General features: G+C 34.9%; 1 protein-coding gene across 4 annotated transcripts; it reads left to right on the top strand.

The window, feature by feature from the left end:
- The first annotated feature begins 46034 nt into the window (after positions 1–46034).
- Positions 46035–59111, top strand: LOC125662345 (valine-rich protein-like). 4 transcript variants are annotated; one of them, XM_048894523.2, is made up of 24 exons: positions 46035–46171; positions 48709–48723; positions 49176–49208; positions 49341–49352; positions 49651–49701; positions 49885–49962; positions 50325–50348; positions 50475–50558; positions 50656–50685; positions 50912–50989; positions 51343–51366; positions 51572–51613; positions 51727–51744; positions 51861–51926; positions 52241–52276; positions 52915–52926; positions 53149–53178; positions 53375–53416; positions 54204–54887; positions 55698–55724; positions 56793–57068; positions 57304–57318; positions 58713–58745; positions 58968–59111. In XM_048894523.2, exons 1-23 carry the CDS (start codon positions 46138–46140, stop codon positions 58718–58720), a joined length of 1719 nt encoding a protein of 572 aa, XP_048750480.1. In that variant the 5' UTR covers positions 46035–46137; the 3' UTR covers positions 58721–58745; positions 58968–59111. The 4 variants fall into 4 exon arrangements, with proteins under 4 accessions (XP_048750480.1, XP_048750483.1, XP_048750481.1 ...); XM_048894526.2 differs by lacking the exon at positions 54204–54887; XM_048894524.2 differs by lacking the exons at positions 56793–57068; positions 57304–57318 and adding an exon at positions 57867–57898.
- The last annotated feature ends 12978 nt before the right edge of the window (positions 59112–72089 follow it).

Genomic DNA, 72089 nt, shown 5'->3' with positions numbered 1-72089 from the left:
CCTTTCTTAATAATTTGATACATGTAGATGTGTCAAATTAAACTCACGCGATATCTCGGCAACAAAGTAAAAAAAAAGACGCTGACATTTGATATGCAATATTCTAAGTTTACATGCTGAAGTTCGCAACATTAAAGAGGTAGTGGCCTTTAAAACAAACGTTAAATATTGTCTTCCTCCGGAATAATGAAAGATTAAATTGATCATTCGGTTGGAATCATAACAACAGAATTTATGGAAGAAAACGACCTTGGGAATGTATTTCAACTGAGAGGTACAAAATGCTATATTCATAATGGATATATTGTTTTGCGAGAATATTTCACTCATATGGAGACGTTACCACAGCCGGTGAAGGGCTGCAACATTTAGGCCTATGCTCGCCGCTTGCGACCTTTGTTCTGGGACAGATCTTTATCGTGCCACACATGCTGTAACACGGGACCTCGGTTTTTGCGATCTCATCCGAAGGACCGCCCCATTTACTCGCCTCTTCCGACAACCAAAGGGTAGTGAGGACCTATTCTAAGCCGAATCCCCACGCTACGAGAGAGAGAGGGAGGGGGGGGGGGGGGAGCTAATCTGAATAAAGTTATCATTAGTTTATCATACCGCATATATCTGTAAATTCGACAATAAATGATATATGATATATTAATATGTTTTTACTAACTATCTGTTGTTATTATATAGAATTCTTTTATTACGTAGGTATTTGAAATCAAAATGGATATACAAACAGAGGAAATCTAGAATCATAAAGTAAATACCCCCTCCTCCGGTGCCTGCAACTCGTCAAATATCAAAATCTGATTGATTGATTGTATCTTGTCGAGAGAATTTTTCACTCATAGGGAGACGTCACCGTTGATGGGCTTCAAATTTAGGTCTTTGCTCGGCTCTTACGGCCATTTAACAGTGAGGGTTCTTTGGCGTGCCACACCTACTGTGACACGGGACATCCGTTTTTAAGATCATCTTGGAGGACCCATGACATCCACATCTGCTCCCGAGCGTTTGGCTATGGAACTGTCACAACCTGTTTTAACGACTTAGGTCTGTCGCGACCGGGATTTGAACCCCGGCCTTCCGCATGCGGGGCGAACGCTCTAACTTCTGGACCTTTAAGGGGATTCCTGACCGACAAAAACATACATGTACATATACCAGACTACATGTACACGTCACACTACATCTACACGTTACACTACATGTACACGTCACACTAAATCTACACGTCACACTACCAATCGAAACTACTCGGCTATTTCCGTAACCGCAAATGAACCTTGTATGTAGATCGACGCCATCAGTCTGTTGCCATGTGTACACAAATGCAACTATGACGTCACAGTCGTGCGTTACAATATGAAACGCGAGCTTTCAAATGCATCTAAAATATCATACATATCTAAGGTATTCTACCACTATCATTTTCCACTTAGATGTTTTTGTATTACAGTTAATAAAACGTTAATGATACCAAAACTAATCTGTGGCGAAAATACAAATAACACATTATACAGGGATTCAGTTCTGGCCTTTTCACCTCATCCACATGCAGACGCGCTTCCTGCGAAGAAATGCATCGATTTCATGCAATTCTTGCGCCGATCCACGTCCGAGTCTTCTTACCGGTTACGAAAAAAGACAAGCGCGTGATCCGATTGGTCACACTACATGTACACGTCACACTACAGGTACACGTCACACTACATGTACACACGTCACACTACCTGTACACATGCCACACTACATATACACGTCACGCTACATGTACACATGTCACACTACATGTAAACACGTCACACTACATATACACGTCACACTACATGTACACACGTCACACTACATGTACACACGTCACACTACATGTACACATGCCACACTACATATACACGTCACGCTACATGTACACACGTCACACTACATATACACGTCACACTACATGTACACACGTCACACTACATATACACGTCACACTACATGTACACACGTCACACTACATGTACACACGTCACACTACATGTACACACGTCACACTACATGTACATGTCACACTACATGTACACATCTGATATCGATTGAAAATATACCGAGCTAATCAAGTAAGAAACATTTACATTTCTGATGTTTTTGCCTTTGATACTTCTACAAATTGTAATGATATTCATTTTCTCATGAACGCACTGCAGTTGTAAACAATGCATAAATTTGATAAATACAGTACGAATATTTTAAAAGATGGGAATTCCGACAAAAATGAAAGTAGAATGTAAATATGTAATATAGTAGAATCAAATTTCATTTTTGAAAATACACGAGGGTATGACCTGCAGCACTTCACACCGACGTGCACTGTCGCACTTCATTCCGTCGTGTAGTTTCAAAATAGAAATTTCTTTTTTAAATGAGTTAAAATCAACAGTATAGTCATGATACGGATGTGCAACATCTCTATTCCAATCGTGGTCAGGCGCGTAGCTGCCTATACACAAGTACGCAAATGTGTACACATCATTTGAGAGAGAGAGAGAGAAAGAGAGAGAGAGAGAGAGAGAGAGAGAGAGAGAGAGAGAGAGAGAGAGAGAGAGCAGGAGAAAGATACATGTAGCTGCCGTTAAAATATCTGTGTCTCAAGAATACTTTTGCGTTATATAGTTCCTATTTATGATTTTATTAATCAATATCATCCAATCAAATTCAAAGTCCTTTTTTAACCCTGTTTCAATGCACAAAAATAGGTGATTTTATTGGTAAAATCCAGGAGCTTCCGAAGATTTCGCCTCCTGGTCCACCACCAGGGCTTTGCCCTACACCCAGTGGGGGCATCAAAGCGGCTCCCAGACCCCTTGCCGTACTTTGCCTACATTCCTTTTTTCTTCTAGCTACACGCCTGATGGCAACAGGACAAAAGTTTAACGCATTTTAGGAATCACCGCATAATCTAATATACCGGTATAATTGTGTCCCCCGGTCACATAGCCTGAATGCCACCTGGTGACCATTTCTGACAAATATTTCAGATTAAAGAGTAATGCTCATCAAATTCTAGTCACTGTCGCAAAAATTATAATTAGTATAGAACATAGAATTTTATGTCACGATTACTTATATGGTAATTGATTTAAAGATGCATGCATCTTATGGAATGTTAAAAAGGGGAGGAGATCCGAAGAACAGGAGACCGATGAACTGTTTTTGGGTACTATTCTCAAGGTTAAGCTCAATGATACAGATTTCATTCTAATTAAGATTCAGGAAATGTAGCAGTATATGCCCATTGTGTCTTGGAAGTCCGTGTTGTACATGATAATATTCAACATGAATAAAGACAGACACCTGAAGAAATACGTTTCTACGGTGTAATATATTGATGGGCTGATATAATATAGCTATATATCTTGGCATGTAATATATAGAGCAGATTTGAGAGGAAAATAATCATATATATGTAATGTGCTGCGGATACAATTAAACAATATCACATCAATTTGTTGACCGGTTGATAAAAGGAAAACTTTCTCAGCGTTCACTATGTTAAATGAAAATTCGTTAGATCAATATATTCGCTGGAAACCATTTAATATATACGGTTTTCCACTTAAAAAATAATAGTTAGTGCTATATTTGATTTCGGCGGGTCACGCTTTAAACTTTCCGTAGAAGTTTATTAGAATATATTTACAATTCCAATGTTTTCGCCTTTGATATCTTTGCAAATTGGACTGACAGCCATTTCTTCGTGATTGCGATGCAGAGAACAATGCGCGTGTAAGTCTTGATAAATATAGTACGTGTGTTATAACAACTGGGATTTCCAGGAGAAATGAAAGTAGAATGTAATTATAAAGAATAAGTTTCAATTTTGAAAATACCTGAGGGTATTACATGTAACTGCGATGTTTCACGGCGGCAAATACCAGCGTGCAACGTCGCAGTACGTACCCTCGTGTACTTATGAATTCATTTTTAAGAAATTACAGTGAAACTTCTCCAAACCGGCCCCTCAGAAAACCGGTTCTACCTGAATATCGGCCGATTTTCAAAGTCCCGGCAGAAACCTTAACATTTCCTTACAAAGAAAGTCTCACAAAACCGGCCACCCCTGAAAACCGGACATCGGCCACTTTTTAAAGTACAATTGTTAACAAATGTGCGTAATTTACCCTTATAATACCGGCCATTATTTGAAGACTAGAAAATTTTGGCCAGAGGGGTGATTAAAACGATTTCTAGTCAACTCGTACCCTGACCGACTCGTACCCAGGTCAACTCGTACCTCATAGGTCAAAGTCGTACCCAAAAGGCAAAAGTCATCTCGTACCCAAGAATCTGCCCATAATGCAATATATGTATGCGCATATAAGTGACATATCGCTTAGGTACGAGTTGTCATCAATTGAAGAGGAGGAGTCAACTCGTAACCAGATTCTTGGGACTTTTACCTTTTGGGTACGAGTTGACCTATTGGGTACGAGTTGACCTGGGTACGAGTCGCTCAGGGTACGAGTTGACTTGACTCCATTAAAACCGGCCAGGTGTGAAAAATGACGGACCGACCGGCCAGGTGGGAAATTATCGACCGGAGGTGTGAAAAACACGAGTGGCCTCTATAAGTTCTATAGGTTACCTGTGCTGTCCAGGGTGTTAATTGGTGCTTGGCTAATCCTAGTGACCCTTTCAAATTCCGTACGAAATGTTATAAACAGATATGCACACATTGAATGAATACAATAAATACGCCATATTGTTGCACCATGGTGCAAATACCAGCGTGCAACGTCGCAGTACGTACCCTCGTGTACTTATGAATTCATTTTTAAGAAATTACATGTACTTTCATTTCTGAAAATACATGAGGGTATGAACTGCAATGCTCCTTGCTGATTGAAAAGCGCAACCGGTCTCACACTCCAGTTATATCGTGTAGAGAGGTCAAAATTACTCTCCTTCCTTTTGATTGAACTGTTAAAATATTTGGTGTAATTTACATTGTATGTTGACATAAAAAAAAATGTGAAAATAATATAATGCGGAGTAATATCAATCGATCAAAAGAATATATTGTAACGACAATGGCATCATCTCCTTCATGAACACCAATCGACCATTAAAACTGTCAAAGCTTTAAAAAAAAATCAATTACTGAGATTGCTCATATGGTATACATTTTTGACGATGATACATTCATCTTCTTAAGCAAAATTCCATATCCATTAACAACTTTGAGCATGTAAACAAAAACAAACATATTCTTATTTCTTAATGATGTATTTAGACCATCATCGTTGCAGCGAAATGTCACATTCCGCCTCTGTTATAGTCCCTGTCTATCTTCTGACACCAAGAGAGGAATTATAACAAATATATTTTCCCTAGTTCTCTTACAAAGATCAAAGGTCAAAGGTCAAAAGTGCGTGCTTTTATAGGTTTTCATTTGTAGTGGTGTTCGTTTGTTACGCTCAGTGAAAGTCCACATTTACTATACTCATGCAGTCTAGAACACCATTATTGTAGATTTACTTCAAAATATTGTATAGTATTCATTTACAAATGACATTAAGGACGTATCTCTCTCTCTCTCTCTCTCTCTCTCTCTCTCTCTCTCTCTCTCTCTCTCTCTCTCTCAGAAAACTGGTACAACTGTACATGGTACGTTGCCTTTACGTATGAAGTAAGAAAAGCCAATTGTGTGTGACGTTTTGCTTTGTAACGATGTTTTATTTATAATTACCAATAGCAAGTTTTCTTGGAAAATAAATTTTAAATTCATGAATTCATGTATTAGAATTGGTTCACAAGATCTCATTTGTCTTGATATCTGTGAAATTAAGTTAAAAAATGACGATGTCGTTCCTCCTCAACATACGCAACTCAAGATGAATGAAAACAAATTACTTTTAGGAACAATGGGAAAAATATTTAATGAATGACAATTACACAAATTTTGTTCCATTCTAAATGTTATCACTAATGTAAAATTCAATGTTTTATCTCTCTTTCTGTCTGTCTTTCTTCTGTCTCTCTTTCTACCTATGTCTTTCTCTCAATTAATTTTGATTAAGTTTTCTTGCCTATATCTTTGGGTTTATAGTTTTCCTTATGCCGTGTTTTTCACATTTGGCTTAATTCCTTTGTACATGTGGATTTGTGTGCCTATTCGTAATGTTTCTTACAAATATATGTTACACCGTAATTAATTTATAGCATTATAATCCCGTGGGGATCCGGGTGAGACGAGGTCCTCAGTACCCCTTGCTTGTCGTAAGAGGCGACTGAATGGGGCGGTCCTTCGGATGAGACCGCAAAAACCGAAGTCCCGTGTCACAGCAGGTATGGCACGATAAAGATCCCTCCCTGCTCAAAGGCCGTAAGCGCCGAGTATAGGCCGAAATTTTGGAGCCCTTCACTGATGACGTCTCCATATGAGCGAAAAATGCTTACCTAAACAAGATTGCGGGTGTAACCGATCAACAGGGGATGCTCACTCCTCCAAGGCATCTGACCCTACATCTGGTGTGTCCAGGGGTCCGTGTTTGCCTACTACATGTACTTCTTATAAGATTGATAACTTTTTGTTATTTTCACTTTCCATCAAATTGGTATTCCTAAAAAGTGAAATTTGTAAGAATACCGATTTCACTCAGTATCATGAATAACTAACATATTTGTGATCAAGGAAAATCATTCCTACTGTTTGAATGCATGGAGGCAAACTTCAGGAGTAAAATGCACGCATTGACCTGTAAAATGCACGCATTGACCTGTAATTTGCGGATTACGGTATATGATAGGCGATATATTATCACGTGGTCCAATATCTTCCAGAACCTGCCTGTTATCCGCCGTTCAATGCTCACCTGTACATGCACCTTTGTTAATTCATTACCAGAGCTTTCATTGTATTACGGGATTTCTTCAGTTTATGCAGAGAAACCGGAGAAAACACTCTTCAAAAGAGTGCACTATGTATAGTTGATGGGTTTGAGGTCAGGTGAGCAGATTGACCACCCCGTACCTCCCTAGGTATAGCTTTACTTTCAACGCTGAAAGTGGACGCGCTTTACGGTCTATACGAAATTTCTGCATAGCCCTGTTAGGGGTCTGGGGCTCACAATGGAATGAATGATATCGTTCTAGCTATGGAACCGTAATACAAAACGTGTTTTTGACAATGTGACTGTCGCCGTGTTTTACCGTGTTGTCGGATGAAGTCTTGTTCTGAAGCATTCCCTTTTCAGGAATGGATTGGGCTGTTTATCGGTGGATTTAGGATTTGCTTGCAAAAATGTATGTTCTAATAGATGTGTACAGATATTCGTAGAGCAGTTGTACTTTTGAAGTTCTACAACACTCTGAAGCAGTTGTTCGTGTTCACGCTGCATGGAATAAATATAGGTCTTTACAAGATATTGTACATACCAATCGCAATTGGGGTGTACTGACCTGTTGGGATCAATTCCAAAGTGCTTAACTCAGATGGAGCTATTGGTGGTTGCCCAAAAGAACAGCATAAAACCCACATGCGAGCGTTGTAACCCACAGGCGACTGTTGTACCCATGGGAGAGCGTTGTAACCCACAGGCGAGCGTTGTAACCCACAGGCGAGTGTTGTACCCACGGGAGAGCGTTGTAACCCACGGGAGAGCGTTGTAACCCACAGACGAGCGTTGTAATGTACGGGGGAGCGTTGTAATCCACGAGCGTACGTTGTGCCTCATGGGCGAGCGTTGTACATTGTATACACGGGCGAGCGCTCAAAGGCTGAATTTTATTTTTCAACTTAAAAGGTTCTATTTTCCTTCCGTAAAAAAGTATCTGGGGTGCATACGGCTTATTTAGTATGATTCAAATATCACCGTTATTTGTTTTAATCTTTGCCTCTTTTTCTTGGTCCAGTAGCAACACATTTGATGATTTGATTTACATATGTATCCTAATGGTAACTTCATATTACAATGGTGAATCCTGAGATATGCATATAACTAGTGTAAATATTTTAATCCACTATCAATAGTAGTACACACGTTGAATGCTTTATTTATTACCCAAAAACCAATGTTAACCATGACAGCTATTGCTAACACACTAAAAATAATTATTGCAAGTATGATTTTTCCCACTTGAACATTTGGTACATTCATGAAAGGTTGTTTTTTTGTTTTTTTTTTTAGATTTATTACGGTAACGAAAGTATCAATTCATCAAAATAATGACTCGCCTGGCGACCATGTAATTTATTTGCAGTACATTGGCTCTGAAGTTCACACACTCTGTCATTATTTTTCATTCACGGGTCTTCCTTCACGGTATTCGTCTCAGAGAAATCTCCACATCCATTCTCTAAATAACATGTTAGCCTCGTAAGTAATATTTCATCAAACACGCTAAAGGATGATGCTAACCGCTCGTTATGATAAAAATGAATAAAGAAAACTGGGAATTCGGAAAGAGCCATGCATGAATTCATATTTTTATATAATTAACATATTCAATAATCAAGCTATCTGATTGGTTAATAAGCTAGCTGATCAAGAGTTTATACTTCAGTTTACCTCCCGTTCTGACGAGATGTACGTTGTCGCCACAGTAACAAATGCACTGCATTGTGCAGTCAATTAGCAACCCAAGAGTTTAACTATGCAAGTCGAGTAACTTGACGGGAGTCGGAGCTCTTTCAATTTTCAATGACCTTTACTTTCACTTTTGAGAGATCTGATGTGAAGGTCATAGCATAGTATGTGTTTAATGTTTGTTATCCAAGAGCATACTTTTTTGTTTCTGCATATTGCATATGAGCAGTCCAAATGCATTGATTACATTTTTGGATTGGTATCTTGTTTTCTTGAATGTAATTCGCAGCTGTCATTTAGATTGATTGATTGTATATTGTTTTACGTTGCTCTCGAGAATATTTTACTCATATGGAGATGTCCCCACTGCCGGTGAAAGGCTGCAAAATTTGGGCCTATGCTCGGCGCTTATGGCCATTGAGCAGGGAGGGATCTTTATCATGCCACACCTGCTGTGACAAGGGACCTCGGTTTTTGCGGTCTCATACGAAGGAGATGAACATTATATAATTATTGACAATTTTGAGGTCAATATAATACTGTAGCAATCAACATAATACCTTAGAGTCCAGCAGGGATCCGGGTTAGAATAGGTCCTCGTTACCCCGTGCTTGTCGTAAGGGGCGACTAAATGGGGCGGTCCTTCGGATGAAACCACAAAAACCGAGGTCCCGTGTCACAACAGGTGTGACATGATAAAGATCCCCCCTGCTCAAAGGCCATAAGCGCCGAGCATAGACGTAAATTTTTAGCCCTTCACCGGCAAACGGTGACGTCTCCTTATGAGTGAAATTCTCGAGAGGGACGTTAAACAATATACAATCAATCAAAACTTTAGCTACCTGAAAAGTACAACATTCAGCGGGCCCGGGGTTTAGCAAATGATATTTGTTTAGTACTGTACAATGCAAGCTAATCGAAATTGATTAGAGGCACGAGGTTTTATTCATTATTTGATTCAGCCTACCAAACGATACCTGGTCGGCCATCTTTGTTTACGGCTAGATTGCAAGACTAGTTGAATTCGGAATTTGATTAGCGACGTGAGGTTTCATTGAAAGACCAAAAATGCTATAATTACCTCGAAGGCAAATGGAGGTGAACATGAAGTTTTATTTTTTCTATATTGTTGGACCCCAGCTAATCAAAAAGCTCGCAATCATTCAAACATTATAAATGATATTGTTTATTCCCATTGTCATGGCAAAGTAATTGCCACGTGCTATAGTTCAAGAACTGCTTTTGGACAGACAGGCATATCTTCCCAGAATAATTATGTTTGAATATATATATTGTTAAATATGTTCAATAAATGCATTATGCATTAGACGTACAAGTTTTATCATACCTCTCGGAAATAACACTGCTGTCATTGAAATACTATTACATATAGTTGAGCAAATCACATGATTGAGCCTACAAATACCCCAATCGGATCACGCTCGCCATTTCCCGTAATTACAAACATCGAGGTAAACCGTGATTATTGTGACGTCACAATATACCCGTTTCTCATACTTTGTAAGTTTCATCATCGACCGTGTAAGTAATCAGCATTTAGGGAGAACGGGAAGATATTGAATGGTCATTGTATCACTTCATCTCGTTGCACGTTGACGGCGCGGTACTACTGTGAGGGCTAGATCAGCTACATATGAATGGGCGGATACAGGATTTTTTTATCGCAATTTCTGTAGTCTTGCTTTGTTTCGGTATAATAAACAATGTATTCGTCGGGGAATATGATTTTTCCGCGGTGAATAATTCTTATCTTCCTCACTATCGTGCAATAGACGTATCATATTGACCTCGCCTCTGCTTCGGTCTACTCCAAACAGAACACTGTGGATCAACTTTCGTGGATTTCAATATTTTGACAATTACGTCCATTTATGGATATCTTTTATTTTCAATATGAAAATCATAGAATAAGGTCACTGCATTGTTCTGAAATATAATGTAAGTCATTACCATGAAGTACGTATGTTATAATCTTAATTGTATAGAGTAAACACTTCTTACAATACTTACAATATATAAGTCGTATATGCATATATATAGATACAGTACACGTTTTAGTAGAGAGACCAAGCCTTCAAAAATATCTCAATTCCTGTGTCGCATATTTACAAAAAGTCCTCAGCTCGCGGTTCATCCATCAGAGTCCTAATGATAAAGATCACGTACGTTGTTGTCTTTTAAGAAACAAGGATATATCTGATCACTGACCCACTTGTCAACCTCTCCATTAACGTGCTTTTAAGTTAAAAAAAGAAAACAACACCCATTGATGAATACATCTATAGTAGAATATCAGAATAGAACTCTTTACATTGCACATGAAGTGAAATAATTTTCTACATAGATGTACGTATATATCGTATCAAGCTTCAAGTAACTTGTATTTTTCACTTTGATTGGAACGTCACCTGCTGTAGGTGGATTGCTACGAAATATTTTATCTTTGCATGGCGTAATTATCCACACCACGTCAAATAGCATAAGAAACGTTTCACCTGTCGAAAACGTCATCATGCGCTCAACGAATCCAATGAAATTGTAGTGAATGTTGCAGGACAACTTCCGTACCCACTGGGACTGATTGTTTGAAACCAAACAACAAATAATTGAAATTTTAAAACCTTTTACACTTCAGTTACCTCAAAAAGAACGCCCGGGAGAGACAATTATCTAAATTAGTTCAAACTGTTCATGCAGTTTTGCGTTTTGGTCATTCCAACAATTAAATGAGATTAGACTATGATGTGAAAGCATGGTGTCTATTTTTAGGCCGATGCATTGGTGTATTGTGATCACTAATTACGGAGATGGGTATCGAATCCCCTACAACATAACGCAAGTTTCGGTGAGGTATACCTATACCGACAGTCAACTTATTTTGGTTTTACCGGGTATTTCCTTACAATTTATTTATACTGGGATCAGAACTCTGAAAAAAAATACGATGTTGGGGTAATTTTGACTTTGAAATATACAATATACGCACAATTTAAAGATACCCCCTTATCCAGCATTTTTGGCCATGAAATGGTATTTTGTTATTGCACAAAAGAAACAAAAGAAAATACATTTCGCTTCAGACACTAGACGAACTCCTAATAAATGTATGTATTATGTGTACATGTATTTATCACATTATCATCAAATGAGGATTTTAAAAGCTTGCCGTCTTCTTGCGAAAGTAGTACAACTGTGCAAGAAATGAACATGGATAAAAACCTGAAATACCACATATTGTATCATAACGTATCGGTAGATAAAGTTTGGTGGAAAAGATGAACAATTGTTATTAAAATGTGAGCAATTGTAAGGTAGAAATGAAAATTTGCCCTAAAAGAATAGAATAATTTTACCACAGAAGGGTAGAAAAATGTAAAATCCTTAAGTTCACCTGATACAAAGTCTAAATTTACAGCAAGAGTTGTTAAAACCAACATAATGTGTAATGATATCATATATAAATGTTGTTTGTCAATTTCATTAATTGCAATTTTCTTTTGTTCGTTTTGTCATTTTTTAAGATTGAAAATCTTGTTCAATTGTTAATTCGTACAAAAAATATACGTATATTAGATCGCAGAAAAAATATCTTCCTTGGGTAGAACGGAATTTTAACGAATGGAAATTAAGTAAATTTTCACATCAAGCATTTTCTACCAATCACAACAAAGAGGAAGTGCCGAGTCCAAAGACTGTAAATCACTTCAACTCTGTATATCGTATTCCAAGGAAGACGGTGAGAAATCTTCTAAAGCTCCTGAATGAATACACTAAACTGTAGATAAAATGTGAGAAAATTTACTCGTATGGTATAGAAATTCCACCTCGGGGACAGTAATCGCTCTCTAGGACTCGGCAATGAAAGGTGAAGATAACAGTGTTCAATCTCATAACTCCTTTAAGAAATACAAAATAGAGTGTTTGGCAAACACGGACCCCTGGATATACCAGAGGATCAGAAGCCTAGGAGGAGTAAGCATCCCTGTGGACCGTTCACTCCCGCTGTGAGCCCTATGTCTTGATCAGGTAAACGGAGTAATCCGTAGTTAAAATCAGTGTGCTAAGAATGGCCTAACAATCGGTATGAAACGCATCAGACAGCATTTGACCCAATGATAGGTTAAATTGACAAACAAAATCATTATAACGACCATAGCATTTGCGAAATGCTGACTTTAAACGAGACTGTTGAAACCCCTGTAACATCAACTTGTTTGTCAGTAGCCTGCCTCGATTTAAAATCTGATCATACGCATAACAAGCTCTTGCGTATCAAATCAGTTGAAAGATATTAACATCATATGCAGGTGATAATGGAATATTGATACATGAATATGGGAAGTTGACGACGGAGAAGCTGAAATCATCCTGTTTGTCTTATAGTTGAGTCATTTGTTTGCCGTTCATATCCATTTTCAATAAAATGTCTAGGTACGAAGCATGGAACAGAAGTGGAAGACTCCGGTGTGTCTTTGATCTCGAGTCCGCCGGGATATATCGACTCGACATATGAATGAAAATGATTATCATAAAATAGATAAAACGTCGTCGATATATCTAAATGTCGAGTTGATGGTCACAGCAAGATATTATTTTTTTTTCTTCTCATGTAGAAGCTTTTGAATAAACTCTGCTTCATAAGAATATAAATATAGGTCAGCTGACAAAGGAGAACAATTCGTACCCATTGGAATTCCAATAATGCTTCGTCCTAGACTATGAATTTTTTCCGCGAGGTCGTACTAATGAAGACTTATATTAATCTCTAATCGACATGTCTATCTTTAGATAACTATATATGTACTTTTCAAGTCATTCAATGAATCGTTTATTTAAGTTGCGGCTCTACACTATATGTATATGTAATTATATATGTACTCACATCGCATGATCAATTCGTAGTAAAACAAAAAGAGGGGCAAGGAGTACGGGATTCTGTATAGTACGAATTCCATTACTGAGCGATAATAAATATAGAAATCATTCCGATCTACATGATATTCTAACTATGACAATAATCCAAACACAAAATTACATCTGATAAAATCGTATAACTTTAGAATTCCATCTTTTGTGATGTACAAAGGAACCAGCTTTCATTTCATAAGTTTATGGGTTAATCATTATACCCAACGAAATATGTATTCGTCATATCTTATCTGCCCTATTTGAACTTTTTCTCTCCAAATAATTTTCGAAAAGATATCTCTATAGGGTTTTCAATATTTATATGTGGTATGGATATTTACCTAAAACCGGTTGCAGTGTAAAATCTTTATCGTGCAAATATCTACCATAATACGAGACCTAAGTGTTTTCCGAAAGATTCTTTACTTTGGCTTTTCATGTAGGGAGCTTGGAAGATTGATTGATTGATGTTTTCCGCCACACTCAACAATTTATCAGTTATATGGTGGCGCCAAGTTTTTTATTGGTGGAGTAGAGAACCCAGATACAATGTACCTGGGAAAAGACCACCGACCTTCCGAAAGTAAACTGGGAAATTTTCTCACTTACCCGCGCCGACAAAGGTGAGAGGCCGTGTGATTTTGAGCGCGATGCTCTAACCACTCGGCCACGGAGGCCCTTAGCTTGGAAGAAGAATCATTACTACTTATTTCAATCGTAACAACTCGGCCATTTCCGTAACCGACAATTTTCGTTTACGGAAATAGCCGAGTTGTTACGATTGTACTTATTTTCAACGTCTTACGTTTGACACGGCAACCGGGAATTCATCGGAAACCCCCGGTAGCAAAACGAACGCTATACCCAATACACTTTATGTTTTCTAAAGTCATGAAAATAATTTATTTATAGCTTCAAAGTATTGTCCATGGACATTCGACAGTAGGGGATACACAATATGTTGCAGACCACCAATTTATTTTTTATTAAGTTAGTACTATAGTGTTCAAAAATATTGTTTATCCCATTTTTCTGAATCTATTGAATAGAATGGACCGTAAAGGGCAAATATCTAGTGAACTGAAATATGTAACATTATATAGAGAAATTTTACAGTGCGTTCTTTCTATAACATAAAAGGATATTATTATGATTATTCTTAAAATAACATATAAGCTGAAAGATCCGTGCTTTTATTGGGTTGGAGGGTTGTATATCGTCATAATTGCCGGTGAAGGGCTGCAAAATTTAGGACTATGCTCGTCGCTTACGGCCTTTTATCAGGGAGGGTTCTTTATCGTGTCTGACCTGCTGTGACACGGGGCCTCGGTTTTTACGGTCTCATCCGAAGGACCGCCCCATTTTGTCGCCTCTTACGACAAGTAGTAGGGTAATGAGGACCTATTCTCACCCAGATCTTTACGGAGTGTTATTGGGAAACAAATCAACTTGGGTATGGCTTGGAAAACATAGGTTACTTTAAATATTACTCATGTAAATATCAGTGAAGTTCTTACAACTGCTGAAACTCAAATTGAATCATTCAAAGCCGTAGAACTCAGAGAAGTATTAGCTATAGGGATTATTTTATTTATAGCATCATACTCAATGTCTAAACCAGTGTTTCCTTTCCTCTTTAAAGGGACTGATTCACGATTTTCCCAAAAGTTCTTTTTCACTTTTAGTTTTTAATGTGTTTAAAAGATTTCACATAAAGATTATGGTTATGCATCACCACAGAAGCTCATTTTAGAGAGTTTGTTATAATTTGTTTTGTAAACAAAGATTGCGGTGTGTTATTGTTTACGAAATTTTCAAAAGAATTAGATATCATTCTAAGTTTATCATATCTTTCACATTTCAAGCATTTTTGGGATAAAATATGTCATCTAAAAGTTAAAATTTGTGACTATGCAAAATGAAGATGTTTTATATTACAAAATCAATATTTCACTTGTGTGTTTGTATACATAAAAAGACTCGAGTCTTTGTTTACATAGCACGTATCTAAGGTTAAAATATTGCTTTTATTCTTGCATTCAGAAGGTCAAAATTTTGGCTTTCAACATTAAATGAGTTATATGTTTAATGTTTAACATCGAAAATGAAAAATATTTTCATCATAAATCGTGAACCAGTCCCTTTAAATATAAATTTCTTCTAAAAGCAAGAAGCAAGCTAAAAAAAAAAAAAAAAAAGAGCAAATATATTTTCTAATTTATTTCACAAAAGACAATGAAACGTAACGTTACGTAATCGTGCTGCCGACATTTGTCAAAAAATTCTAAATAGGATTACGAATTTACGTCACTAGAAATAAAAACAGAAGATTGATCAGCCAGAAGCGGAGGAATGCGCTCTCTCACGATCATTGAAAAAGTTGAATTGTACTCATTTTATTTACTTAGCACTTAGTTCTCTCGACGCCAGGAGGCGCGTATAAGGCGGCGACATCCCCCTCTCCAAAACACTCTGTCTCTTGCTACCATCTTGATCTCATTCCATGCTGCACTCCTTTCTGCTTCTACTGTCCTCCGGTCTCCCTAGTGTCTTTTTCCCTTCTGTTGTTCACTTTAACGTCGTCTCACTGTCTTTTTACCTTCCCTGCAGCACGTGTCCTATCCGACACCTCGGCTCACCCCTCACTGTCCGCCCCGTCTCATGTTACACATGTTTGTAAACGCATCGCTATATGAATTTGCAATTGGATCTAAACCAATAAATATGAAGTCGAAAAATGCAGTTATTTTTACTTGAATACAGTTGTTCTGTTTAAATATTTGTTTCTAAACACTCAGTGATAACTATACACAGCTAATTTTCAAGCCTATTTACATGCAAGTTTCCTGAGGAAAACAGGGGCCCCTTAGATACATAGGTAAAATTATATAGGCACACGTGTAATCACTGTCAGACATTTCTTTCATATTACAACTTTTAATTATATTTCATTTAGTGTTAATTACGGCCACAGTCCCGTGTAGTGTACCGTAGCTGGACTTAACAAGGAGGCAAACTGACTAGATGATAAACAACAATAAACCATACGTCATTTCCTCTTCCGTCTTTGTTTACTGTTCTTGCATAGTACGTATATTTAGGTAACGCTTACATTATATTTTCTTAAAATGGTTTAATTTCTATTAAACCATTGGAGTTAAAATAAAACATCTTGAATCGAAGGTTGCTCGGGCAGTAAGTTGCCGTGGAATTTCTTAAAATATTTTAGATATCAATTTCTAATGTACACATTTAGATAAATAGGCTCTTATCGATGGCGGGAACAAGGGTCATGAGGTACACGGTGACATATTACCAGAAATGCACCTCATAAGAAATGTTGTTTATGGTGTCAAGTAAGCTCTTTATTTATTGCACGATGCTTATGGAAATAAAAAACATAAAAAATAACATTTGTACAAATGTCAACAAGAAAATTCGAGCTTTGAAATGTTTATTTATGTCGTGATATTTATCGACATTTGATCACTAAAACACTTGTAAGTCAATTCATTTTCCAGGAAGACAAGTTGGAGTAAGGCAAGTGATACAGATATTTGAGTTTTCATCACGAATCAAATAATGTGTTCACTAAATATTGACGGTTTCCTTATCGTTTTTATTTGAAACATTACATTAGAATTTATGTTTTCCTCAGAACAGGTACTCCATTGCAAGGGTCGTCAGCACCGCTCTCAGCATTGGAAAATAATCAGACGGCGAGAAAACATCTCTACTGAATCATCTGATTTATCAAACATTGATAATATTGCCTTTTATCTCAATTGCTAATTCCAGTGGAAATTATTTATTGCTGATTGCGCAATTGAACACAATAACAAGTGTTTATATACGGGGGTGGACAGAGGAAGGGAAGAGGGAAATAGGGTCGGGGAAAAGCGAAGCGGGAGGGAGGGAAAAGGAAGAAACGGGGAGGATTCATGTGTTTATATACGGGGGTGGACAGAGGAAGGGAAGGGGGAAATAGGAACGGGGAAAAGCGAAGCGGGAGGGAAAAGGAAGAAAAATGGGGAAACGGGGAGAAATGGGACTAACAGGGAGGAAGTGGAAATCTAGGGACGCTTTGCTATGTAGTGTATCGTTATATGTTTATACAAACACGCGTACCTTCCGTTGTAACCTGATGTACTGATAATCAGTAATGCATTTTGTTTTAGAAATGCAAGCAGCAGAAGTTCACTATTTGATTTTACATGTAGATTCAGAATATTGCCATTGCTGCTAATTAATAGGGTGTCAAGATATGAGGTACTTAATCTTTGGCCTATGCCAACGACAGACGTTACCGCCCTTACTAAATTAGTTTGAATTCTAAATCCGAGTCGCTTGCGTTTGGCCTACAAGGACTGCGTTTGTGATGTATCATAGGAAGTAAGTTTTTATATGTTACTTCCTCGAAAATACGTGACTTTTTTCTGGAATAATGTTTACATAATGGGAGTCAGGAGCCAGCATCAATGATTAACCTGTTGTCTAACGAATGTAAAGCAACACGATAGGTGTAAATAATTATTTCTACGATGTTGTATCGTAAGTCCTTAACCTTATCTTGTAAGCTGAACATTTGGATGTTTCAGGAAACAACATTTCTGTCCAATAAAAAAAAAACTACATCACAGCTTTTCATCACGCATAAAGAGCATTATAGTAATTGCCTTTGGTGATTGGCTTCTTTCATGTGGCTTAATGGTCATTCCAGATTTGTAAACTACAGACACCCAAACGTGCAACATTGTACAGACACATTGGGTGATTTACTGTCCCTCTTTCCTCCCACCTAATGTGTGTACGACAATGAAGATGACTAAAGAAACCATCATTGGAACAAGTCCCTGGTGTCCATCGAACATTGCCGTGGTGAGAAAACTGTGATTCTAAACAGATATGTGTCTATCATTAGGCAGGTTTACAATAATATGTCTTGAAGACACACAGAAAACATCTCCCACTAGGTAAAACGTTTTTCTACCGTATTCTTATTCAAAATCATAGGAGTATTGACTTGGGAACTATGATGGAAACCGTAGATAAGTGATATTTCAGATTGGCAATGGATACCTAACACTATCACTTTGGTTTTTGGACGAGGAACTTCCTCTTCGTTGTCGGTCCACCGAACTGGAAATGAACACCTCTTTTGGCAGGGGGTTACATGAAGCATGGGATACTCCGAACAAAACTATCTATCATACTTAAAGAAGAAAAAATTATGATATGTTAGCATATCATATGATACCAATGCGAATAAAACACAAATAGACAGCATACCTTTTTGAAATAACCTTGTTAAGTTTGAATCTCCCAACCACCATAATAACAACATTCCTATCTGATGTTCAGTTTTTAAGCATAAGGACATCCTCAGAAGAAAACGCGTGTACCAGCCATCACAACATTGTTCCTAAAATGTTTTTGTCGCTAGAGGTCGCCAGAGGTCCTTTCCCTCAGTGGAAACCATCATGTGTAATGAGAGAGTCATGTATTGATTCGAAGTGTTTACATATTTCAATTCTTTATCAGTACTCTGTAGCCTGTCGCGATTCCTTTGAACAAGGCAATGACCTTTTTTGCATCCAGAGTAGGTTTACGTGGTTTATTTCACTTAGGCTCAAGTGTTTTATTTTGATTTTGTGTGTGGTACATGTCTTCTGAAATCGGTGTTTTCATTTCCTGCTGTGGGTCGTATCATCATTAAATGCATTGTTGCTTTTTGAAACACTAATGATGGCTTCGAATATTCCAAAAAAATATCCTTGGTTTTGTTTTTAAACATGTTACAAAAATATGCCATTGCATCCATATGGAAGTGGGGGTCATCTTTTAGAATAATGACATCTGTTTTGACTTCAGCATGATTTGCTATTTGGTCAATCTTTGCTAATTGTTTAAATATTTTAAAGCATTTGTTAACTAAAAGGGTTGTCATATCTAGAAGAAAAAAAATTGGCAAATATATTAAAGAAATGAGAACTAAAACCTCCAGATGGTTCTTGATATGAGGAGGAAAAAAACCCCGTTTTTCTTTCTTTTAAATTGTAATCCACTGCGTCACGACAGCAAATGTTAAAACGGTGTATGATTTCAAATAATTCAGAACTTTTTTTTTAATGGAAAGCACCTAGACGTAATTAATAGGTAATTGAAACTGATTTATGACAATAACAAGCAATATTGCTGCACGTTGTTACTCGCGTTTTACAGGTATCTATACCTTTGGGAAATGGACAGTTCTTACGAGATAGGCGATAACTTATTTAGAATATATCGCCTCATATCCATACCTGCATACATCAATACGTATAATGTAATTATATTGTATTTTGACGACAATTAAGCTATTTATATCTATAGATTTCCATTGGAAAACAGGTACAAGATTGACACCGTCACAAGGACAAATATAACTAGAAGTCCATTTCTCGCATCTATTTGATATATACAAAATATGGCTCGGAAAGACATGTCATTAATTTTTATTATAATTAATGGCGACTATATAATTGACTAGATGAATAAAACTCCAGATATACAATGGTGAGATACAAAGAACATTGAGCCAAAAAAATTAACAAAGTGAAGATAATTTTGTAAAGTCACTTACACATTAATTAAATGCTATTGCTAGTTGCATGCGAAATATCAAAACCAATTGCACGTTTTTAGTGACTGTAGAAATTGAATTAGTAGACCAGATTCTTGCTTTGAAGGAATGCTTGTCTTTATCACTGCAGATACCAGCAACATCAATCGTTATAAAAGGTTTATAATGCAAAAATGTAAATATTATGATCCAATTTCTATTATTCGTCATTTTCCTAATCACACAGACTGTCTTACGAGATCATCGTTAAGTTCACCACACTTTAGGCGGAACGGATTTCATTTTTTCCCAAAGGGACGGATTCCCCCCCCCCCCCCCCCCCCCCCCCAATTCGACTCCATGCTCTTTTCTCATTGAATTAATCCCATAGAACATTTATAAGGGAAATTAACTCCTGATGAGATTTAAAAGGTCAATGAAGTGTTACGGTCAATAAATTCTTCAATGTCTAGGTTTTTAATTGAGTCTCCTTTCGGTTTATGGTTGTCCGTTAAGCCGTGGGACTATTGGACATTAAAAATGGCCGTGAAGTCGTTTTATTAGACTTCCATTGACTGTTTGAGCTGGTATTTCCAGTACCTGTCAGGTGTGGTGTTGCTTTGACCGGATTAAGACGACTTTATGGCTAATTGTCTTTTGCATATAAACACAAAGATTTACGTAATATAAATGCATAGGATAACTAATTTTAAAATGTCTATGATTGGCGGTATGACGATTTGAAATGGAACCTGATTGTGACAACATGTTAATATATGTTGACCTCGAGATCTAAAAAACTTGTAAGGGCATCAAAACCAGAGTGATTGTGGCATTTTAAATCCGTGTTTAAAATCACACGTGCATTTTCTAAATGCGAATAAAGATATTCTTTGACTGACGGCAGAGTATGAAAAATACCAAACGAATAAACATTTTTGTGTCCAATTTATGATATGTATTGACATATCTGATCTGAAACTTAGATGATATGCGAATTATTAGCCCGTTCTTGGGATTATTGACCTGGATACATTAGTACACCGTCATTCCTAGGAATCTAACAGTGGCGAGTGTCATGGATGAAATTCTTCGTGTTGAAGAAGCTTCGATGTGGTATATATGTAGGTGGGTCTGTGGTTCCTGTGTTCATTCATTATTAAAAACCTTTCAATTATCAATAGGTATCACCCGGGACACTAGTATGATGAAAAGTCGTATTACAGGTATAGAAACTTTGAACTAAAGGAAGACGTTTTTTTTTTTTTTTTTTTTTTTTTTTTTTTTTTTCAATGCAATAACCATTCTCATTTAAGTTTCTTTAAAAAGTTTATGAATATCTTTGTAAATAGAACAAAAATATATATTCTATTGTTTTGAAAATGGGAAAAATAAGCTCAGCACATGCCGAGTTACACGCTCCATTGTTCAGGAATGTATGTACCGTCTTAAATAATAGAATAGGATTTTGTTTGATTGATTGATTATTGTTTAAGTCCCTCTCGAGAATATTTCACTCATATAGTTACATCACCACTGCCGGTGAAGGGCTGCAAATTTTAGGCTTATGCTCGGCGCTTATGGCCATTGAGCAAGGAGGGATCTTTATCGCGCCACACCTGCTGTGACAAGGGACCTAGGTTTTTTCGGTGTCATCCGAAGGACCGCCCCATTTAGTCGCCTCTTACCACAAGCAAGGGGTTACTGAGGACCTACACTGTATTCTAACCCGGATCCCCACGGGATAATAGAATAGGATGTTGAACATCATTGACTGTTTCACATTTAATTTTCGATAATTGTGAAATCAAACTATGTAACAGAGCATTTGTGCCATAGTTCAGTTTCTAAAGGTAAAAGTTAGTTTTATCTTTAAGAATATACTCACAACTTAGAACATATTTATATAGGGTAATAGGTCATGTAAGTGCACATTGATAGAGAAACCTTGTATATGTTTTTATGACGTCAGATTCCCTTTATTTCACTGTCATTACTTTCGTTTTTAAAATTGACAACACCCATAAAAAAAACTGTTACAGCTTTATTGTCCTGACTTAAAGCCCATTATTGTCTAAAATAAAAATAATAAGCCCCTATATTGAAGACAAACGATGTCAACAAACTACAGAGAGATGGAATGTGTAAGGAAGTAGATTTTTTTTTTCAATTGCTTATATGACATCAATGCAAAACAATGTTTTTCTCATTGTTCTGCAACACATGTATAGTAGATTTATTGTTTAAAAATGGGTTGGTACCAATCATGTCCACAGCAGTAGATATTTATTGTCTTTGTACTTTTGGAAGTTGTCGAATTTTTTTTTTATGTAAAGCAGAACAATTGTTTATACAAATGATATTCATCAAGAGGGCTTTTATTTTGATAATGACCTACTGTCAAAAATATGCTCAACACCCAATCCATTATATCATCTACTAATTAACTAACCCAGCAATACATTATGACATCTTGACATATATTCTCGAGAATGGGGTTTAAACATTTTTATGTTATCTCACAAATGTTAAATGTATGTACAAGTATCGTAAAAATGAAATGTATATGAAAAAGAAATCAGTACGCATATTAAAGGACAGGGGGTGATTTTGGTTTCTCTCTTCCACGTCATGTAATTGTAATTTCATTTCTTTGTACAATACGTGAATATAATTAAAAGCTTCACTTTAATCAATACAACATTTTACCAGAAATTTATGCTAACGATTTGTGATCCAAACTACTTTTTACTAATATGCGGAATTAATTATTTTGACCGATACTACTTTTTACTAATATGCGGAATTAATTATTTTGACCTATACTACTTTTTACAGTACTTGTAACTTCTCAGGTATATACCTCTAGATTTTTACTGTGTTGTTGCATGGCCACTTCCTACATTCGATATTCCAAAAGCTATTACGATTAAGTGGATATTATCTCACGCAAAATTCTACCAGCAGTCTGTGTGACATGCGAATGTTTTCTAGACGAGTATTAATTATATCATAACGAATACTGTATACTATCAACCAACGCTGTGTCCATCACTTCTGTTCCTTCACCTAAAGATCCCGTAGAGAACCCCTCCTCCACTGATGGTTGGTCGTATATTGTTTAACATCCCACTCGAGAATCTTTCACTCATATGGAGACGTCACCATTGCCGGTGAAGGGTTGTAAAATTTAGGCCTATGCTCGGTTCTTACGGCCTTTATTGAACATTGAGGGATCTTTATCGTGCCACACCTGTTGTGACACGGGGGCTAGGTTTTTGCGGTCTCATCCGAAAGGCCACAAACGGATATAAGTTGAAATCTAAGAGAGAACTATTCCACCACTGACCTGAAGATGCAATGCCTCTTTATTGACAGAGAGAGGTTAAACTGTCTGAGAACTACCCCTCCAACACTCCAGACATGAAAAGTTGATCCGTCCGAGAGAAAATACCTCTTCATAGACATAAAAAATTGAAATGTCAGAGAGATTTACGCATAGCTCTTCACAGACTATTAGACAGTACTACCCTCCTCAGGAAGAATTACCGCCGCGGTGGTCTAGAGGTAGAGCCTACGCTCCGCATGCGAAAGGTCAGGGTTCGAATCCCGACCGTGACAGACCGAAGTCTTTAAAACAGGTAGTGAGAGTTCCATCACCAAACACTTGGCATCAGGTGTGAATGTCAGGGGTCCTCAGAGATGACCTTAAAACCAGATGTCCCGTTTTACAGTAGGTGTGGCACGTTAAAGAACCCTCACTGCCGTAAGCGCCTAAATTTTGCAGCCCTTCACCGGCAGTGGTGATGTCTCCATATGAGTGAAAAATTCTCGAGAGGGACATTAAACAACATGCAATGAATCAATCCTCGGGAAGAAGCCATATAAAAGTTTTCAGAACGAAATTTCCCCCTACAGGTATTAAAAAATTTAACTGGAGGAGAGAAATATCCCTCAACAAATTGAACTCGCAGAAAGCACTACTCTTTAGCAGAACTGTCAGAAAGATGTAAAATTTACTATTGCTAATAAAATTAACGTGTTTCGGTTTGACTAGAATTAGATGATGTAAGTACATTAGATAGGAAATGTTATAACTATGTGGAAAATTTGACTATACTTGATCAAATAGTAGTATGGGAAGACTAAACTAGCGAAAATAATTCCGTCACATTCTGTAATCTCTTATTCTTTGCATGTTTTCAAAAGTGTTAAAATCTATGTGCTGTGTACATGTATTACATTATAAAATTATATGTGCTATGTACATATATTAAAATTTAATGCTTTGCACATGTATTAAGTGCTTTTCAGAAATCTATAATATTCGTGGGAACTTGAATTTGGGGTTGCAGAGTTGCTGGTTAATATGATATATCCATACTATGTATATGTCCAAGGCACCAAAACAACGAAAATTGAACTCCCCGCGAAAATTGTATTTTTCCGTGAATAGAATTCATTGTCTCGTCGAATACAGTTCTAGTTTGATTTTTTTATTATTATTATTATTAATTTCCAAGATAATTTACATACTATGAGTAGAGATCAAATCAATAATGAAAAGACATATTTGTGGTAGGTATCTTCACGGATCTTGACAAATGATTGCTTTATGTAATATTTCCGGCATGCCTTTGTTGTGAAAACACCTATTTTGTTGTTTCGAATATTTTTATACCTTACATAAAAAAGGATGGGCTAAATTCTGTCAAATGTAATTGAAGAGATTATACGTAAACACAAATCACCTTTATTTAGAAAAGTCACACAATTAAATATATGATTGATGTTTATAACGAAATCCGGATTAGGCAGTGTTCATCTATTCGTTGTTGGTGGATATACTGAATTGTCCTTTAAGAAAATTGATTTGGAGATCACTCGAATGAAATGGCAAATTGATTCAACAAAAAGATTGTCATGTCATGTGATTAGCAAGTTAATGTTGCCCCACCATATCCTCTGATTTACAACTGAGTAGAAGCAATATGTCATCGATTGATGACGAAATACATGACAAAAACTTTATGTTTTATTGGTGTTAATTCGAGACGTCTTTTAATTCTTTAGCATGCTTTGATTTTCACGTGTATTCATTTGAGAACAAATCAAAAGCGAATTCAATTACATTGATAAGTGTGATGTTTCCATTTTGTATTCATTGTATCAGGTAAACAAAAAACCACTTGCCTGATCTAGTATATTCGAATATATTGGAAAGAAGTTGAGTCTGACTGCAAAGTGAAATCTTCAACACTGAACACACAAGCTCGGTGTATAATCATGTACGTAGTATTAATGATTATAATTAGTTACGTTAGATCTACCCCCGTAAATATTCGCCACTATATGGGCAAATACATGTATACATCAGATACCCCAAAATTTCAATTCTGACCTATCCAAAATTCGAAAACATCACCTGACACTCACTTAAGCATGTTACACTCTATGAAATTAGTTACCTCGATGTTGTGAGTTGGGACAGAAAATATAAAATACGTTTTTGAGTTATGACAAACTTAGTATATTTATGTCACATTGCTCGGTGATCGGTCGCAATGGCCTGTTGAGTAAAGCGTTCGCTTCGTCACTGCGCTGCGTCAACCTAAGACGTTTTTAAAACTTCGTCCGGCGTAAGAAGTGAAAGTCACGTGACCTTAAAAGTGGCAACCTCTGCATGAGTTCACAAATGTCAATTTCTTAAGTTAATGAAATTTCTATAAATAAATTCTGAAATAAATGCGACTTTTTATATCGGACATTAATTATATCATGATCTATCAGATGTGGTTCATAAAACTGGTTTTCTTCCATTTATTTTCTATATAGTTTCTTCGATTCTGTATATGGAGTATTTTATGCTCGTGTTTTTTGCCCCGGTCTCATAGTTTCATTCCGTTAAGGTTTCAACTGAAATCTTAAATGCTACGTCATACATGTAACAATGGACCTATTTTGATGGGATAAGGAGGAAATTATGAAACCTTATACTGGGGAGATACATCTGTGGCAGACAGCGATTGATGCAACCACTAACTACCCACCCCATTCCCCATCCCCATCCCAAAAACAACGTATCCAGAATTATTGGAAATTTGCTGAAAGTATAAACCTATAGCCATTTTCTATCATTATATTTATTTGTGTTTTTTGTTATTTGTTTATGAAACTATAATAATAGAATGACAGCCTTGCGTCACATATCATCATTTAGAAGTAAGATACATATACATACAGTGTGTGTATGTGTGCTTTAGGTCATGTATATGCTACATTCCTATTGTCAACATCGAAAGGACAAGGCCGTTTAATTAATGAGTGACCAATTAAAGGTCCGTTTTGTCTAACCACGAATTTGCTTTAGGTATTTGTGGTTAAGAATCAAAACACACGTTCATTTTCCTAGAAATAAAAAGAAAATCTAATACAAGGAAAAGTACAAAATCATCACCATGCATGGAGGGATGCAGCAATTGAAGCTAGGGGGAGGCGCAACTTCATGTGGCAGGGGGTCTGGGGCCGCCATAAGGCGCCCATTGGGTCCAAGGCGAACAAGGGCGAGTCCCCCAGAAGTTCCTCGATTTTATAGGGCTTGAAATATGTCTTCTATATAGTCATTTTTACTATTTTCTGCCATTTTTGATGAGGTAAAATTGATAAAATGACACAAGTTTTAAGGGTTTTTTGGGATATAACTTCTCGCAATAAAAGTAACAATAAATCAAAAGATCTTGTCATTTATTTCTCTGAAAGTGGATAAAATGGTTGCTTATTCATATCTCGTTTATTTCATTTTTTTCTAAACAAGAGACTATGATTTACCTTAAATTAGAAAATGATTACCGTCCAAATATACAATGCATTTTTTTCTGGAAACAAAAATAGTTTTGCAATATGTAAATGATTTATTTTTATTAGAGTAAAAGTTGATTTTTATAACTACTTTGATTGACTTTGCAAATAATTGTACGCCATTCAATGAAATAAGAAATTGACCAATGATATAGGTAGACTTTTACTTTGCTTTTTAAGAACTATGTAGAAAAGTTGTACGTGTTACAGGTACATGTACATGACAAAGTACATTATGTTTTACGCGTACACTTCGTATTTTGTTGAAGTACTTTATGCAGGCAACTAACAAGGAAGAACCGTCCCTGTGGCCCTTCAATGATTGATTACGTCGTTAGTACTCGTTTTAACAGTCTCTAAATTGTTCTCATGCAATTCGATATTCATAAACTGCATGCGCATTGTATGTAAATAACCACTACCAAAAGTATTTCGCGGGTTTCGTTTACATTGAAGAAAGCGAAACCACGCTGAAGCAAAACTAAAGATTTTTACAGTGTGATTTTTAAAAGGTTTCAATAATAATAATCATTAATGTAAGATGTCTATTTCAAAGATAAGAATGGATGATATGAATTTCATTCATTGAAAGGTGGAAAGCTTCATTCGCTAAACATTTTTCTTCTAATTAAAAAGTTTTAATTACTCTTTTGCCATTTTGACTGAGTTATTTTTCCTCTCAAAACTACAGATAGATGAAAACTGAACGATATTAATTTACGACCAATAGTAACAAAGAGGAATTTTACAAATTCGTTGTGTGCGAGCGAGCACTAGAAGATACTATGTTTTCTGGTGATCAATCAGCTGATTTTCATGTTATTAGTAACAGTATTGATGAATGGTAGATAAAGGTGAAGAATTAATTGATCTCATATTTATTCATATAATTGAATAAATCATTTCAATAACCACAGCATAAAAAGAAAATTCAACTTTTAAAGATAAAAGTGCAGTACGTTGGTTTTCTCATTCAGGTTAATGTTTTTAATGGATTTGTACTGCCTGTGACAGACTACAAAACTTTTTTAATTGAAAGTCATTATCCTCAATAATATATTGAGTGTTATATTTAATTAAACTTTCCATAATTACGTATCATGACACGCAGATGCAAGTCCCGTGGAGGTACTGCGATCACGTTCATTTTACCTTATCTATTGTATTCAATACAATCGGTGAAATATGATACATTGTTGTTTTAGCAACACACGTTAGAAAGTTTAAATGTGAGAAAATGATATGCTAGGTGTTAAACTATATATCACCTACATCTTATTAAATGCCTGATTTTTTTATTTGACATTCATCTTTTAAAATGATTGTCTCGAGGCTGAAGAACATGGTAAGATACGCCAAAGTCTCTACAAACACGAACAGCTCAGTCCTGGCCTGTATTTCTTGATAATAACTTTAAGTCTGAGAGTTAACTCAAATTCTGACTGTTCAAATAAAAGAAAACTCAAACTAACACGTAGTTGATGTTCACAACAACTGGCTGGTGTTCACACAACATCTGCCTAATGTTCACACAACATCTGCCTAATGTTCACAACAACTGGCTGGTGTTCACACAACATCTGCCTAATGTTCACACAACTGGCTGGTGTTCACACAACATCTGCCTAATGTTCACAACAACTGGCTGGTGTTCACACAACATCTGCCTAATGTTCACAACAACTGGCTGGTGTTCACACAACATCTGCCTAATGTTCACACAACTGGCTGGTGTTCACACAACATCTGCCTAATGTTCACAACAACTGGCTGGTGTTCACACAACATCTGCCTAATGTTCACAACAACTGGCTGGTGTTCACACAACATCTGCCTAATGTTCACAACAACTGGCTGGTGTTCACACAACATCTGCCTAATGTTCACACAACATCTGCCTAATGTTCACACAACATCTGCCTAATGTTCACACAACATCTGCCTAATGTTCACACAACATCTGCCTAATGTTCACAACAACTGGCTGGTGTTCACACAACATCTGCCTAATGTTCACACACCATCTGTCTAATGTTCACACACCATCTGCCTAATGTTCACACACCATCTGCCTAATGTTCACACACCATCTGCCTAATGTTCACACTTCATCTGCCTAATGTTCACACACCATCTGCCTAATGTTCACACAACATCTGCCTAATGTTCACACAACATCTGCCTAATGTTCACAACACGTATGAACGTTTGTTGTTTATAAGTTAATATTTTCCAATGTTTTTGCCTGTGATATTTTTTTGCAACTTTTGATGACAACCATTTTCTCAGGAACTTGCTGTAGTTTAACGCGCTGCAGTTGTAAACAATGCGCGTATGAATACAATATACTTGATAAATATAGCAAGTCTATTTCAACAGCTGAGAATTTCAATAGAAATGAATATCGAATGAAATACAAAAAAGGAATTTCATTTTTGAAAATACAGGAGGATATGAACAACAAGGTGTCTCCGTGTGGAGCGTTGTTGTTCATACCCCGATGTATTTTCAAAAAATTACAAGAAATGTTTGCCCCCCCCCCTCCCCGGAAGTGGGTTAACGTAAAGGAATTCTAGATAAAAAGGAGACAAACCTCCTATGTATGTTAGCTGATTCATGAGTCGTGACAAGTTATGAATATATGAATTAATCATTTAATTGAATCAGAGAGGCGTTTTCGTCTCACACACTTGAGGAAGTGTTCTTCTGTGTTCACTAGTTCAGGAAATGCTATTGAATTCATTTAGTATGAGGAACAAACAACATCAGCTATATCATTGCTTAGTATTGTTTTACATGTACACTAAACTACAGGTTATCACAACATACTGGACTATTGTTATTACTCCTGACTGTTACAACAATCACTACAATTACTACCATTATTATTACAATATTTACTACCATTATTATTACTATTACAACAATTACTATCATTACTGTTACAACAATTACTATCATTATTATTACAATAATTACTATCATTATTATTACAATAATTACTATCATTATTATTACTATTACAATAATTACTATCATTAGTATTACTATTACAATAATTACTATCATTATTATTACTATTATAACAATTACTACCATTATTATTAGTATTACAATAATTACTACCATTATTATTACTATTACAATAATTACTACCATTATTATTACTATTACAATAATTACTACCATTATTATTACTATTACAATAATTACTATCATTAGTATTACTATTACAATAATTACTACCATTATTATCACTATTACAACAATTGCTATCATTATTATTACTATTACAACAATTACTACCATTATTATTACTATTACAACAATTACTATCATTATTATTACAATAATTACTATCATTATTATTACTATTACAACAATTACTACCAGTATTATTATTATTACAACAATTACTACCATTATTATTACAATAATTACTATCATTATTATTACTATTACAACAATTACTACCATTATTATTACTATTACAACAATTACTACCATTATTATTACAATAATTACTATCATTATTATTACTATTACAACAATTACTATCATTATTATTACTATTACAACAATTACTACCATTATTATTACTATTACAACAATTACTACCATTATTATTACTATTACAACAATTACTATCATTATTATTACTATTACAACAATTACTACCATTATTATTACTATTACAACAATTACTACCATTATTATTACAATAATTACTATCATTATTATTACTATTACAACCATTACTACCATTATTATTACTATTACAATAATTACTATCATTAGTATTACTATTACAACAATTACTACCATTATTATTACTATTACAACAATTACTACCATTATTATTACTATTACAACAATTACTATCATTATTATTACAATAATTACTATCATTATTATTACTATTACAACAATTACTACCATTATTATTACTATTACAACAATTACTATCATTATTATTACAATAATTACTATCATTATTATTACTATTACAACAATTACTACCATTATTATTACTATTACAACAATTACTATCATTATTAATACAATAATTACTATCATTACATGTATTATTAATATTACAACAATTACTAGTATTACTATCATCATTACTACTATTACTATAACTTCTGGGGTATTAAAAATAATAATAATGATAGTAGTAGTAATTGTAATTATGGTAATAGTAGCAGGAGCACTAAAAGTAATAGCCTTTTAGTAGTAGTTTTAGTCGTAGTAGTAGTAATAGTGGTAGTCTAAATAGTAGTAATAGCAGTAGTATTAATAATATTTCTTGTAGTAGTCTAAGTAATATTTCTTGTAGTAGTAGTAGGAGTTATAATAGTTGCTGTGATTTGTAATTATGTGGAATTTAAAGAGAGTCTGTTTCAGTTTAAGTTTTATTATTATTATTCATATAATTTTTTTTTATTCTTCGTGTCGACAGAGATACAAGATTGGTGTTGATGTATGGAGTCTAGAGGAAGCTTGCACAGAATAGACGCTCAGTCCACAATTACGCAAGTGCATATCACCGGAACTTCAAACTGGAATGTACAGAGTTCAGGAAAACTTATCTATATGTGGGTTACATACATTATTTTATATCCCTACCGCCACAATGACAGGAGGCACGGTCAATGAAGTACAGTATTAAAATTTTCTGATTTTCGAGAAGTCAATCAGATCTTCATTTGGACTTATGAAAGTATGCATTGATATGATGATCGGCGAATCTCATGAATATTTATGAATCGGATCGATACCGGAAATAGGATCTGGTGTCACTGAGGTTTTACTGACATACTATGAAAGTGTTTCATAAGGAGACAGGGTGACACTTTAATTGAAGTTCTGTCAGATTCGTGATCGCCTCATTTCAAAGAAACTATTACGACCTCTCCATTGAAAATCTATTTAAAATATTACCGGTGTTTTCTCATTTCCTTGAAGTATATAGCTATCTAGATGTTTTATACGACTTATTAAGATACAATATATCAAGATTTAATTACGCGCATTTCAAAGTGCTAATATTATCATTGTCTTTAATTTAGTTGATATATCCATGTGAAGCTAGACGAACAAAAAACTTGCTAAATTTGGACCGTCGCTGTCGATTTGCATTGTCACGTGTTACGATTACTCAAGATTTTGGTTTCATCAAACGAGGATCAATGAAACAACGTTTGATTCAGTATTTATGACATCCACTGTGCTAAATAAATACACTTCACGGGGCAGCGAGTGCACAGGCATAAAAAATAAGAATTCATCGCTGATGATGAGAGTTTTTAAATGTCATCATAGATGTGCTAGACAAGGATTTTTGCATTTTTACGTACATCTACATTGATCCATATCAATTCAGTATTACCCTTACAACCCCGACAATTTCAGAGACAGAAGGTCATTATCGTATTTACATTAATAAATTGTCATTAATTTTCAAATGGAGTGTCAAGTTCGTTTCGTGGTATCCTCGGTAGTTATTACATAGAGAAACAGGGGATCTCGGTAGTTATTACATAGAGAAACAGGGGATCTCGGTAGTTATTACATAGAGAAACAGGAGATCTCGGTAGTTATTACATGGAGAAAGAGGGGATCCCGGTAGTTATTACATAGGGAAACACAGGATCTCGGTAGTTATTACATAGAGAAACAGGGGATCTCGGTAGTTATTACATGGAGAAACAGGGGATCTCGGTAGTTATTACATGGAGAAACAGGGGATTTCGGTAGTTATTACATGGAGAAACAGGGGATCTCGGTAGTTATTAATAAAGAAACAGGGGATCGCGGTAGTTATTACATAGAGAAACAGGGGATCTCGGTAGTTATTACATAGAGAAACAGGGGATCTCGGTAGTTATTACATAGAGAAACAGGGGATCTCGGTAGTTATTACATAGAGAAACAGGGGATCTCTGTAGTTATTACATAGAGAAACAGGGGATCTCGGTAGTTATTAATAAAGAAACAGGGGGTATCGGTAGTTATTACATAAAGAAACAGATGTCCTCGGTAGTTATTACGTAAAGAAATGGGTGTACTTGGTAGTTATTAATAAAGAAACAGGTGATATCGGTAGTTATTGATAAAGAAACAGGTGGTCTCGGTAGTTATTAATAAAAAAAAACAAGTGATCCCGGTAGTTATTAATAATAAAAAAAACCCAGGTGATATCGGTAGTTATTAATAAAAAAACCCAGCTGATCCCGGTAGTTATTAATAAAGAAACAGGTGATATCGGTAGTTATTAATAAAAAACAAAACCCAGGTGATATCGGTAGTTATTAATAAAAAAACAACAACAGGTGATCCCGGTAGTTATTAATAAAGAAACTTCGTCTCAAAATGAGTGAAGACGTAAAACAAATCAAACCTTGAGAAACAGATACACTCGGATACCCTCAGCAGTTATAACACAAAGGATTAGTTACACTCGGATACCCTCAGCAGTTATAACACAAAGGATTAGTTACACTCAGATAGCCTCAGCAGTTATAACACAAAGGATTAGTTACACTCGGATACCCTCAGCAGTTATAACACAAAGGATTAGTTACACTCGGATACCCTCAGTAGTTATAACACAAAGGATTAGTTACACTCAGATAGCCTCAGCAGTTATAACACAAAGGATTAGTTACACTCAGATAGCCTCAGCAGTTATAACACAAAGGATTAGTTACACTCAGATAGCCTCAGCAGTTATAACACAAAGGATTAGTTACACTCGGATACCCTCAGTAGTTATAACACAAAGGATTAGTTACACTCGGATACCCTCAGTAGTTATAACACAAAGGATTAATTACACTCAGATACCCTCAGCAGTTATAACACAAAAGATTAGTTACACTCAGATACCCTCAGCAGTTATAACACAAAGGATTAGTTACACTCGGATACTCTCAGCAGTTATAACACAAAGGATTAGTTACATTCAGATACCCTCAGCAGTTATAACACAAAGGATTAGTTACACTCGGATACCCTCAGCAGTTATAACACAAAGGATTAGTTACACTCAGATAGCCTCAGCAGTTATAACACAAAGGATTAGTTACACTCAGATAGCCTCAGCAGTTATAACACAAAGGATTAGTTACACTCGGATACCCTCAGCAGTTATAACACATAGGATTAGTTACACTCAGATACCCTCAGCAGTTATAACACAAAGGATTAGTTACACTCGGATACCCTCAGCAGTTATAACACAAAGGATTAGTTACACTCAGATAGCCTCAGCAGTTATAACACAAAGGATTAGTTACACTCAAATAGCTTCAGCAGTTATAACACAAAGGATTAGTTACACTCGGATACCCTCAGCAGTTATAACACAAAGGATTAGTTACACTCAGATACCCTCAGCAGTTATAACACAAAGGATTAGTTATACTCAGATACCCTCAGCAGTTATAACACAAAGGATTAGTTACACTCGGATACCCTCAGAAGTTATAACACAAAGGATTAGTTACACTCAGATACCCTCAGCAGTTATAACACAAAGGATTAGTTACACTCTTTTTTCTCTTTTTTTCCCTTTAATTTTACGTGTTGTCTTGCGACCCATTTGAAAATTTATCACTTATTTAAAAACATTATCAGCTTTAGATGAAGTACTGCAAGTTTTTAAGCTAAGCATGGTACTTACTGCCGTGAAACATGTAACAACGAGGGTTCATTATCGTGCCAAAGCCTATCATGGTATAGGACCTCTGTTTTGAAGGTCATATCCTTCGAAAGACCGTGATCTTAAGGTAGTACTCTACATCGTCATAATGGCTGACTTCCTTTAAAAACATGGATGAAAAAATCGATATCAGCAATATTTGACTTTTCCTTTTCCATTTAAATACCTAGCCGAGTAGCTCAGTAGGTTAGAGTACCGACAACTGAACTGTAGGTCTCGGGTTAGAGTCCAGCAGGGGTTTTAAACATTTTTTTAGAGTACATTCTACTAAAACTGTATTTTTTGACAAAATAAAGTCAATTTGAAAATTTTCAACTTCAAAATATTGTTCAACACATCCTCCACTTTTCATCTACATCAAATTTCTCTGGTGTAGCATACCTCCTTAACTTCTAATGCCGGTCGACGGAGCGATAATTATGTTGATGGTTTAAGATATGAAGCGGCACCGGGACGTGACCTTCCTGTTTGCGAAGCGAGCGCCTACCATGCGGTATTGCACAGAAAAACAGGTGTCCTACACATATATACAGTCAGAATATTACACGATTATGACAAACCACAATATTGTTTTTGGTTGTTCTGTACCTTGTAAGGTTTAGTCAAAGATCTGCTAGTTTCTTCATGCAATGTACAAACATTTCTTTCACGTGACCTTCTAACTTAATGTAAAAAAAAAAAATAAAAATAGAAAAATGACGAAACGTAAAAATAAATATCTACTTGGGTTGAATTATGGGGAATATAAAAATAATGAGAGTGTGGGGTGATTAACGATTAATTGCACCAGTCATCCATTGTTTTTACGCTACACGGTATCAGGTGTGAATGTCACGGATCCTCGGAGATGACCTAAAAAATGGATGTCCCGTACCACAGCAGGTGTGGCACGCAAAAGAACCCTCACTGCTCGATGGCCGTAAGCGCCGAGCATAGGCCTAAATTTGAAGCCCTTCACTGTCTTGGTGACGTCTCTATATGAGTGAAACATTCGCGAGTGAGGCGTTAAACAATATACAATCAATAGGGGTTATCTACTGCTTAGAATGTACTAGTGTACCAAGATTGGTTACAACCAAGGAAAGGGTTCTTAAAATATAGGAGACAATATATTACTTTGTCCAGTTTGTCCCTTGACCACGTGAACCCAAATTAATAGGGGCTATCTACTCCTTATGATGTATCAGTGTACCAAATTTTATGCCTAACAATCAAAGGGTACGAAATATATTAATCAGACCATATCTTCCTATGTCTATAATGGATTGACCTTTGACCATGTGACCTCAAAGTCAATAAGTCATCTATCCCTTAGGTGTACCAGTGTACCAAGTTTTATGTCTGTCAAGCAAAGAATTCTCAAGATATTGAGCGGACAGTATCTTCCTATGTCCAGTTTGCCCCTTTTTCTTTGACCTCAAAATCAAAATGGATTATCTACTTCCTAAGATGTACCATTGTACCAAGTGTGATGTCTGTCAAGCAAAGTATTCTTAAGATATTGAGCAGACAGAGTATTATTATGCCCAGTTTGACCTCTGACCATGTGGCTTCAAAATCAATAGGGGGTCATTTGCACCTTAGGATGTACCCGTGTACCAAGTGTGATGTGTGTCAAGCAAACGGTTCTCAAGATATTGAGTGGATTGACCCTTGACCTTTTGTCCTGAAAATAATATTTTGAAATTGTAAGTATTTTCGATAGTCATGTAGTCTGTAGATGATTCGAGGTCCATATCTACATTGTATGCCGATTTAAAGACATTTCTCAGTTCAAAAATCCATCATAATTTATATTCTATAAGTTCTTATGATTTGAAATCAATATGGTAATACAAACATGTAACTAATATACACTGCAATATACAAGTCAGTGAATTATTGTGTTATGGCTTTCATTTCTAGCATAATAAGGGCAATACTGTTTCATATTATGTGCATGATGTCAATATTAAATGACTGTGCTGTGATCCACGTGTTCTGGGTTTTTTGGTGTTTTTTTTTTTTGGTTGTTTTTTTTTTTTTTTTTTTCATCCTAAAAGTACTTGTGTTGACTGCGTTGAATGCTTTCAAATTTCTTTGTGTCAGTAACAATAAATTAATTGAGAACAAGGTTGACATGATATTGGTTGGTCATTGATCTCTAAAACATGGTAACAGTCCTCAAAATTCAATTATCTAATGCTAAACAATTGTATGTTTTCATAAAACAAATGTCTCCAATATTTCTCTTAAAATTTAGGGCGAAACATCCTTAGCGCTTCATTAAATAAGATCTGTTTCACTGACCTAGCGACCTTGTAATACAATTGAACGATTTTGTAAAACAATCACAAACATTGACTACGCAGACCCCTTTCTGTTGCTGGTATAGTAATCGGGCTCGTGACTTCTGTTGACTTACTAACTTTCCATTGAGAAAAATGACGTTTTAATTTGCAAAAGCATAATTTAAGACGACTAACACATTACTACTGCATTGAGAGCTAGCTAATTCGACATCAATAAAAAAAAGTTGACACTATCGTAAATCCAATTCCATACTTATCACTTTAGTACATCAAAATTCCATAGGAATAACTCAAATAAATTAAAATCCCATTGGTATCAGTATGATAAATCAAAATCCCATAGGGATAACTTATAAATTAAAACCCCATAGGGATCACTATGCTAAATTAAAATCTCATAGGGATCACTATAATGAATTAGAATCCCATATATATCTCTATGATAAATTAGAATCCCATAGGGATCACTATAATAAGTCAATATGAATCCTCAAAACCATCACAGTTACCACAAAGTTATTCAAAAACCAAGTTATCACAAGAGTTGATCATGATCCCATAGACATCACTAAAGTAAATTTAAGTCCCTTTGTGTACTATAGTTAATCAAAATCCCATGATTTTTTACTATTGTTAATGATGATCCTATAGGTAAATTGCTAATTTAAAAGTAAATTAAAATACTAGTATTATTAGCGTTAATGAAATGTCCGATAGTTCTCGCTAAAGTGAATTATCACAATATGTAAGAAAACACCATATATCTTTGAGACGCCATAGGCATATACATCATTTTATTATTCCCATAGCTTAGAAAAACTAATGTTGTCAACACTTTTGTAAATTTAAAGTTATCACTATTATCAATCAAAGGTTCAATATTCAAAAGTATTTTTTGTATATATCGTTTGCTTATTTGTAAATTATACAGTTTTATCAGATTCGCTATCGATTGAGAAGAACACTGTATCGCAGGCAGAAAAATACATTTTGAGTTTATCGCATTATATTTACATTTCCTTTGATATTTTTACAAAATGTAGTGATAGTCATTTCCTCATGAATGTGATGTAGTTGTGACCATTGCGCGTATGAATCTTGATAGATATAGTACGCCTATTTCAGCGGCTGGTAATTCCTACAGAAATTAAAAGTAGAATGTAAATGTAAAAAATATTCATGAAGCTGGCACGAAGCGTAGTAGTGCATGCATTTTCAAAAACAAAATTAATTTTTAAAATGAATATTTGAACTGGGGACCAAATTGTGTCTTTGTCAAACGTTATCTACTAAATAGATATGTATTAACTTCTAAAAATCCTCGAAATGCAAGTCGCTTACAAAGCTTCTTCTAAAACTTCAATTAGTTTACAATGATTTTCCAAACATGCATTCGCTTACAATGCATGTTCCCGAAACCCAATTCGCTTACGGTGCTTTTCATACAATGCACAAGCCCACAACATTCTTGCATTAGGAAATATACATCCTTAATGTTTTTCCATTACCTTTTTTATAATCCAAAAAACAACAGCGAACCCAGACAACAAGATATCTGAACTATTTGTGGTGAGATATTACCAATGAATCGCTGAACATAGCGTCACCACAATATGTAAATCGGCGTCAGGTTCCAGATGGATGTGCTTGCATCCAAAAGGGGGGCTTTCAGAAAGAGAAGGTAAAGTTAAAACATCCCATTAAAACTTTTAAACACCCACTTTCTGTCTGGTGGAGACTTCCTTTCATGAACTCATTTCTTTATTTAAAGTTTTGTTTAAAAACAAAATTAAAAATCCACATTCGTTAGGTTCACAATCAAGCTCGTCTGTTCGTCAGTAGTGAATAATTTTGAGCATACGGAGAAAACAACAAAATATCCACAGAAATGCTGGAACTTTGATACTCCAATGATGCATTAGAACTACCTCTATATCAATTTTGTCATATGAAAATAAAATCCCATAAGTACACTACGTGTGGATATAAATTCCCTGTACGATATTTCAAATAATAAACGTTCTACATAATGCCGTTCTCCTAGCCTGTTTCTGTGGTTTAAAATATTAAAAAGAATATCAGATTTTTTTAGAACGTTACAGAGCTTTGATACTATCAGCCTTATAATTATATATGTATACTATGGACCGCTCGCGGTGGCTTACTGAGAAATCGGTTAATGATCCTTCGCCAAACGTCCGGCTCTAGAGGTGAAAGTCACGGGTCTATCCGGCTCTAGAGGTGAAAGTCACGTGTCTGTCCGGCTCTAGAGGTGAAAGTCACGTGTCTGTCCGGCTCTAGAGGTGAAAGTCACGGGTCTGTCCGGCTCTAGAGGTGAAAGTCACGTGTCTGTCGGTTGATTGATTACTTGATTGTTTTACGTCCCGTTGAGAAATTTTCACTCATAGTGAGACGTTACAATGAAATCCCATCAAGGGAGCAGGATTTGCAATTTAGGACGAGGCTTTGCCGATCGCGAGTTCTAGACAGCAGATCTTGTTTCAGGTGGAATTCGCCAATCCCACTGATGAAGGATTATTTTTTCTCACATATTGTCCACAGGTTAGTGCTTTAATTTAAGGAGCGTTGAGAAAATTCAAAGAAATCAAAATCCTCAATTTTAACTTTATTGCTAACACCAATTAAACAACCAGAGATTATACCGTCATAGCAGTGTGGTACACAAAATATCTCACATGGGTAACGTTGATGAAAGGTGAAGATAACGAACAGTGATCAATCTCATAACTCCCACAAGCAATGTGAGAAATGTATGAGATTTTAAATACCCTCTTCATGAGATATGTCTTTAGCTACTTTCTGAACAAGTGATTGTTTTTACCAATGCCAGTAGTCACATGAAATATATCGCTCTCCTGTTTTTGGACACGTCTTACATCTCTCTCTCTCTCTCTCTCTCTCTCTCTCTCTCTCTCTCTCTCTCTCCAATACTCTTTTACCTGAATATTATTGCCGTACACCTGCCAGCCTGTGCATTTCTTATATTTTTCTCTTAACTATCTCCATACTCTGTTAAATGCTTTTAGAGTACATAACAGACACCTTCTTTATGATACATCTCTCACAAATCACTAGGCACAGTGTACATCTCTCTCTATATATAATTCGAAATCAATTACCACATCTCTCTCTCTCTCTCTCTCTCTCTCTCTCTCTCTCTCTCTCGTCTCAGTCCGAATCGCCTCTAAAAGTCAACAAATGCAGGCGTTTGTGTCTTATTCTCAAGCCGATTCATATATTCATACATTAGATGTTGTGGCAACAAGGTTGCTTCTTCGGCGGGAGTAGAAAACAAAAATATTCATGTCTGGTGATCCGTCATTCAAGTATTCTCAACTTAAAATAAAAAATGTGCTAGAGTTCCTCATTGACAATATCTTCGTGGTCTTTGGTGATCAGGTCTGTCGGAATTCTCATGGGCACGAATTGTGCTCCTTTGTTAACTGACCTGTTTTTATATTCATATGAAGCAGAATATATTCAGAAACTTCTTCGTGAGAAGTAAATATCTCTTGCTGTGGCCTTCAATTCGACATTTAGATATATCGACGACGTTTCATCTATTGCTACGCCTTGAGCATCACTGAAGATACATTATTTGTCGAAATGCGCATCTTGTGCATCATAATTGATACCGTATAAGTTTCGCACTATTAACAATAAGAACTTTCATTCATATGTCGATTCGGTATATCCCTGCAAACTCGACATAGGAGACACCACAGAGTCGTCCACTTCTGCTTCATACTTAGATATGTTTTTGAAAGTAGATATTAACGGCAAACTACATGTAGCAAGTCAACTTTATGACAAACGAACGGGATGACTTCAGTTTCTCCATCGTCAACTTCCCTTATTCATGTAGCAATATTCCATCATCATCTGCATATGGAGTTTATATATCTCAACTGATACGATACGCAAGAGGCTGTTCTGCGTATGGTCAGTTTCTCAATCGAGGCAAGCTACTAACGGACAAGTTAATGGTACAGGGGTTTCAACAGTCTCGTTTGAAGTCAGCATTTCGCAAACTCTATGGTCGTTATAACGATCTAGTTCGTCAATACAACCTATCATTGGGTCAAATGCTGTCTGACGTCTTTTATACCGATTGTTAGACCGTTCGTGGCACACTGTTTTTGACTACGGATAACTCCGTTTACCTGATCAGGATATAGGGATCACGGCGGGTGTAACCGGTCGACAGGGGATGCTTACTCCTCCAATGCACCTGATCCCACCTCTTGTGTGTCCAGGGGTCCGTGTTTGTCCAACTATCGATTTTGTATTGCTTATGGGATTTATGAGATTGATCACTGTTCGTTATCTTCATCTTTTATACATCATGTCTACAAATGTCATTATATACGCATTTATCTATAAATGTATTTGGATCGTCCTTCTCTTTGTTTTTGGTAAACGTTTAATGCTCACCCGGGGGTTTAAATTGGATAAATATATTTTGTATAGAACTAATAGTAGATTCCTCTATAGTGTGTGCGATTTTACATAATATTTATCATACAGACGGTGTCGAGACTCCTGGATTTGCTCACTCCTTTTACATGTAGTCCGCTTAAGTTTTTATAAATCTTCATAATTTGATTATCATTGCGCCAAAAAGGCGCCGAATTGATAGATCGGGGACAGGAAATTACGTAACTAGCTTTGTTCAAGTTTTCTTGTGAATTATGTAAAAATAACACTTGTTCTCCAAGAATGCAGTTTAAGCGACCCAGCCCATGAAAGTATGCCTTTAGTGACTCGCAGTGGTAAGAAAACATTCAATTAAACATCGTTCATCTTGGTTTACATGTTTTTATCCAATGCATGTCTAGCAAATGAAAATACAAAGATAATGCTTTTGTTATTCTTTTTCCTGTATGTTTCAAAAAATCTGTTTCAAACATGCATCTAAAAAACTAATAGTTCAGCAAACACATATTTCCTTGACAGGGAATTATTTTGTTGTTGCTCGACGGTCGCTGTAGTAAGAGAAAGTAGTTCTGATATTAAGGAGGTATGCTACACCAGAGAATCTTATATGGATGAAAAGTGGAGGACAATATTTTGAAAACTTTAAAAACGTTCAAATTTACTTTATTTAGTCAAAAATAGCAGTTTTAGTACAAAGCAATCTGGGAATTTTTTTTTAAAACCCCTGCTGGACTCAAACCCGCTATCTACAGTTCAGCAGTCAACGTGCTAACCTACTGAGCTACTAAGCTAGGCGATGGTGTTTAATATGAACAAACAAATATTGCTGATGTTTATATTTTCATCCATGTTTTAAAAGGAAGTCAACCATTATGACAATGCACAGTACATCCTCAATGTAATAACACGTATCGTGTTTGTTTCACTCCTTATAGCTCGGGTTTAACACAGGGTGAAGCTGTGTCATGCAGTCGACTGACAGTTCACTGTGAAATGTCTGAAAAGGTACCTGCATGGCAGAGCTCTTTCAGTAAATGCTCAGTCACCTTTCAGTTTACTGAATGGCGCATGTCCCTCCTGTCATTACGGCAGCTCAGTCGCTATGGCACTCGCTTAATTTCTGTACGGTATGAGATCAATTCTATACGAGCTGATGCGTTGAACTAAATAGGGAATGTTCATTTGCCAAAAGCGCGGCATTAGAGGTATTTTGGATGAGACCTTTTGAACCAAAGCCCTTTGTCACAGTAGACGCACAATAATGAACCTTCGCTGCTAGATGGGACAAATCTCTAACCTACATGTATGTATAGACGTATAGACTACTATAGGTGTCTCTTTATAAATGAAAGAGTCTTGAGAGGACGTATAAGAACATGCAGTCAATCAAGAACATAGAATTAATATCGCAGTAACACGCCTGTTAACCTAGAACTCCTATCGCAGTAAAACGTCTGTTAACCTAGAACTCCTATCGCAGTAAAACGTTCTGTTAACCTAGAACTCCTATCGCAGTAAAACGTTCTGTTAACCTAGAATTACTATCGCAGTAAAACGTCTGTTAAACTAGAACTCCTATCGCAGTAAAACGTCTGTTAACCTAGAACTCCTATCGCAGTAAAACGTCTGTTAACCTAGAATTCCTATCGCAGTAAAATGTCTGTTAACCTAGAACTCCTATCGCAGTAAGACGTTCTGTTAACCTGTTAGCTCTAAGAGTGGTACGTGCACACATTGTTAGAATACTGAACTGTAACAAAAACAATAATGCTTACATGATCATATACTCTTTGGGTGTAATAATTTTCCGATTTTCACAAAACATTATATTGAACATGGGTGTGCTTTATACATTTATTAAGGAAATATTTGCATCTAGACTTTTTATTTTATATTTTCCTCAAGAGAGCATTTACTTTATTTTAGTTCTTTCTTAAGCTTGTCATAGTCAGTCAAGCGCTTAATTCTTAAGCTTGTCATAGTCAGCCAAGCGCCTAATTCATAAACTTTTAGAACGTGTTCAAACATTAAAATCATGCTTTGAAAAATTGAAGTACATCATTTGTAAGTGAAAAAAAAAATGAATTACGTAGAAACATTGAAATAAGTAGACATATCCAAGAAAAGAACACATAAAAGTCTCATGCATGGAATTTATTTGGTTGCAAACAATGTTCTATTTTATCAAAATACAAACAGGCTTCAGCGTAGGCACTCGTTAAAAGAACAATCGCTGTGTATAAAAGATTGCAAACTATTCTACAAATTAAGATTCGGGGATTTTTTTTTTCCTGGCCTTCCAGTCGTGATGAAGTCTGCCTGTAGTGTCTTTTTCAGTCAAGTTAAATGGTTCTTTTACAATATGTAACATTCGAAATTCGGTTTTACGAACGCAAGACAAAAACCGTCCAGAGTCCAATGTTATACTGCAAAACACACAAATCCTTAAAACTACATTGCATGTTTTCAGAATGTGAAGTTACTCAAATTTTTTAAAGAGTTATCTCCCTGCAGAGTATAAAAGGTTGATAGCACTGCCGTTGGGTGGCAGTGCATTACGTCACACAGTTTGTAAACAAAAGCTGGCATTCTACCGTGGGAGTAGGTAGCTAGCCATTGGGCGTTATCATCGTCGATATCTGTGTTGATCCCTATTAAGAAGCATTTAGTTAAACATTCTACGGCGAAATTATTCACCGTGAGTGAGTGTCAAATCTGAAGCGTGGGTTGAGCTTGAGCATCCATTGTGAAGATACTTGTCTTCAAGAAAAACAATTCCATCTATAACGATACAAAAAAATGTTCCACAGGTCGGATCTCTTGATTATATCAGGGGGGGGGGGTACTCACTGTAGAAGTTTCACATGAATTAATAATTCAATTCAATTCAATTAAGCTTAAAAAATTGGACGACTAGCATGAGAGAAAAAACCGAAAAAGACAAGAAACTCAACAAATTGGGTAGAATACATAGCAAACACACTACTGCAGAATTTACAGCCGAAATGGATGTTGAATATTCAAACAATGGAAATAATTTTTCAAATTATTTATTTAACGTATACATAACTCATGTTTCTCTTGCTAAACAATGTTTAACCATTCCATGTTCTTCTCTTGTTTGTTATTTACATTGAGTGCGTAAACTTCCAGGAATCTTACACATGATTTTGTTTTGAAATATTAATAGATTATTTAACTAATTATAACTTCGTCATTTCATTCAAATCTGCGCGTCGTCTTAGTCTTATCCAATCCATAATCAAATTAAGATTATTTAGTTCATACTGTCGCACCACGTATCATCTGCCGTTTTGAATTTTACCAATACTAAAAGAAAAGATGGTTATCGAATTCCTACATGGGTACACTTCTTCATTGAAAACGTGCGGAACTAAAATGACTTGAGAAGTATAAAGGATCAATGCTCAAGGTTATTGGTTTGCGCATGTTCCATGTTGTGTGTATTTGTACATATTTAGAAATGGGTTGATAAACATTTTCCCTATTCCTCACACTTGGTAATTTATAACATTTTGATTTTAGAGTTAATTTAAACTGTATTTTAATTTATTTGGGAGAGGGCCTACATAGGCTATGCCTGTTGCCCGATCCTATTGAGTTTCTCAATAAAATATATTTTAAACATATTTATTTATTTAGTTTAAACTGCATTTATCTATTTCAAAGAAACAAGCATATGATTAAATACATATCACTTGAATTGTTGAGATTGAAAAACATGTGTACATGCACTTATTATCAATTCCTCTCTCGTTATCATAAGCTAACAAATTACGATCACGCTAAAGAAACGAATGGTTTTAGAGTTCTACTTTATCGTTCAAATTATCCTGAATCCCAAATGAAACTAAATATTCACTTAATTCCAGAATGAATGAAAGGTTAACGTTATAAGTTTAAATTCCTTGAATCCGTCCCTGTTTATGCTTCTACCCATCTCAAATCACCAAGGATGGACTGTACAATTAGAAGTACAATGTTTTCCAGCTTAATTCAAGTTTCGCCACAATCTGTTTAAAAACACGTAGTTTTCATTGGAAACAAAATGCTATATTCCAAGAAAAAACCCTGAAACAGTTCATGAATCATCCAGAGCTTTGCTCTTTCAAATACAAAACTTTTTCTCCCCGACTTTACGTCCAATCGAAATTTTCTAACATTTAGAGACTATGAAAAATAAAAGAGAACGTCTTCTGACAGCTAACTTGTCACTCGTTGCGGTTTAAGATAATTAACATCGATAATTACACATCAGAGGCGCCGACAGGGAACATGAAATGAAATAAACTACCATGAGAAAAAGGCTGCCTGGAATGTTGATATTTAAAAAAAAGTAAACACAAATCACAAGAATGAACAATTTTCCTCTTCATTATTGTTGTTTGAATCCAAAATGTTTAATAACTAAACACCCAATTAAGACATTTTTTCCAGTTCATATTCAAAAACATTTACATTTTCATAAATAGCCACACCCCTTATTTCCATAATGAAGTGGGTGTTACCTAAAATTTTTGATTGACAGTTGTAAAGGAAATATCACACCGCTGCGGCCTCCGATAGGTCACGGTACGGATTCAATGGTTCAGTATATATACTTTCCGAGGTAATAATTTGTGCTAGACGGGATCATTTGAAAAGGACTTGAGCGCGCATTGTCAGAAACATTGGACGATGCTGGCTGTGCTTATTCTATCCGCTTTACTGGGTAAGTATGCTTTTTAGATTCGAGAAAAAAATTAGTTTGAAAATAATTTTTAGATTTTCATTTTCATTAAACATTACACACTCACATTCCGGTAATATATTGTTTACAGAAAACATAATATTAGTGTCATAAAACATATTTTGATGACATACCTAAATATAGGTTATTTGAAGTTATTCATATATCTATTTAAGATTTAGAAATTCATGTCGCAATACTTTGTGAGTTGAAATTGACAATTTGTACTAGTTTGATGTATTAATGATAACTGTGTTACTGCAAATTTAAAAAAAAAAATTAAAAAATTCGAACACCTCACATACTTGTTTGCAGGCGTTCTATCTATAATTACTTATCGTTCTTAATTGCTGATTATACAGTTTGCGCAGTGTATGACCGCAAGCCAATGTATTTTATTCGGACAGAAAGTCCAACACTGTACCATAAAATCCTAGATGTCTTTAATATAGTAATTAAACCGTCACACACAACGCCGTATGTCCATATTGAAGGTACTGTTGACAACTGCAACAGTTACGGCAATAAATCATGTCAGATTCGGCATTCTGGATTTGCACGTTACGCATGAACGGCTATGTTCACCTTTCTGGTATCGTCTGGGAAAGACCTTCATTGATTTGTTGCATTGAAATTTCGACTATTGATTAAAAAACAACAACAGAAAACAATGACTACATTCTGTATGAATTATACATCCTTTGATTCATTATACATAAAAACCATCAGATTGCGCAAAAATGAGTAAAATAAGATAAAATATATTTTAAAAACATTAGCCTCGAGAAATTTAGCTTCAAGATTATGCACCTATCAAAATTTATAATTTTTTTTCGTATAGAGGAGGACGTTCCTCTCGACATATTGCTTGCCTATGCGTTTTCATCAAGAGTACCCCAAATTCTTATCGGTTGATTTCTATTTCAGCTAAGGTTGCGCTTCATCAATACCAAAAAGTAATTAATTCTCAGTAACTTGATTGAATAAATTCATTAAATGTTAGGGTTTTTCATACAAAAGAAGAAATGGTTTTATTATTATTATTTTTTTTTTTTTTTGGTTTCTTTCTTTTTTTTGAGAATGGGGTATTCCTTAAGTGTCAGTAAGGCGGTGTATTCAAAATTGTGAACAGCTTTCGACCATTATCCATTTATATCTAATTAATATCTTCGTTTTGATTTTTCCACAATTTTCAAAACCTATTTTAAAAATTACGTCATATAGTGTACATTAATGTTTTTGATTTGAAGAGGAATTTAGAAATTGCTTTCTGTCTTTTGTTTACCAATAAATGACCATGCTAAAGTGAAAGTAAACTGATTTCGGTATAACTCTACTTTCCTTTTCATATTGTTTGTAATATGAACCCAAAACGATTGAACCCCATTCCAATTATCACTTCGCCTACCTTTCTTAATCTCCTTAGGAAGAAAGCTGCCAATATTCTTACATAGACATAGAAATAGTGAAGGAATGCCACACTTTTGAACGCAACATCTCGACGATTGGATGAATTGAGTCGTAAATACGATCTAATTCAGTTACATTAATCGTTGTTTGATGCCTAGTTTTACAAATGAGCACACAGTAAAGACGCGACCCATAAACGCCTGCTTTCCTCGCCTAAATTTGTCAGATGACAATCGGAAATGTAATTTATTGTCTTAGCTATTTCTTGTGTCTAATCTATATTTGTTTATAATACAAACAAGCAGTTCCGTCACGTGTGAAAGTTCACACATAAAAAAACCAGGCGACGGTATAAAAGTAAAAGTTTCAGACAACGCCCTCTGGCGGAAAATGAAATTGATGGGTTTGTCTAAATGATGTAAAAGGCCCCTTTATAACTGATGGTCGAGAACATGTTTACACGTCGTTTAAACAAAGAGGGGGCATTACTCCTGCAATCAGTAGATTCCGAACACAGTGTTGTAATGTTTTATTAACATCAAACACCTTGTAATCGTTGACCTCTGCATAGAAACATCCATTAAAAGACGTGTAATTATGCAAAACAGCAAGGACAAATTATATGATACCTGTAAAGGCAATAAATAATTTTCGTCTGATTGCGTCGTACTTGATAACTTTTAAACAATCGCGGTTTCCTTTAATGAGACTTCTTATCTTCGTATTTTTTCTCTTTAAAAAGATATTAAAACTTATCTATTTATATCTCAATGGACTAGTTAGCTTAGATTATTATAACATAATTTACATGACAAAATCTAATCATTAATTACAAAATTAAAAAATAAAAATCAGAAAAGTTTTCATGTCAGTCAAGTAGTAATTAAAATTTTGATAATAAATCATTCCATCAAGGTATTACAAACTTACGAAATAAAATGATTAAAATAAACATCTTTAACCCCTGAAGTTGATCAGGAATCCGTTACTGAAATAGCGTGAATGTAATGAAATCAAACGACAAAGCTGTATATCGATAGCGTTAGTTATGTTTGTTTTCAAGATATTGGTACCTGTGTAATGACATGCCTTTTTCTCTATATTTTCAGGCCTTGCCCTTGGGGGTGAGTATAGATAAGAAATTACATGTATATAAACTGTCTTAATACTGCTTCCTAAAACAAATATTATTTACACATGTCTCTATTTGAAAAATATGACATCCGTTTGATAAAAAAAAGAAAAAAGATTTTCATGAAAAAAATCACGAATATGTTTATTTTTGTGTTGTTTTAAGTTGTGAATGGTGTCCATATGTGTTATGCTTATTTCGTTTTATGCCTTACAAGACAATGGTTTTCGCGTCTTAGGATAAACTGAAGTCAAAGACTTATGATTAATCTAATTCTTTGACCAGTCAAAGTTTCAGGCAATTTCAAGTGTTTCCTCAAAACGTTTTTAAAGTTGTTTTTTTTTTTTACTATTTCATGAAAGTATTGATAAAATATACAAACTTTCCACGTGTCTTCCTGCTCATTGTGTGTTTATACTTATTTAATCCTAATTTCCTCTACAGATCCTTTGCCACCTGTAAAGAAACATACACAAAGTAAGTAGCTACAATGTATATAACTATGCAACATAATTGTAACATTTAATGAACTCCGCCTACAATTATTAAATATTTTTTTCTTAATGTGTAGAAGAAATTCGCCCTAATTGTTCTCCTTCTCTTTTCCAGTCATCCATGTTCGTGAGTATTCAACAATCATTCATTATTCAACAATCTGCAAACTTCGGCGGAAACCGCGGTTGTCCGATTTCACCCGAAGTTTGCCAAGTGCTACTACAATGTACACTGTATCTGTTTCAAAGATAAGGAAATTGAAATGATATTTGCAATGCAATAGACAAAAAGTGAAGAAAACCCACCCATTTAACTAAAGGTTGATTGAATGATAATTAAAATTGCTCCCCCTTGCAAAATTAATAAAGAAATCAAATTATTCTCAAATTCGTTTCATATGTTTTTCTGTTATTTTACTTCCTAGCCGCTCCAAAGCCACAAGTTGTGCGTGTACCCGCCCTTCAAGAACACCCAGGTGAGAAACTACATGCATGCATCAGAGGGTGATCAAAATATTGAATGATTCAAAACTCTGATAATTTTAAAATGGAAAGTCAAATCTTTACAAACAAAAACACTATATGAATATCTAGAGGAAAGTGTTTTAAATAGGCTGCTAATCTTTCATTTGTTTTATTTATATTACTTTCGTTTGCAGTAAGACAAGTCCAGCATGTTCCAATTAGACAAACGGTCGTTAAACAAGTTAACGTCCCCCGGGATATCGTTCGTGAAGGTATAACTATCACCTGTACTGATTCCAGATAATATTCCATAACGTACTACAGTAAAGCATGGTTACAGCGAACACGCTTATAATGATCTCACACTTACAGCGAAAGGACTTTCTTTCATTGTAGATTCACTTTTATAACGAATGAAAATTGTTCGTCCCCAGCACTTCACTATAAACGTATTTTACTGTATATACAAGTTTTGATATTTATAAAAGATTAAAAAAAAATCTAATTACAAGTTTGATTCATTGTGACATTTATTGCAGCTCAATATCTATTACCAAACTCTGTGGTTTAAGAGAGAAAATGTGAAAGTAAAAGTTAAATGTGAAAGTAAAAGTTCTTACATTTTGTTTTTCAGTACCTGTCATCGTGGAGAAGAAATGTATGTATCAAAAATTTAAAAAATGGATTTTAAAGTTTCGGATAAAACAGACTGACATATTCTGAACTTTACAGCCTTTAGTCTTGTTAATTCTGAAAATTTACAGCCTGCTGTTTCTTTTTGTAGTGATTTTGAGACAACCTCAAATCCGAAAATTCCCTATTGATGTTCAGAAAACTATTCTGCAGCCATACGTCAAACACGTTCCACGTAAGATTTTACTAATGTGAACCTCAGTACATGTGTTTTACCATAACTATTGTGTTAATACATGCAATAATCGATTGCTTTTCTTTCTTTTTTACAGAGGTTAGAGTAAATTATCGCCAAAAACCATGTAAGTATTTACAAAACTCAACATTATATCCCAAATTCGCCAATTTATCGAAATTTGATCCGTTTCATTGGATCGTTATTGATTAGGTGGTCGCATTCCAATATCAAAGTTTAGAAATATCACTTAGACAGATTTTTAAAAAATGTGTTTTCTATTGACAAAAGGCTTGAGACCTATTTTATGTTTTCTATTGACAAAAGACTTGAGACCTATTTTATGTTTTCAGATGATGTATGGCACACAAGACAAGTCAAGAAGATCATCAATGTTCCACGACCATACCCTGTTGTCAAGCACAAAATCAGTAAGAATCCGTGCAAAAGTTGAACACAAATTAAACCCTTGAACATAGCAAAACCAGTAAAGATTTGTGCAAAAGTTGAACACAAATTAAACCCTTGAACATAGCAAAACCAGTAAAGATTTGTGCAAAAGTTGAACCCTGAAATATAGCACACAAAAAACCTATCAGGAAACTATTATTTTATTTCGAGTTACTATTGAACACTACATATGTATCCTCGACATCTGGACTGCAAAGTATGAGCACTACAAATTAAATACCATGTGTTTTTAAATAAAATCTAATATTTGTTTTCTAGAACATTTTCTCAGATTGATTTACATACATGTGAATTGCATTTCTTACTTTTACAGTCACAAAGGTATTGAACAGAATCGGTACGTGTCTTCAAAGTTTATATTCAAATCATAATTTTTTCTGGAAAAAACCCCCAAGATTCTCGTTGCCGTTTTCAAATTTGAAAATTCTTGGTTTTATTGGCAAGCTGAATCTCTCAGTTCTGCAGATATTATTATTTTCATCCAGTAAGACACATTTTCTGTCAACATGACATTTACTGTGTATATTTTAATTGATTTTCAGTCGATGTGCCACACAAGGTGTACAAAGACAGAGTTAAAGTTGGTATGTGTAGAGAGTTTCATTGCCAAACAAAATACTTCGACTTTTATCGCTCGATTGTTCTAAACCTTTATCATAAATGAATGTCAATAAAAAATTACATCTTTATTTTTCAGTTCGAGTTCCCCAGCCATGTGAGTAAACAAGTCTTTTAAAAAATCAAAATATGGAGTCATTTTGTTATTATTATTAGATATTCATATTAATGGATATATTTTTCCATATTCTTATGATTAACGTACTATTACAGTCAAAGTACAGAAAGTTCACCACAGAAAAATAGAGGTCCCCGTTGAAGTTAGAGTACCTGTCCCACGTGAGTGTTCATAAAACGATCTGAAAATGGTTATAATTACTGAAATTAAAGCAGATAAGACAATTTGAAAATAGCTGCAGTGACTGAAATCAAAGTATATAAGACGATTTAAAAATGGCTACAGTGACTGAAATCAAAGTCTGTATAATGGTTAAAATGACTGAAAACAGAATCAACAATGTTTGAACTTTATTATCAAAGCGTTTTCTTCAATTCCAACCAAATAAAAAATGAAGATGACGAACATTAGTTTGATGGATATCTTAATCAAGAGCACGCTTTCAGTTTTACATATTATTCTTTACTTTTAATAGGTGTCCGTGTAAAGCAGACCCAGGAAGTACAGAGAGGTAAGTTTGAAATATTGGATAATAATATACATGTGAGAAACACACATGACGTAGCTTTATTACTGGTGAAAAGTCCATACATAAAAGCTCTACGATTATGACGTAATTAGAGCAATGATATTATATTATGACGTCGATATCTATACCTATTTTTTCACATTATTTTTGCAAATGGTCAAGAATGGACTTTGAATAAAACACTTATTGTGATCTACTTTGGAAGAACTGTAGTTGATAATTTTTGTGAATATAGTATGTTTTTGGACCTTTGGAATTTTATTGTTGCAAGTGTCAAAATGTATTTTTCCCAAAAAAATCAAAACTCTCTAAATCTGCATGTCATGCTCTTTAATGAATAAACTCTTCTTAAATTATTTGATAATACTTAGCCTCTACGTTTTGATAATATTAAAAAAAAATGAGTAAAAGCTGACAAAAGTTGGAAAATGAAATGTATACTCAAATAATAATTACGAATGTCATTATGTAATCATATAGCATTTGAAAACAATAAAGTGTGTGTAATTTTCCGTCTAATTCACAGAATAATGCTATTAAAAATATAATTTGCATAATAAATATTTGAATTTCATTTTGCCTCCATTCTTAATCTTAACGTTTTGTTTTGTTCATTTCAGTTCCCATTGATGGTAAGACGATATCAACTTTTCCAGAGGAATAAAAGTATATTGAGAGCAGTTTATCTTATGATAACCAACGGATGGAAACATTGTATTTTTAAATAATTCATGGAAGAAATATATTGAAAGTTACATGTAATTTTGCCGATCGTAATTGACGATCTTGAAACCTTAAGAAGTATCTTTCTGAAAGTTTACGATATAAATTCATAATTTAACTTCTATTTTCAGTCACTGTTGTGAAGAAGGTGGGCATCCCCAGTAAGTATACACATTATTTTAAAGATAAATGAATTAATATCCACTTGTTGTTGTTTGTTTGTTTTTTTGTTTTTTTTTTGTTGTTTTTTTGTTGTTTTTTTTGTGTGTTTGTTTTTTTTTTAGTTTTTGTCGTTGTTTTTTTTTAAATCCACAAAATATCATGGAAATATAAACTTACCATGTTTTGTCTTTTTAGAGAGGACCACGTTGACTGAAATTGTACCTGTCCCCGTCAAACGTAAGTACTGAGCAAAGTCAAACTATTGTCATAAGTTGATGTTGTACGATATTTAAGTTGATGATGTATAACATTTAACTACATGTTATATGCCATTTAACTACACGTTTGTTGTATAACATTTAACTAGATGTTTGTTGTATAACATTTAACTAGATGTTTGTTGTTTAACATTTAACTAGGTGTCTATTGTATAACGCTTAACTAGATGTTGTATAACATTCTGATATCTTCTTTAGCTGAAATAATTAGATTTGTACTTATTGCAGGAATTACAAGTTCATAAGAAACTATTACATAGCCAGATACATTGTTTTTACAACATTTGCTATAATCATTAAACTGCGAACCCTGGTCGTGTGTGTTACAAGGTTGCACAAGTATTTTCACAACAGACGTACAAAGGGGTGACTGTCCTTTCTGCTTCTTTTGTTAATACTTGGTTTCTGACGCAGTATATGGTATCTGTCATTGGAATATTTGGTGATGATATATATACTTGTTCCCTCTCTCATTTACCCTCCCAACCCTTTCCTTTTACGGTGTATACGATCGAGGTACCACTAATATTCCTTTCCATTTCCACCAGACTTACTACATTTGGTTGGTATTAGCTTCTCATTTATTTATAGATCACTTCATTTTATCAAATTGCTGTGTAGTTCTAAGTACTATATCATTTTGAATACTCAATTACTCCCCACTTTCCAATATTCTCATTCATCAATGGATTTTGCTTCATTATCAATGATATTTTCTATTTTTCACCTCGTCCCCTGATTTACAGCCGAAGGATGCGGACCAGCGGGAGTTGACTGCGGAAGTTATGCTTCTGCCAGTTCTGTCACGAGTTCTGTAGGTCCAGCGGGTGTGTTTGCAGGCGGAATTGAAACAAGAGGTGTTGCGATCAATGAAGGCCCAGGACTGGTCGATGTCAGCACAATTGTGGATGAGGCTGCCCCAGTCATTGGGGGAGTAACAGACATTCGTCGATCTTTCGGTTCCGATGGATTTCCAGGTGCATCAGTAGATGTTGAACGTGGATTGTATGGTCCAGATGTACCAGGCTACGCACCAGAAGTCGGGGTTGGTGGCAGTGCACGTTTTGAATCAGGATTTTCAATCCCTGGGGTTCCCGGTCCAGATACATTTGCAGATGGATCAGACAGTGGTGGATTTGCAATGCCTCTCCCTGGCTCGGTGGAGGGATCATTAGAGTCAATTCATTCTTCCCTGGGATATAATGATGATGAAAGATTCGCTGCTGGGGTACGATCAGGATCAGGTTTTGATTTACAACAGGCACAGTTAGACAGTCGGTTATATCGGGGAGATGGCGGTTTTGCCGCACGTGCTGAAATGATGGGAGGAGGTGCAATGCTCCCAGGTAGAGGTGGCATTGTTTATGAAGAGAGAAGGACTTTACCTCTATATGTGGGAGGTGAAGTCCGAGGACGATACGTAAAGAGCGGTAAGACAGATTCACAAGGCTGTTCCCATGTACCAACGACGCTTCGTCCTTCTGCCATGTATCGATATATCCATTGCAGTACCTCTATGCTTGCTACTATCCCGCGAAAATACTTCCCAACAGATTCCTTTGTATTTCCCATAATATGTATATTTATATTAAACTGCACACCGGAAGCACTTTGTGTTTTAGCATACAATGTATCAATGCTAAAGAATCCCCATTTGAGTTGTATAAAAGGCATTGTTGTTATAGGTTTTTGTACTATTTTTCATAATCAAGGAAACCCATACCAGTATATTGTATAAATGCACATCCTGCAACTGGAAGAACATGTGTTCACAAAATGCACCCTATATCTTTGTCATGCGGAAACTCCTTAGATTTTGACATTTGGTCATATTAAATGACGTATTCAATTTACAGGAACAATTTATATCTTCAACACAAACTCTGCACTGTCACAAAATATAACCTTTCCTCTATAATTAATTAGGAGATTGATTGTACTATACAATGTCAATCTCCATGCAACATATACTATCTGCTTTTATTTCTCTTCTGTATTCTACCCGACCTTTCCTTCTCCAAAGCACCATATTACCTTTCTCTTGAATATTGTCGTTTCTTCAAACGGATGAATCTTTCTTTCTAGATTCACCTTCTTCATCACATATCTTTAAAATTCAACTTGAATGCTTTGATTCCTGAAGGAGTTTAAGATTTGAATATTGAATGCTGTCGATAATACATTTTATGTTCTCATTACTTGTTCTTTTGTTTTGATGTGTACTTTTACTTTCATTTTAGAGGGCCCTGGATACGGTCCTAACTACGGTAAGTCATCCAATATGTCTACTTACTTTATCACTGACATTTCTTTTAGTACGCATGGTTGAAGAAAAAGACAACCTTTTTACTATTATTTCAACGTTGTTGTTTAATTGACGTACGCATTGACTATATCGTAAGTCATCCAATATGTCTACTTACTTTATCACTGACATTTCTTTTAGTACGCATGGTTGAAGAAAAAGACAACCTTTTTACTATTATTTCAACGTTGTTGTTTAATTGACGTACGCATTGACTATATCGTAAGTCATCCAATATGTCTACTTACTTTATCACTGACATTTCTTTTAGTACGCATGGTTGAAGAAAAAGACAACCTTTTTACTATTATTTCAACGTTGTTGTTTAATTGACGTACGCATTGACTATATCGTAAGTCATCCAATATGTCTACTTACTTTATCACTGACATTTCTTTTAGTACGCATGGTTGAAGAAAAAGACAACCTTTTTACTATTATTTCAACGTTGTTGTTTAATTGACGTACGCATTGACTATATCGTAAGTCATCCAATATGTCTACTTACTTTATCACTGACATTTCTTTTAGTACGCACGGTTGAAGAAAAAGACAACCTTTTTACTATTATTTCAACGTTGTTGTTTAATTGACGTACGCATTGACTATATCGTAAGTCATCCAATATGTCTACTTACTTTATCACTGACATTTCTTTTAGTACGCACGGTTGAAGAAAAAGACAACCTTTTTACTATTATTTCAACGTTGTTGTTTAATTGACGTACGCATTGACTATATCGATGGCGAAAACATCGTTTAGGGGAAGCATGTCTTAATTCTAAGCATTGCTTCTTGGTTTCTCATCATTTATTGATAATAACAAAGGTGCTAGTTATTTTCTATAATTGTTTTTGTACATTAAATGGACATTGCTAGGTATTAGAATATCTTTTGCGGGGAATAATAGTAGATTCTTTTCGCAAATACAGCATTAGTTTACCATGCTTTTTATTCAGGCTCCATCATCACATCTTTTACATTTCTTGTATCTCTCTCATGCCATGAGTCTGTTTTATCATTAAAATAGATGATTCAGATGGAGGTGCAGCTGGCCAATTAGGGGCCGGATTCGTAAATCAGGGCGCTTTTTTCGATGGCGACTTTGACGGGCATGGGCCCATTAATGCCCCATACCCCGAATCTTCTCTCTTTGGGGGAGAGTTTGCCGGAGCGCAGGCGCAAGCCCAAGCTCATGTCCTTGCTCAAGCTCAGAATTATGCGCATGCTCAGGCCAATATCAATGGAGATTCCCTGCATTCTGATTTGGAATTAGCTAATCAGTTAGCATATAATGATAACTATGGTAAGAAAATCGGAAAGTTATAGACAGTGTATATAAGACAAATTATATAAATAACTTAAATAAAATACTATTTCTATCAACGTATCAGTTTGAAGTATGAGCGAAAATAATTTGTCATAAATTGGTCAATATATTAATTAACTTTCTGATCATTAACTATTTTTAAAATATTGTTTTCTTAAATAATGATACATTTCAAAACAATTGTACTATACCTTGCACTGCCTTTCTGTAGGTGCCGATCAGTATGGTAAGATGTGATATGTGTTCGCATAATTAATCAACAAATCATGTGTTCGAAAACTCACGCACAATCACGAAAATCAAGCTCAACTTGTGTTATATTGTGTTATATGTTACACAGCGCGTTAAAAGACGCAAGGCGATTTGTAAACACTGTCAACAGTCCTGCAACACACGGCCGTACTCTTTCTTTCACATGCTACTTTCACTTTTCACTGAGCTGCTCGTCACTGAGCACGTGTTTTTTCCTGTCTCTTTCACTGTTTACGACGCTCTGCATCAGATTTGTTCTTTTCTTGTCATACTTTGTATGGTGTGTTAGTTTCTTCTGTGTGCACTCTTTATATCATGATGCACTATGTTCATTTTCGTACATGCACCGTGTCTATATTGAAAAACACTTCATGTTGATCATCCATTCTTATACACATGTATATTGACTGTTGATGGATGGAATCAACCAATTATATTTGTGGTATGTAAGTGATTGTGTTTCGTAAGAAGGGGTTCTTTTATTTGCAATGTGAATAAAACAATTATCTTTCATTCTTTTAGACGATCCAGTAAACAAAATTTAACTATAATGGGTAAAATTAATATTTCCTTTACAAACCTCCCTGGGCTTGAATACCCTACGAAAGATTGTCATGCACCAAGCGTTTTATGCACCAATGTCCGCTTATTGCACTTTACGTATAATCCTCTTTACATGATATGTATTGCCCAAACCTATCCAAGAATGTGAATTGGAGTGAAGGCTGATATCATTTTATTAGATCTGTATCCACATCGTAATATAACGTAAATATTGCTGAAAACCATGCATATGTACTTTAATAGCATTAATTTGGATAATCTGAAAAGGGGGAAAGCTTTCATATAATGTATAGTTCTCATGCTGGGATTTTTAATTTTATGTTTTCATTTTCTTTTTATGGTTTTTTTTCTTTCTTTCATTATTTTTTTTTCGGTGGTGTTTTCTTTTCTTTCTTTCTTTTTTTTTTTTTTTGGTGGTTTTTCTTTCATTTTGATTTTTTTTTTTTGACGTTGTTATTGAATCGGCTACTGTGGTGAAGGAGTTTAAGATAACCAATACATGTACCAATGTTAATTATATTCATATATATATATATATATATATATATGTGTGTGTGTGTGTGTGTGTGTGTGTGTGTGTGTGTGTGTGTGTGTGTGTGTGTCTTAGAAAACAAATTCATTTGTATGTTTTACGCCATGCACAATTAATATATTTTACAAACAAATGACGTCAGATTTTGTTTGCTGCCAGATTAACCAGTGTTTCTTTCATAAAATCTCACGTTTTCACATAGCTGAAAGATGCATGGAATATCATGCAATTCACTAATGACCTTGTTATGACCTTTTTAAAATCTATTTCAGGACATTAACAGGGTTCTGATCTCTGGGCCGGCGGTAAGTTTCACTTTCAATATTCACTTTCACTATTCACTTTCACTTTCAATATTCACTTTCAGTTTCAATTTGTAAAGACTGCAGTACAAAAACTTTAAAAATTGTCGAAATCTGGCGGTTACTATATTATGGTGTTATTTGTTGTTCTATCTTTTTCTGTTGTTGATTTATTTTTAGAATCTTCAGTCGAGAGAGTAATGTGTTTCCTTTTATATTTTTTAGATTGATTCGGCTCCTGTTCCTGGGTTTTGAGACACCATTGTACATTTCTATAAATAGTTCCATATTGACATTGGCTATCTCAGTGTGTAACATTCATCCTCGGGCGTCTGAATATATTTTACTAATAAAACATACAACGGTGTTTTTCTGTATCAAGTAATAGAGTTTATCGACTGGGCATGCTCGAGTGTAACATCATTTTTCGGTTGCCAGAAATTTAAATGAAGACAGTTGAACTTCACAAATCTAAAGCTGTTCCAGTAAATCAGACATGAGATTCAAAAGTGGCTGTTTTGTCAACAAACGATAAGAGAAAGAAGCGGCATCATCTTAAGGGAAATAACTCTCATGGGAAAGATCGTGTTTCCTACAGAAATATTTCCGTTGAAATGAAAGGTGAAGATAACGAACAGTGATCAATCTCATGACTCCTATAAGCAATACAAAATAGATAGTTGGGCAAACACGGACCCCTGGATATACCAGAGGTGGGATCAGGTGCCAAGGAGAAGCAAGCATCCCCTGTCGAAATATAAAATTCAGTGTTTCTGTAATTGAAGACTTCTGTTAAAGTTGGTACAGGTGCGTTCGATCTGATTTCACCATTACTGTGATGAATATTGCCGCATGAACTGATCACTACAATTGCAATCCTGCATTACAATATATTGTTTAACGCCTCGTTCGAGAATCATTCACTCATATGGAGACATCACCATTGCCGGTTAAGCGCTACAAAACTTTGGTTTATGCTCGACGCCTACATATATTGAGCAGGAAGGGGTCTTTATTCTTTTTATTTTTTGCGGTCTCGTCGAAAGGATCGCCCAATTTACTCGCCTCTCGCGACAAGCAAGTGGTACTGAGGACCTATTCTAACCCGGATCCCCATGGGACGCGTAGAAAATGAATGTTTACAATATTAAGTTAATCCATATACAAAACTTGTATACACGAGTCCCAATCAAACACTCGGAATTTGATCCTTGCTAAAATACAAGTCTGCATCGAGCATTACTAAGTTTACCCGTGTAAACGATCCGTGCTAAAATACAAGTCTGCATCGAGCATTACTAAGTTTACCCGTGTAAACGATCCTTGCTAAAATACAAGTCTGCATCGAGCATTACTAAGTTTACCCGTGTAAACACGAGTGAAAATTGAACTTGGGAGTGTGACTGTTTCAACATAAAAAATATATGAACTTGGACTCAACACAATAAGTTGGTTTACTGTTCCCTCTAAATACAGGGATTGATCTGTGATACATAGATTTAGCCTACTTAATCTAGACATTAGGCAAAGCTACCATCAGCATAAGCATAAAACTAGTTCAGCACAGTCAGCAAAATGAGAACCAGCATCATTAGCATTGTCAGAGAGCAAAATCAGCATTTACCAGCATTCAAATCAACATTTACCAGCATTCAAATCAATATTTACCAGCATTCAAATCAGCATTTACCAACATTCAAATCAACATTTACCAGCATTCAACATTTACTAGCATTCAAATCAATATTTACCAGCATTCAAATCAATATTTACCAACATTCAAATCAGCATTTACCAGCATTCAAATTAGCATTTACTAACATTCAAATCAACATTTACCAGCATTCAAATCAGCATTTACCAGCATTCAAATTAGCATTTACTAGCATTCAAATCAACATTTACCAGCATTCAAATCAGCATTTACTAGCATTCAAATCAACATTTACGAGCATTCAAATCAGCATTTACCAGCATTCAAATCAGCATTTACCAACATTCAAATCAGCATTTACCAGTATTCAAATTAGCATTTACTAGCATTCAAATCAGCATTTACCAACATTCAAATTAGCATTTAAAAATCAGCATTTACCAGCATTTAAATCAGCATTTACCAGCATTGAAATTAGTATTTACTAGCATTCAAATCGGTATTTACCAGCATTTAAACCAACATTTACTAGCATTCACATCAGCATTTACTAGCATTGAGGCAATGCAGATTTTGTAATATTTACAGAGATTAAAACGGCCAATATTTTGTTATATTAGATATAGACAAGAAACGTATTTCTAGATATGGTAATCTTATATTATTCAGACATTAATAAAGAGCAATGCTGTTCAATTCAAACTCCGCATTGACCTAACTGCAGTAGCACAGAATACTAAATCCCGTGGCACTACTAGCATTGACACAGCAAAACCAACAATGATCAAAGCTAAGATCAGGATTACTAGCATTGACACAGCAAAACCAGCAATGATCAAAGCTAAGATCAGGATTACTAGCATTGATACAGCAAAACCAGCAATGATCAAAGCTAAGATCAGGATTACTAGCATTGATACAGCAAAACCAGCAATGGTCAAAGCTAAGATCAGGATTACTAGCATTGATACAGCAAAACCAGCAATGGTCAAAGCTAAGATCAGGATTACTAGCATTGACACAGCAAAACCAGCAATGATCAAAGCTAAGATCAGGATTACTAGCATTGACACAGTAAAACCAGCAATGGTCAAAGATCAGGGTCGCTAGTATTTCTAGCATTGAAATTCAGCAAGCTACATAGTCAACAATATCAACATTGATAAGTAAGATGATGCAGTCTCAGCACTGTAATGCTGGTGGTGTATGTTGCCCATCGTCCGGCATGTTCCCCTGAATCAACGGTTAATATACAGGATCGGAAGTGGGAGAAAGTGCTACAGGGACTTTAGCCTCCTTCGAGTGGCCAAATCGACGAACACCAAGTAGAAATATTCATTCTTTTGGATGCGCCCGTACAAAACCGATTTCGAATATTGACAAGGTGTTCATGGGCCACATCGCTCACCTGCGTCACCTTGGTTCTGCTGCTTTTAAGCTTTTGCTTTTAAAAGTGGTTTTTTTTTTTTTATCTTTATTCCCATAAAAAATCTGGACCCTATATTGTGGCCCCTACCTAGCTCCAAAGGGTCACACCATAACCGACCTAGAATTCCTACAACATGGGAGATGTCTCTATTCCAATATGACTAACAAGATCGGGCTGTTCTGGAGAAGAAAGTTTAAAAGATTTTCTTTCCTGTGTGTATGTATTGCATTAAATTTTAGCCATCCTAACCCCATGGTTAATAATTTAAATAAAAGAACTTCCGTTTGCATTTTGATTATTTAGTGTGACCTTAGCTTGCTACTCTTGAAAAGTGTTTGTTTTGATTTCCTATATATTCCATAGAAAACTTTGACCCCACCTTACTCTCGGGGGGGTGGGGGGGGGGTGGGGGGGCACAATTTAACCAATCTGAGTCTTCACTACCTGGGGATGCTTGCATATCAATATGATTAGTCATGGTCCTGCTGTACCCAAGAAGGATAGTTTTCCCATATCTTTTCATCTAAAACTTTGATCTCGTATGGTGGCCCCATCCTGTTTCCAAGGGTCATGATTTAAATAAACTTGAATCTACACTATGTCAGAAACTTTCATGTAAATTTCAACTTTATTGGCCTATTGTTTTTGTAAAAGATGATATTTAAAGACTTTCTCCATATACATTGTACACTGTATTCGCATGTAAAACTTTGATCTCCTATTGTGGTCACAACTTACCCCTGGAGGCCATGATTTGAAGAAACTTGAGTCTGTGTTATGTCAGGAGGTTTCAACGTAAATTTCAGCTCTTCTGACCCAGGTGTTCTTGAGACGATTTTTAAAGATTTCCCCTATATATTCGCATGTAAAACTTTAATCCTCTATTGTGGCCCCACCTTACTCCCGGGGTCTATGATTTTAAATAACCCCATTATCTTTTTTGGCCTTTCTTTATTACCTTGCCTTTCCCCCCAAAGAAGATTTGTTCCAAGTTTGATTGAATTTGGTCCAGTGATTCCGGAGAAAGTACTGCCCACGGCTGAGGTCTTATATCGATGCATTCTTGTATCACCGTCTCATAAATTTAATATAAAAAGAAATTCCTAACATATTTCCCACTGTACTTGTATCCAAACATACCTTCTGACCCATGCGACCCGGAATTCACAGCTTCAAATGATTTCATTTGTCGACGTACATGTAGCCATGTTGGGTAGCCAGTCAAAGCAAACCCCGTTATAATCAGGAATTTTTATATCGATATTTTTAATACAATGCTATAAGGACTAAGCCGTGAGCACTTTTTCTGCGACGTAAATTGAAGGTTTTTATAAGGGGTGGATCTGTAGCTCTCTGATCTGTTCAAATATTTCCCCAGAGAGCTGCAGTTATTTGTCCTGTAGATGTTTTCAATCTCAGTCTCAATACAGTGTGCCTTATATTTCACAACGAACTGGGAACAAAGGCATGTATTCTGTACGAGTTAGAATGAAAGTTGCACTTCATGAACTTATAATACTACTTGTTAAAAAAAATAGAAACACATTATTTATTGTGATAATCATAAAATTACACTTTGACATTCAAATTCCGGTGTATATCTATATATATATATTGACCTTTTTATAAACTCTACATTTTTTAAAAAATATTTCTACCATGTTACCGATCGTCTTTACTCGTGTTTTGTGGTGTTTGTAACACGAGTGAAGAAGACCGGTAACACGGTCGAAATATTTAAAAAAAAAAGTGTTTAAAGTTTTTAAATATGTATATTGTATTTAGAATATTGTTTTTATTTTCAGGAAAAAAAATTAAATTACACGTGATAAAAGCTGAGACTGTCCGGTAAACAACAGATGACGAGTGACGTAGCCGTGTGTTTGTGTTGTTCAGCACTAGACGCTCCTCACCATTAAAGTCACACGGTCAAAAAAAAAAAAAAAAAAAAAAGATGTAGAGAAATAAAAATCAGAAACCCGGCCCACACCTGTCCGCCCACTCCCGTCGGTGTAACAAAGTATCTGAACTATAAATGTTCGTTATAAAAAAAAAGTCTTATTGCGTACGTGATATCAATCTCTTCGCCTTCATCGTTAATTGCTTCCCTGTACTTATGCTGTGGGAAAATACGCGTAGGAGGCTTTACGATAGATACGAATGGGGCTGTTCGACATCCATTTCAATGATATATTTCGAAATGTCGTTCCGGTGAATACCCCCTGTACTTCTCCGTCTTTGTTGTTCTCGTTTACCTTTCTTTCTTTTAATCAAACCTCCACGAATCGTCAAATATGCAAAATTCGGATTCAGTTTCGTTGTGAAAAAATCCGACATTAATTAATGTATGCTTGAAGTCAAAAGAGAACAAAGAGATATTTGGCCTCAGATTTTCAGGTACGCGGTTTTTCAGAAGCACAAGAATATTTAGTCTACTCCTGATTGGTTGAAATTCAACGGAACAGCTGATTGCATTTTCAATCCATATGTATGTACACAAGATCATGTAAGGTATCACGTGACATGGTGTATTCAAATTTTGTGACAACGTGTAATATATGATTATAATTCCTCTTAAGGAGGGTTGATATACCAAAGAAATTTGATATCAAAAGTAGAGGATATGTACAATAATACTTTGAAATTGAAAACTTTCATTACTTTATCTAATCTTTAAAAATGCAGCTATTGTAGAAACGAATCTGAATTTTTTTAAACCACTGCTGGTCTCGAAAAAGCGATCCACGGTTCTGCAGTCGACGTGGTAACGTATTGAGCTACTCATAATGCAATACAATGCAATTTGACATGAATAGACAAATGTTGATGATATTTATATTTTCATCCATGTTTTAGAAGGAACTCAGCCATTTTGACGATGTAGATTAATAGGTTGTGAACTCTTATTTTTCGTCATTTTATATATTTAATAAATGACATTTTCATTCTCATTCAAATTGTCTGGTTATCAATCATTAAAAGCAAGAACAAGCTTCCGTGAGATGATTCAGCTAAGAAAAAACGGGATAAGACATAAAAAAAAAAAAAGTTGTTTTAATATCTACATATGCAAGTAGTAAGTCACATTATCTTAATCAGTTATCGCGCTTTTCCCTCACATATACAAAGAAATTAAACATCAGTTAAGAAATGAATTACAGCTTGGCTATAAAATATGACAATCTTTACGACTACGTGTTGTATCGTTCTGTGTACCAAGCTTCTGAGTGTAAATAACATCAAAGAACTGAGTAATTTAGGTAAATATCTGAAATGTGCCGCGAAACTACGTAATGACACGGTTATCAATTAGTACATAGAGCATATTTTCCCCCGCATATACCAGATACAGTACATATTATGAATCAGTATAATTGGTTATGAATATCTGTAATATATATATATATATATATATATATATATATATATATATATATATATATTGTGTTTATATATAACTTAAATTTATGCAATGACATTAAGTGTATAACGTTATGTAAGTTTATGCACTCTCCATATACTGTTCCTGTATGTATTATATCTTTATATATACTGTACTGCCTGTATATATATGTGTATGTGAATCCAATGAGCCATATGGCTCACGGAAATAAAGAAACTGAAACTGTTCTCCTCTCTCTGTAGTTCTTGTAAACAAATTCCCAGCTAACCAACTGACTGAAAGAAATGTCAATTTCAGTTCAGTTTATTCTCTCAAACCGTTATTAGAACATGTACATGAGGTACAATGATAACGTATTTATGTATGAATAAAACTTTTTTTAAAATAGCTTTTTAAAACATAAATAAACATATAAGACAACTTTCATCATCCTTGCATTCACACCGTAGGGTAGAATAATAACATAAGTAGCGTTTTGAAATAACAACAATTAAATAATTTGAAAAATGAAGTTATTTATTTATTATTGAAGACAATTCCATTTTGACCACCTTTTCTTAGGGACATTTGTGTAATAAAAGAAGAAGACTCTTTTCATGTGAATAGTATAATTGTAAATATGCTAACATATCATTAGACACGGCTCTGAAGTACCCGTATCGGGCTATGAAAACCTTGGTATCGTTGAACGTAATCACTTGAAATTTTTAAAAACATTAAAAAGTTTCACGCCAGCGTACATGGTCTATGGCGAAACAGGTCGCTTCCCCATAAACATTTCGGTATACTGTAGTACATGTATGATTTGATTTGAACGTATTATATTGTATATAATATAGTGTTTTAATCAATTTGATATCGGCTACCGTACAAAGATTCCATTTTGAAAATTATATTAATAACTTATCTCTGACATGCAGAAATATATCTTAAAATTTTGTACTAGAAATCTCCGTTTAGCAATAGAGATTCGGAGATGGCATGGGATACAACTTTGTGAAAGACTTTGCAAAGTGTAATAATGCTAAAATTGCTGATGAGTTTCATTACATTCTAGAATGTAAACTAATACCGTATAGTAATACTGCTACTACAAGATCAAACTGGGAGTCAAATGTAATTCAAATTGTCTAATTTTTCTAATGGTTCCATACTGGTTGTTTTTTTGGGGGGTGCTTATTCGCATACGTGTTTTTCTGTTGTAGAAAAAGAACCTATGCGAGAAAATATAATGTCTAAACATTTTAATTCTTCAACATTTTTTTATAACTAATAATAAAATTTTATTTTTAACATAGGACCTTTGGAAAATACTAGGATCTTTGTTTTGACAACATTCACTTTCAACTTCCATCGTGAACAGTATCTGAAATTCACTCAGTGCAATTCATCAGCTGATTCACCCCCAATACCAGTGTCATCTGCATAAAAAAAAAAAACAACTAGAAGTTTGAAATACATAATTTATTCTAAATGGTACTGGTAATACTTTGTAGACCTACTGCAGTCTTATCCAATGAAATCTCGTCTAGATCATTTATTTATATGAAAAATAAAAATGGTGAAAGATTTTCTCCCTGCCTTACTCCGACATCACAACTGAAAAAATATGTTGACGTGCCATTCATTTTTAACATTGTCTTGATACCATTGTACAAATTTTCAATATATTGAAAACATTTTTCATGCCTGCTACCCGATCCCTTTCACTTTTTGTGAATAAAATTATAAATTAAGAATTTACATTTCTCACTTATACCATTTGTGCACATTTTAGTCCATAGACTATTTTGACATACCGTATCAAATGCTTGTTAAAAGTCAACGAAAGCACATAATATTTTTACCTCCTTTGCATCAAGATATTTGATAGAAAATGGAATGTCAGTACATATATGATCTAGTGTAGAATAATTTTCCCTGAAACCCGCTTGATTTTCTTCAAGTAAATTAATATAATTTGTAAAAGCTTTCACACTGTTAGAATACAAGGGAACGTTTTTTCCTAGACAACTAAGGTACTGGAGGATAATTTTTGGGCTGAGTTGGATCACTCTTGTTTTTATAAATCGGTTTCACGGTATCGATTAACCACTCGTCTGGAAGAAATCCATTATCAAAGATTATATGAAGAATCTTTTATACACTGACAAAAAAAATGATAATGTATTAGACATGTGCTCATTTACAACGAGATCGTGTCCCGTGGCTTTACCATTTTGACGTTTTCTAACAACCGCTGTTATTTCGTGTATCAACATATCATTTAATTTTACATGTTACACGCTTTTTCATTGGTTGAAAAATTATTGGAATATCGTGTCCAACGAAAAAAAAATGGCCGGAACTACTTTCTATTGGAATGTTGGGGATTCCTCTGGATGCTTCGTATTTATATATAGAAAGAGTACCGGTAATACAAGCTCTCAATTATTTTATATCAATTTTTGTGATTTTTCCGAAATGATAAAAAGGTGTTTTGTTTTCAAATAAGAGATTTTAGAGTCCAAATTTGCACACACACACACACACAGAGAGAGAGAGAGAGAGAGAGAGAGAGAGAGAGAGAGAGATTTAGGCTGTATATTATACACCTATTTACTGGCTATACAACAACTATTTCCCGAGACGTAGTTACATGTAACATACCTTATTTTATCTACTAGAATATTATTTTCGCATCAAGGTACATATGTAACTACATGTACGTGAATTTTTGTGAAATAACGTTCTCGTGAATAGATAATGTTATTATACCTCAGAATGTCTTTGTTATATAAATGTTAGGTGAATATATTTGCTATTTGTTCTGGATAATGCTAGCTGTGAAATAGTTTCTGACCTATCTGCCCTAAAGAATAGGGAAATAATCTCGAAACTATATACCGGATGCTATATTTCCCCGCGTTTTCTTTTCTGTGACGTCAAAGTCTGATAACTCTGCATGTAATTATTTTACTTCACTTTGGTATGTCTAACACAAGTAAAGTCTACTTTGGTATAATAAAACACCTATTTACTGACTATTCGGACAATAGCAAGTTTATTGTCCCCCTCGACAGCCACTGGCTGTGCCTCGGGAAATAGTTGCTGTCTTGGGGGACAATAAACTTGCTATTGTCCGAATAGTCAGTAAATAGGTGTACAATATCTATACTTAGTATTAAACAAACTATATAAACGTTATGTGTTCTTTGATTTTCTTGCCCACATAACAACCTAGACACTTTATATTCATGAATACCACATAATGCTCACCTGGTATGGCGTGTAAAACGTTGCACTATTATACTAATCTTGTTATTCATATTCGAAAACTTGTAATTTATATTCTAAAACGTATCATTCATATTCGAAAAGTTGTTATTCATATTCAATAATTTTATCATTCATATTCAAAAACGTGTTATTCTTATTCTAAAACGTGTTATACATATTCAAAAACATGTCATTCTTATTTAATAAGTTGTAATTCATATTCTAAACTTTTCATTCGCATTCAAAAACATGTGATTCGTATTCGATAATCTTATCATTCATATTCAAAAACATGTGATTCATATTCGATAATCTTATCATTCATATTCAAAAACATATTATTCATATTCGATAATCTTATCATTCATATTCAAAAACATGTGATTCATATTCGATAATTATGTTATTTATATTCGATAATCATGTCATTCATATTCGATAATTATGTTATTTATATTCGACAATCATGTCATTCATATTTGATAATTTTGTTATTCATATTCAAAAGCATGTAATTCATATTCGATAATCATGTCATTCTTATTCGATAGTCATGTCATTCTTATTCGATAATTTTTTAATTCTTATTCAATATAATTTGCATTGTGGGTAATATTACCTGTTTGTAAAGTCTCTGCTCATTGGGTACATGTATATGAAAACGAAAGTAGATTATGGTGTTACCATATCTGGACCACGTGTACGCAGCACATTCATAGGTAATGAATGTCTATTGATTGATAAACTTCAGAACTGCAAACTTTTAACAATGCTTACAAGATAAACTACATCAGTGCATGTACCGATGCCTGATATGCAGCAACTCCCGCCATTACTTACTTTCACTTTTCAAACCAATGAAAATTCAGTTTACAACCGTCTCAAATTGCGTCATATTACCCAAGAGGCAAATTATATTGAATAAGAATAAAAAGATTATCGAATAAGAATGACATAATTATCGAATATGAATTACATGCTTTTGAATATGAATAGCAAGATTATCAAATATGAATGACATGATTGTCAAATATTAACAACATAATTATCGAATATGAATGATATGATTATCGAATATGAATGATAAGATTATCGAATATGAATCACATGTTTTTGAATATGAATGAAAAGTTTAGAATATGAATAACAATTTATTGAATAAGAATGACATGTTTTTGAATATGAATAACACGTTTTAGAATAAGAATAACATGTTTTTGAATATGAATGATAAAATTATCGAATATGAATAACAACTTTTCGAATATGAATGATATGCTTTAGAATATAAATTACAAGTTTTCGAATATGAATAACAAGATTAATATAACAGTGCAACGTTTTACACGCCATAGCCCAGGAGGAGTAAGCATCCCTTATCGACCGGTCACACCTACCGTGAGCCCCACATCCCGACCAACGAAATAGATATGATAAGGCATTTACATGTACAAGATTATGGTAATAGGTTGTGGATGGATTCGCTCATGTTCGACCTACATGTGCATTTTCCCAAATAAAGATGTGTTGCAAAGTACAGTTCAACGATATTTTGATTTATGCCAGATGCCTTTTTACGTATATTGGCAAGTGTCTTTTCACAGATTGTGTCTTAATAAGCAGCATACACGGTTTGTACTTGCTTCTCCTTATTTTCATCTTTTCATTAGAGAAAACCAACAAATACTCATATTCGTAATATTTACGCAAGACATTGGGCTGTATCAAACTTTAGTTAACCTTAATTATGCAATTAACGCTTTTTTTTTTATTTGTGTCCCCTTGCAAAAAGGGGCATATTGGTTTGAACTGGTCGGTCGCTCGATATATTAAGAAGTTTTTGCTTGATAGTTAGCATGTTTCCCTTATTAGATAAATGACCTCTATCAATTTTGAGGTCAAAAGGTAAAAAATGAAAAAATTATCTTATGAACCCTTTGATGACAGACAGCAAACTTGGTACAAATGGCACCCCCTAAAGAGTAGATAACCCCCACTGGTTTTCAAGTCACTCAAACCACTTGCCAATTGTAAATGTTTGTTCAGTATCTTGAGAGATTGAACTTGTGATTGGCCTTGCCTAGTTTCATTATCATTATACACATTCACATTTAAAGTTGATCCTTCTCAATATTGCCCCCAAAAAGGGACATATATATTTCTTAATTGATTTTGTCGAATAATTTAATTTACGTAAAGGAGTTTCAAAGTTTAATGTATTTTTCTTGGTATGTCCCATGGTAGATGGAAGTGTTTTCAAGTAATGTTCACAATAAAAAAAAAATGCATGTGAAAAAAAAAGTTTCAAATCGAGGTCTGGGACAAATTAGACTGTCAGTGACCTATATTTCCAACATTTACTAATAAATGTCTTTTTTTTTTTTTTATCTCACAATGATATTGGAACTGGCGACCTGCAGTTTAAACTCCTGTAGCAGTGCACATGTACCATTCAATTTGCCAATTAAGACTAAGGTTTGTAATCAAACTACACAACCATTAAAATTTCCATTTGACATCTTTTCTTACCTAGATAGAGTCGGTAGCCACGTGACGTGTTTTATCCAATGACAGTGCAACATCTAGTCTGAGTCAGAATAAATTATAATTTCTGAGCACAGGTGATGCTACAATATTCAATTATAAGTGCACTACACAATTACCGCAGTGTTACTGGTATAGTGATAAACTTTTGCCAGTATCAGTGATCGACGGATTTATACGGAGTTAACAGAGGCGGATGAAAGTCGCATCCCCATTGAACATTTTCTAGATCCTCTTATGAATAAGTTCCTGGATTCCCCCCCCCCCCCCCAAATGTTATTTTAAAAATGTTATTTTGCGTCATTTTGGAATCTGCAGGTTAACTTTGGTTTTGGCGGATTTAATTCCAATCCCCTTTGAATTTCTTTTTAGTGACGGGGGTGGGGGGGGGGGGGGGTGGGATCCCGAGTATTGACAACAAAAAACACACATAATGATAAATGATTTTTTATTAACATGAAGATGAATATAACTTAATGAAGACATATGCCCCGCCCAATCTTCCTGGCCGCTCATGTTTACACTGAAAAGAAGAAAAAGAAACGTACCCATTAATTGATTTCCTTACAACGATCAATGATTGTGTTGATAACTTATGTATATTTCAGCGCAAGCGACAGTAAAGAACATTGAAGTGCAATATTTATAACCATATATAGCTGTCCCTGTTAAAATCAAATATCTAAATATTTGTGGATTTGTCATATTTTTCTCAATTCATATTAGCAACTTATTAATGCAAATTAGACAATAAATATTCCAAGTATTAAAGGATAGTTTTCGCTTTTTGTAACGAAATTATCAACATAAGAATTTTTTTTTATCATAGAAAATTATTTTAAAGATAAACATTTTCAATTGATTTCATTCAATTCATGTTAAGCTGAGTATTTTACCTCTCTTTTTCCATTTTCTATAATTTTGACGAGACAATGAATCAAAATTTAGCATGTCCATATATCATAATGTGATCCGAACCACTCCAACCTTGAGCGCCCCCTGGCACCCATTGTGTGAGCTTTAGCAAAGACGATTTAGGGCGATCGGGTTGGATGCATT

Source organism: Ostrea edulis, chromosome 8, assembly GCF_947568905.1.
Source record: "Ostrea edulis chromosome 8, xbOstEdul1.1, whole genome shotgun sequence".
NCBI lineage: Eukaryota > Metazoa > Mollusca > Bivalvia > Ostreida > Ostreidae > Ostrea > Ostrea edulis.
Note: the sequence above shows the minus strand (reverse complement) of the source record. Positions and strands in the feature narration are given on the sequence as shown.

What these genes read in the sequence shown, in the direction of transcription:
- LOC125662345 (XM_048894523.2), top strand. Translation starts at nt 46,138, where the DNA reads ATGCTGGCTGTGCTTATTCTATCCGCTTTACTGG. An exon ending in AAATTATCGCCAAAAACCAT is followed by an intron (nt 50,686 to 50,911) that starts GTAAGTATTTAC and finishes TTATGTTTTCAG; the next exon opens with ATGATGTATGGCACACAAGA. An exon ending in TGTACCTGTCCCCGTCAAAC is followed by an intron (nt 53,417 to 54,203) that starts GTAAGTACTGAG and finishes CCTGATTTACAG; the next exon opens with CCGAAGGATGCGGACCAGCG.